The 72,089-nt window shown below is 36.7% G+C and overlaps 1 long non-coding RNA gene across 2 annotated transcripts; it reads right to left on the bottom strand.

Moving 5' to 3' along the window:
* Positions 1 to 36,519: 36,519 nt before the first annotated feature.
* LOC132010132 (uncharacterized) lies at positions 36,520 to 68,330 on the bottom strand. 2 transcript variants are annotated; one of them, XR_009402172.1, is made up of 3 exons: positions 68,052 to 68,330; positions 47,700 to 47,754; positions 36,520 to 36,692 (listed from the first exon to the last, which is right to left on the bottom strand). It is a non-coding gene; the product is annotated as an uncharacterized LOC132010132 (long non-coding RNA). The 2 variants fall into 2 exon arrangements; XR_009402171.1 differs by lacking the exon at positions 47,700 to 47,754.
* Positions 68,331 to 72,089: the final 3,759 nt, after the last annotated feature.

Genomic DNA, 72,089 nt, shown 5'->3' with positions numbered 1-72,089 from the left:
ATTAGTTTATTTAATTGTATCAATGACCTCTCAGTATTACATTAATCCCATTTCAAAGAAAAGGAAACTAATAAGCTATGACACTAAGAGGGAATCTAGGGCATCTGACACAGAGCCTGTCTGCCTTCCACTGATATTCTCAAGGAAGCATATATGTGATGCAGTTATATCAGAAAGTAAGGGACTTAATGACACAAAGTCCAGATGCCTTGCCAAGAAATAAGACCTCATGGAAAAATTGACATTTTCGATGAGCTTTGAAATTGTAGCTTGTTGAGGGAACATTATAATATAGAAAACAGCAAGAATGCAAATGTGGAGGAAGGAATCATTTTGTCATGTGGTTGGGAAAGTGTGTAAATGGCAATACAGAGAAAAGCTGTGTGCTGAGCAGTACAGAGAATTGAACTGGATCAGTAAGATATGGTGAGAGAAAAATGGGACATCAAGAAGGTCTCCAGGATTTATAATAGGAAAACCAAGTGTCTGGTCAGGCCATCTACCAGGAGTAGGAATATGGAAGGAAGAATGCAAGGGAAGGAGAACTGAGGAGGGAAAGGACGATCAATTTAGTGTTGAATATGCAGTATTCACATGGAGTTATTCTTCATGTGGAGTTGTCCAGTAGACCACTGGTGATGGCAAAACAAAGTAAAACAAGGAGACAAGGTGCCCCAGAGTAATCCATTACCAAAGAAAATGCAGGAAGATAAAAGGATTTCGCTAAAACAGAAATATGTTTCAGTGTGTAAAGGTATGATGTTTGGGTTCTCCATCCATCTTAGAGAGAAGAAACAAAAGGATAAGATTTTAAATGTTACCCTCAGTAGCATTTACAATAGTAATGACTACCCGTGACATAAGAAGCTCTGTATATGAATGGGGCCAATGGTGATTGGTCAAGCCTATAAAATACCAAGGGTAGAAGTTTGGTGTTTGCCAGGTACTATTGAATTTTATCCTCTCAAAAACTTATGAGGTGATTTTAATTATCTTCAAGCTAGAGAGGCAGGAATAGAGTCTGTACTACTCTTCCACTGGATGGGAGAGCCAGTGTTCAACTTCGGATTTGCCTGACTCTAGAACATGCACTCTTACCTACTATATTGTAAACTTCACTAAACTTAATGGGCTATAGAGAAGTCTTAATGCTGGAGTACAAAGCAGTAACTGAATGTGTTCCAAATTATAGTTCACATTTCACTACAATGCAGTAAAGGTGAGCTCGTCACCAACTGTAATCAGTAATAAGGAATTAAAGATATTTAGCATATATTACAGTAATTAAATAAACCCACCCTAATTCCATTCTTCTTTCTTTCTAACCTTTTAAAGTCTCAATAGCATGCCAGACTGTATGTCTCATTTTCAGTTCTTTTCATTAGTAAGTGGAAGAGAGATATAAATTGCAAACAAATAAATAAGAAATAAGAAAGTTTCTTTTTCTCTGGTTTTCCTCAACTTCTGGGTAAATCTCATTTAAATACTTTGCGGTACAGCCATTCCTTTTCTAGCTTTCAGATGGTGAGCTTTTTAGTCATCATTTTACAAGGCCAACACATTGGTTCACTGGAACAGTCATAGAGAAGCCAAGAACAATAATTCTTATCATTTTATTCTTAGGGAGTGAATCTATTTTATACCATCTTTGGATACAATGTAAATCTCAGAATCAGAAGCTAGTCTGTGTTTAAATGAATTAACTTCACACTGAAGTAACCATGATGCTTTGGGCCATAAATTAGGCTGATTTAAAAGAATTCAGCAAAACATTCCAAAAGTGGTTACAGAGCCAAAGAGACTGAGATCTTTTACTTTTAAAGGAAGTTATTCTTCATAGCAGTAGCCAGTGAAATTCACAGTTTTCATTATTGCTGTAACATTATTGGTATAGTGTATTTTAGTGTCCCAGCAATGAAAGAAAGCAATATGACCATTATTAGCACGCCATAGTTATCCTCCTCACTAAAAACACATTAAACATTTTTCCCCTCAAAATTTTTTTCAGAAGAACTGAGTGTATTTTCTCCTGAAATAATGAAATACAGAGAAAGAATACTTTTACATTAGAAAAAAACTAGAATAATAACTAGAATAAAACTAGAATAAAAACTAGAATAACACATATTTTGAATTTAGGGTTTTATCAAAGAACTTCCTCTTATAAATAGGATTGCATTATTCAGGTCTATTAATAAAAATGTTTTTAATTAGCTCTCACTTGGCTATAGAAGTGTAGGTAAAGATATGCATTCATGGACTTCTTCCTATCTGCTTTTTGTTTTCCCATGTGCTTTACATATATTTGCCACATTTTCTTAATACAGACCCTATGGAATAGATATTACTGCTACTCTTACTTGATAAGGAAACTGAGGTTTGGAGGGATCATTACTTATCCCAAGTCAGTTAGCTTGTGAGGGGCCCAGCAGGTATTCAAAGACTTCCTTAATCATTAAGGAAATCATACTTCCTTAATGCTTGGCAAAATTACTATGCTTATTATATATTTTAAATTAACTTTATTATAGTATAATTTAAATATAATGAGCTATACATACTTTAAGTGTGTAGTTCAATGAGTTTTGACAGATGGATGCACCATTACGGGAAAGCTGCAGAACATTTCCACCATCCCGAGGAGTTCCATTTGGTGCCAAAATCCCACCCCTTCTTATTCCTTGACAATCACTGATATGTTTTCTAACACTAGATATAATTTATTTTATTACATGCGTGTTCTGTTTAACAACACAATAACTTGAAACAATATGCTACTTTTGTTAATATCAGTTAATATTACTAAATCTAATTCCTTACCAGATAATATGGCAATTAGTTTAGGGACTAAAGGAACAATGGATGTAAGGAGGGAGGAAAAAAGCATATCAACGAAATGAAAAATCAAGCCAAGAAAGAATACATAAATTTAATATGGTCTTATATGCATGAAAGTGATAGAACCTAATTTGTAGGCATAATCGCTAGGTCCAGATAATCTAGACTGTAGAGTCATGGAGTCATAAGGCTTCTGTCTGCCAGACATGATACTTTCAGCCTCCTCTCCTGTCCTCCCTGTCTATCAGCTTCTCTGCTACCATGGGGGACATAAGTCTTTCCAGACACTTTTTATCTTGGGTCTTGAGCCACTGTTCTGACCTGTGATTCAGCCAGCAAGTGAGAGAACCAGGTTGCTATAAGTCTTGACAAACCAGTGTGAAATCTTTTTATTTCTTTATTATATGATCCTTCTGGTTTAATTAAAAGAAATAAAGAGTGATTTATAAATGGATGAAGCACTTTGAGTGGTAAATAGAAAAATTACAACAACATTCAGATACTTAAGCCAAATGTAGTTTTTTTTTCTATGACCGATCTGCTTTTCCTTTGAGATCTTCATCTCTTTGAGTGGTGAATGGGAAAACAAAGTACTTTTTTAACTTATTTCTTTCCTATTAAACTGTCTCTTCTGGTTGATTCTGTCCTTCTCAGGTAAGTACTCCAGATGCCCTCCCTTCCTCCATGCTTTTTAGAGACATGCTATGTGAGCATAAATGATCTTTCTTAGGTAGACAGAGGTAACAGAGAAGGATTCTCAAGGCCACAATGCCTTCAGGAAAATATCTCTCTACCATGGATGTTCTGTTCTCTTTTGATCAGGTTTTGTCATCTCTTTCCACAATCTGATGAAGCATCCAGTTGGTCTCTCGACCTCTTCCTCTTTTCTTTATCATATCTTGCTTCTTCTCAAGGGACTTAACCTCAAAACAGAGTACATTCTGCATACCAGGGAAGGAGCAATAAGATCTAGTCAGACCTCTGGCTCCAGATTCCTCAATAGAAGCTACAGAAATTTGAAAATTCCCTTTATATTGTAGCAATACTAAAATTTTAAGTTCTTGTCTTACTAAGAACAGAAAATACAATTTTGCAGTTCAAAACTTAGTACTGATGCTCTCTCACTCTCTTGTTTTATTCTCTGATATAGCAATGCTAATCTTCCTCTGGGCAAAATAAAGAAATACAGAGAATTATATATTAAAAAGAGAAAATCATATGAATAGACATATTGAAATGTACTGCCATTATTTTATTTATAAATACCATGGAAAAAAGTTAAGAAATAATAATACAACTTTGCTTAATATTGTTCTGTAGTGTCCCTTTCTAACAGGGTGAAAACTTGATAGCCAGGCATTTGAATTTTCCACAAAATTATTCATCTCATCTTGAACTATCCTTTAGGCACTTGTTACACACATGTTCAAAACACAACAGATTAATCATTATTTCTCTAAACAATGTTTACTTTTCTGTTTCCATATCTTTGCTCAAGCTTTTATCACTGCCTGGATTTCTTTTTTCATTCATTTGGACCAACGCACATCTTGTCTTTGCCACAAAGTCAGGCAATACTGATAATTCTCTATCCTATACTTTTGCATGTCTATCATATACTGTATCTCCATTATAATGGTTTCTTTTTCTGTTATGAATTAGAGGTACTTCTTAATGGGTCTTTCTCCCACACTATAGTGAGTGGCTATAGGGCAGAAACTGTGAACAATTCACCTTGGTCTCACCCACAATACCCAGAAGGTGCCTTATACATAATACATGATACATGGTGTGCAGTCATCCATATCTGTGATGTTGGTTGAATGCAAACAAAAGAGAGAAGATGTCTTCTAGTTAGTTACTTCCTGTAAAATTCAAAAGAAGTATACCTCACCTTTTGGAATGAAAATGAACCTAATATAGTAGAAGTCTCACCTGCAGTCCATGTAACACAGAGAACTTCACTAAAGAAAGCGAATTTCTTCAAAAAGAAAAATACTTTTCCAGCTATTAAGAGAGTCTGTTCAGAAATTTTGCTTTAAAATCTCGACAATTTTGCAAATAGTAATGCATTTTCTTATACCACTTGGAAAATTACATGAAATTAGGGATGCAGATCTCAATATCCAAATATCAAAACAATATAGATTACTTATTGTAATTTCAGAAAAGCAACTATAATAAGTAAAGTGTCAAGGATAGTAATTCAAGGGAAATTAAAAGTAAAAAAAATTAATACAGACTAATTTATGTCTAAAGAGTATATCTTAAAGTATATTATTCTATTTAAAGAGTGAGAAGGCAGGGGTTTCTGGGTGGCTCAGTTGGTTAAGCATCTGACTCTTGATATCAGCTCAGGTCATGATCTTGGGATCTGTGGGATTGAGCCCCACATTGGGATACCTGCTCAGGGGGCTATTATCATAGAGATGAAACAAGATTATTGATGAGTTGCTAATAGCTGAAGCTTGGATGTGCCCATGGGCAGTTTATTACCCTATCCTCTCCGTATGGGTGTATGTTTGCTATCTTCCAGAATAGAAGTTCTTTTTAAAAAATATACTATTATATATAATAGATTTATGCTTTATACTTCAGTGCTTAAAGATGCACAATTACTTTTATTAGGATCAGATGAAATGTTTGCATACATATAAGAATCTCATCACTAAAAAATATATATATATTTGACCAGAATCATCCTATGTAAAATGAGATGCTCACACTCTGAAAAGTCTGAGGAAACTGAGATGATTAAGGAAATAACTAATTCAGGATTCCAATCTCATGCTCACTTCAAGTACATGTGCCTTATCTGTTATGGCTGGCAGATGTACCCCAAGTATTTACATTACTTGTCTCTCTTAATGAGCATAAAACTCATTCACGTAATATGAATGTATATGAATGTATGCGTGATACAATGCCAGCATATATATGGCGTTAGATAGCAGAATTGTATTGTTTCCTTGTTATATTTGTAGCTGCTCTAAATTTTATACATTGTGGACCCTTAAACAATTAATGGAGAATTCATGTTCATTTTCTAATAACTAAAGAGTAATTTTTCCATTTACAATAAACACATGCATAGCACTAAATAAAGGAATGAATTTAAGTAGGTATCAGGAGACTGGGATTTTAAACTTGCTTTCAAATCCTGCTGCCTTTCTGGTCAAGAGCATGTCACTTAAATTCACTGAACCTTAGTTTCTTTATCTGTTAAGTGGTTGCTTTAAAGTTGTTTTTTTGTTTGTTTGTTTTTGTTGTGTGTTTTGTTTTTTTTTTTTTTTGGCAGTGTTACTTTAAAGAGTAAATGAGAGAGGATAGGAAAATTAATGTTTTGTACATCTACCATGTGCTGGGCACTCTGATAATTTCTTAACATAAAAAAAAAATCCTTCAGTTGTATATATATATTTTTTCTTTTTAAATTGGATTCAAGGAGAATAAACAATGAGATGCTATGGGTAAAAGGGCTGAGCAGGTATAGACAGTAGGCACATACTAAAGGTTTGCCCTAGTTCTTTGTTTATAGTACATATTCAAAACTGCTGTGGAATGAATGACTTTTAATAGTCAAACCTAAAGAATTTGATAACAGTTATCAGATTTCAAATCACATAGTAGTCTTCTGATACTTTTAGTTCCTTGTAGATCCTCTACTTTCTGTGGTTTTTAATATTACAGTGTGACAAATCCATGAATTGATTACATTATATCCCAGAGAAGAGTTTAAATATAGATTTTTACAGTTAAATATAATTAAAATGTATTTGAAAACTTGAGATAAGTGTGAGAATATACATCACCTATACTCATATGTGGAATATAAGGAAGAGTGTGGAGGCCCACAGGGGAAGGGAGGGAAAGCTGAATGTGGGAAGAAATCAGAGAGGAAGACAAACCATGAGAGACTCTGGACCTTGGGAAACAAACTCAGGGTACAGAAGGGAGGGGGGTAAGGTGATGGAGTAACTAAGTGATGGGCATTAAGGAGGGCACATGATCTGCTGAGCACTGGATGTTACACAACTAATGAATCATTGAACACTACAAAAACTAATGAGGTACTACATGTTGGCTAATTGAACTTAAATTTATATATATATATATATACACATACATATAAAATGCATGTTATTAGTGAAATAAATGGATAAATGTACAAATAGTTTATGATATTTCTTATTTTTAACTATATATACCTTCATTAGTACAAATAAATACTTTATTTTCCAGAGTCAGTTATTCTTAAAGAAAAATTTTATGTTCCATGTAGTCTGCCTTTGAGAAATTTAGATCTTCATGGTTGGGAATTTTAGTTGAAATGGGACATGAAATTTTTTGAGTATTGAGGTGCCCACTGGAATGTGACAATTCCCATTTAATACCTCTATTTATGTAAACTTGATGCCTCAGTTTACATATAGAGTGATATTCAGTGGGTGTACTGTAGCTTTTGCTTTAATAGAGCGTATCATGCTTAGCGAAATAAGTCAAGCAGAGAAAGACAACTATCATATGATCTCCCTGATATGAGGAAGTGGTGATGCAACATGGGGGCTTAAGTGGGTAGATGAAGAATCAATGAAACAAGATGGAATTGGGAGGGAGACAAACCATAAGTGACTCTTAATCTCACAAAACAAACTGAGGGTTGCTGGGGGGAGGGGGTTGGGAGAAGGGGGTGGGATTATGGACATTGGGGAGGGTATGTGCTTTGGTGAGTGCTGTGAAGTGTGTAAACCTGGTGATTCACAGACCTGTACCCCTGGGGATAAAAATATATGTTTATAAAAAAATTAAAAATTAAAAAAAAAAGAATGTATTACTTTTTTTGAAAACTGGAATTCCTATTTTGGAGGCCAAAATAAGTGAAATTACTACCTAGGACTTTTAGAATTTGTTATATAATTTAATGATGCTTTTCATTGTGTTTACAAAACCATGAATATTAAAATGATAAAAGTAAAATCTTTTATCATTTAAATTTTTCAAAAAGTTTTCCTGCTTTGGTTTGCTTGGTCATGGAGCTTAGAACCTTTTTAGAACTTACACATATATGCCACAATAATGAATGAAATTTAATTTCATAGAGCTTTGTGTTAATGTTAACCTCCATAGCTCATTTCTGACTGCACATATTTTCTTCTGCCAATTCTGTATATGGATTCATCTGTATACAAGTTCCCACTGCTTGTTTAATTATCCGTCCCCTTCCACTAGTCTGTTCTTTCTATTAACCTTCTCTATGTTTCTTGACCATGCATTGAAGCAAGTCATCTTATTTTCTAAGCAAATCATCTCAAAAGGCTGAATTTTGTTAAAGATCCAAGGAAAAACCAATAACTTAAAAGTGAATATCAGACACCACTTCTAAATTTCCTTGACCGTTACTCTTGTGTTGAAGTTTAAAAAATATAATCACAATAATGAGTGCACTATTTGTCTTACCGTAGCAGGAGAAGAGAGACATATGTGAAATGACAGCTATAGCAACCTTGACTTCCATAAAGTTACATTTAAAGATACAATGTAATTAAGAGTAGAAATTATCAATATTATTTACATATAATCTATATGTCTCTAAGGCTTCTCAAGTCTGAAGATACTCTTTCTTGTAATATCAATAGTAAAGTTGCACCATCACTCAAAGACAAAATGTAACTATATTTTTTTTAAGATTTTGTTTATTTATTTGACAGAGATCATAAGTATGCAGAGAGGCAGGCAGAGAGGCAGGCAGTATGCAGAGAGAGAGAGGAGGAAGCAGGCTCTCTGCTGAGCAGAGAGCCCATGTAGGGCTCGATCCCAGCACCCTGGGATCATGACCTGAACTGAAGGCAGAGGCTTGAACCCACTGAGCCACCCAGGTGCCCCATAACTAGTTTTGTTTTGTTTTCTTTTTTTTTTTTTTTTAAGTAAAGATTTTGCTTATTCACTGAGAAAGAGAGCAGCAGCCGCAGCAGGAGGCACAGAGGGAGAGGGAGAGAGAGAATCCCAAGCAAATGCCCCACGGAACATGGAGCCTGATGCAGGGCTGGATCCCATGACTCTGAGATCATGACCTGAGCCAATATCAAGAGTCAGACACTTAATTGACTGAGCCACCCAGGCACCCCAAAATGTAGTTACTTTTCATCAATCCCACTATTCTTCTTCTTTTTAATTTTCTTCTTCTTCCTCCTCTTCTCCTTCTTTTCTTTCCATACAGTTCAGTCATAAGGCCATTCAATGTAGCTAATTTAGGTAAATACCTGCACAGATTTCATGGGTGGGGAAGAAGGGGGATTCCCTGAAGAAGAGTGTTCTAGTTTGGGGTACCTGAGTCTAAGCAGGGTGAGGAGGGCATCCATCCGTGAAAACAGTCAAGCAAAAGACATCATCACCCAAGAATGTGAAACAGGATTTCACAGGGGAGAGTCCGGCCTGAGAGGCCTAGCAAGGGAAAGAGGGTATTTATGCAGAAGCAGCATAAGAAGTGGCAGTGGTGATGGCAGAGAGATCACATAAAGGGAGGTTGATCAAATAATTAACAAGTAATATATTTAAGATACTAGGATCCAGCTTTCTCATGATCACAGAAGGCAGTTCAAATACAATAAGAAAAAAAAATAGAATTAACCTTTATTTTGGAATTGGTAGTATCAGTGTGAAATAGTGGTTTTTAATAAGTAGGTAAAGATGGAGAAATATAGATGTATGTATCCTGTGTATACGTGTCTATTATGTGTGTGTACATACATACACTTGTGCCTTAGCTTGTCCACTGAGTGGTATGGGGGCAGTAGTACTCTACTAGTCAGGAGTGCCCATGACTAACACTCAGATCCTGGCTTCTAAACACCAGTCTTCACTGACAGGAAGTAGGGCTTGTTGGAGAAAAGCCTGACTTTAGGTCTGAAGGCAATACAAGATGAACATATACTATGCCTTTGTGTCAGAAACTAAAGAATTACTCAAAGAGTGATGGCAGCATATCCAAGAACACAGTAGTAATTTAAAAGATATTTGTTAACCCAACTGAGGAAAAGTTGTGCTTTTGTCATAAAAGTGGATGTACAGGCCAATGGAACAAATAAAGAGCCCAGAAATACTCACATACATGGTTGATTGTTTTTCAACAATGATGTAAGATAACTCAGTGTGGAAAGGTGGAAAGTACAACCTCTCCAGTCATGATGCGAAAATGTTTTTTTTGCTGCATGGAAAAAAAAAAACTCAACTCTTACTTTACATCTTCACATCATATTTTTAAAAATCAGTACAAAATGGACCATACTTAAATGTCTGAGCAAAACCTATCAAACTCCAAGGAAAAAACATAGGGTAAATTCTTAGTGAACTTTGGATTAGTGAAGATTTTTTTTTAATACAAAGCAAAGCAGAGTGATCATTTAAAATTTTGGAAAAATTTGGACTTTATAAATAAGCAATTTTCTTCAAAATTTTGAAGAGAACTTGGCATCTAGGATATATTGAGCATTCTTACAACTTAATAAGAAGAAGGCAACTCAAATGGAAAAAAAATGTCAACAGACATTTCACCAGTGAGGATATATGGATGGTAAATGTGTACATGCAAAGATGCTCAACATGATTAGTCATCATTAAGGAGATGTAAATCAAAGTCACAACAGGATAACACTACACCCTCACTGGAATGGCTAAAACTTTAAATACTGACCATACTCAGTGGGACATAAGTAATCAGAACTCTTATACTCTTCTGGTGGGAATGAAAATGGCACAGTTACTTTGGAAATGAGTTTAACACATTTTTAAAAGTTAATAGGACTGATCCATTTCACTCTGAGGTATTTACCCAAGAAAAATGAAAGCATATGTCCATACAAATATGTATACACAAATTTTCACATAAGTTTACTTGTAATAGCCTAAAACTGGAAACAACCCAAATGTTCTCCAGCTGGTGAATAGATAAATTGTGGTATGACTGTATAATGTAGTAAGCTCGACAATAAAATAAAAATGAATTACTAGGGGCGCCTGGGTGGCTCAGTGGGTTAAGCCGCTGCCTTCGGCTCGGGTCGTGATCCCAGGATCCTGGGATCGAGTCCCGCATGGGCTCTCTGCTCAGCGGGGAGCCTGCTTCCCTCTCTCTCTTTCTCTGCCTGCTTCTCTGTCTATTTGTAATCTCTGTCTGTCAAATAAACAAATAAAATCTTTAAAAAAAATGAATTACCAGAACATCTACTTAAATTCTTTCATTTGTACCATGTCTTCAAATAAAGTAATTTAGTAAACCCCCCCACAAAAAATAATGAATTATAGAAATGGTTAAATCTCAAAATTGTTATGGTGAGTAATAGAAAGCAGGCAAAAAAAAAATATAAAGGAATACATAATGTATTATCCTATTCATATAAATTTCTAGAAAATACAAACTAACATCAAAGGATCTGTCTATATCTATTCTTTTTTTTTTCATGTAAAACTTGAGTTTTATTGTGTCATTATATGTCTTCCACGTTATCCATTGTGCATTTTATGAAATACCATTAAAAGCACTGGTTACTCCTTCTCTAGATCTCTGTTTCCTCCATAGCCAACAATAAAAGAAGTGATACATAGTTTTGGCTTTTGGTTTAGGCAACCCCTCACTTCCAGCATCAGTATCATTATTTGCCAAGTGAGCTAAAATAACAGCAGTGACTTACTACATTAAATACTTATTTCTTGTTCATGTTGTCTAAGAGTTGGTAATTAGCTGTAGCTCTGTCTTAGCTGTGGTTCCATTTCATGTATTCTTCATTTGATCAAAACTGTAGAAGTAGCCCCAATATGGCACAAACTCATTTCAGTATCTTGTACTCTCCATCTTTGTTAAGAACAGTTTCCAAAATCTCCTTACTTTTAGAGCTCTATGTTAGAGTTGGCCAGAAGATTTTGTTTGATATCAATTCTGCACCGAAGCTCAGAGACCAGATGTAAAGACTCAAAGCCCCACATTTGGGTGCCAAATAACGAAGTTTTAGAATGTAAGTGAGGTTTGGTGGAGTGAGGCCCGGAGCCAATGACCAAGAAAGAATTCTTAAGACATCTTTAGTGCAAAATGGTGGTTTGTTAAAGCACAGGGACAGGACCTGTGGGCAGAATGAGCTGCCATGCTGGGGTTGTAAAGGGTGGCTTATATATATCTATTCTATAAAATATTGACCCGTGACCTATAAGAGTGCCATGAAAGGCAAAGACAGACCAAGGAACTAGTCTAGGAATCTGAAGAAACTTGGCAACTTAATATGAAGAAAGACACTGACCTCAGTATGTTTGCTACAAAGGCGTCACTGGGACACTTGGCAAGTTTGAATGTGGTGTGAGGATTAGATTGGACTCAAGCACCTTATTGGAACTGCTGAAAATACTTGAATAGAATCTGATTAGATGTAGTAATATGTCAAAATTCACTTCTTAGTTTTGTTTTTATTGTAATTACTTTTAAAAATGTCCTGGTTTATAGGAAATACTAAATTATTCGGGGTGATGGGTTCATCGGTTTGGCCACTTACTCTCAAGTAGTTCAGGAAAAAAGAAACTATTCTTTGCACCGTACTTTCAATTTTTCTATAAATTTTATTAGTTAGATGGATAGATAAATTCAGGTAAGTAGATAGATCTAGATAAAAGGACTGAATGCATGAACAATATTTTTTCCATATATCTATTGAAATTTATAGAAGAATTGCAGGACTTATTTTCAGTTAATTCCATCCTTTTCCTTGAAATTTCTCAATCAGGCTCTAGAATCTTACTTTCCCTAACAAAATGTCTCATTAAGATCTCCACCCCATCACCAGCAAATGTATATACATTTCTCCCTGGAGGAACTCTGCAGTCCTCCTCCAGCAAAGGTCTACAACCAGGTGGCCCAAGAATTTCATCTGAGGCAAAGACATATTTTATTGGTCTGCAGAGTCTGTGTTTGTTTGTTTTCCCCTGTGCCTGGGTCATCATTGTACTTTAGAAGCAGTTTACTTTTTAGTTTTATAGGCCAGATGGAAGAGAAATCTTGCTCTAGCGTGGATCCTACCCAGACTCTTAATTCATATCTGATTTAGATGAAGATATTTGGGATTAGGGGGTAAATGAGAGTTAGATGAGATTTTGGACTTCAGCTGATGCTGTAATAATACATTGAGACTTTGGGGAATGTTAGGATGGAGTGAGTATATTTTCCATGTGGGATGGATATGAGTATTTGGGGCCAGAGAAGGGACAGAGCAGGCAGAGAAATGCACCACTACCACCACCCCAACCAATACCCTAACCCACCATTTCCCCACCCCAGTTCCAAAAGAAAATATTTACAGAAAAACTCTGGAAACTATGAATGTTACCTTTTTTAGGAAAAGGCCCTTTTCAGCTGTGATTCAATTAAGGATCTTGAGGTAGTTCTGAGTTATCTGGGTGGGCCAAAATGCAATGACAGGTTTCCTGGAAGGAGAAAGGCAGAGGGATATTTGAGGCAGACAGAAAAGGAGAAGAGGTTATGATGTGAAGACAGAGTTGGAAACCGGAGTGACATCGTCACAAGTCCAGGAATGTCACATCAGCCACCAGAAGCTGGAAGACAAGAAACAAGTTGTCCTCTTAATCCCCCAGAGGGAGTTTAGCCCTAGCAATTTCAGACTTCTAGCACCATTCTAGGCCCTGGCTTTAAAGTGGTGAGCAAAACTAACAAAGTCTCCACCTCAAGGCATTTACATATTAGTGGGGGAGACAGATGAGAAACAAATATCCATCCTCAAATAGTGAGATGTGAATTGATGGGAAATAAGGCAGGAGGAAGAATCCATAGATGATTTGGGGGGGGGTGCTATTTTTGGTTAAGACTCTTAATTATTCTCAATACCCATTATCCTGAATGATAGAAGGAAACATGGCTCCCTGAGTAGAAACTGTACTTCTCAGGCTCCTTTGTAGCTAGGCCATCTGACAATGTTTCGGACAATAGAACGAGAAGAGAAACAAGGTGTGCAGATTCTAAGTCACATACTTAGAAAAGGATACTTTTGTTTCTTTTTCCTCTCTTGGCAGGAATGTGAACCAGCTTGAACAAGGACCCTGGGGAATGGCAGAGCCTCCAAATAGAAGCAATCTATATTCCTGAAAGATGTTCAGAAGAGGAGGTGCCTCCCTGTCTATGTATTTCTGGAATGTTATGCAAGAGATAAGTACAGTTCATTTTTTAAAAATCTCAATATTGGGTCTCTTTGTTTTGGCAGCTAAGCCTGCAACCTAACAAATAAGTATTTTAAGTTACATGGACAAGGCAGGCCTTTCTGAGCAGAGACCAGAGACTAAGAAAGCAGAGATTGCAGCGAGGCGGTATGGTATACTGAGAGTTTTATATGCCCTAGTTTGAATTCATTCAAAAGTAAAGTTAGAGGTAAAATTTGGGGGCAGGTACTTGTTTTGAGAGGCAATTCCAGGAAGCACAGATGAAGGAATGGGGAAAGAAAGGCGGGGAAATAGATAAAAGCATGCCAGTGAGCAGGTCACCCCTAAGACCAGCAGGAGCTCCATTCCATTCAAGATCCCCTGAGGTACTTTATGGAGCATATCTCAGAATACTCCCCTTCCTCCAAGAAATGAGAGACAAGGTGAACCCACCATCTCCTTCTCCCACAGAGAGTTTTCTCCGGAGGCATTAAAGACCTGGCACCTTTAAACTTCCCCCTGCAAAAGCTGAGCAAGCCCCAGACACAAATCAGTGGAAGGTCTCAGGCTGACAAGTGTAGATACCAGATGTCTGTGGCAGGAAGCTCTAAGTATGTGGAAACTGACTACTTCCCCTGCAGATGAACTCAGAAATGGGCCAAGGGACCATGGGGTAGGACATTAACAGTGTCTGATAGCCAAGTTTTGAATCCCAGGTCTTTCATCTACCAGCTGTGTCACCTAGAATAAGTTACTTAGCCTCTCTGGGTCTCAGATTCCTCATCTGTAAAATGGAGATAATTATAGTACATACCTACTTCATAGGCTTACTGTATCATATATTACCAGAGATATTATGTCTAATAATTAGAATACTGCTTTTCATATGGTAAAAATTATTTGTTAGTTTATTGTTGTCTGAGATAAGATAAGTGTATTGCTCTAAACCATAATCTATTTCTTATTGAATCTTCAGTGCTTGTCACTGAGCTGGACAATAGTTGTAAGTGCTGTATAAGTGTTTATTTAATGAGTAGATAAAAAAATTTTTTTTTGGCTGTTGCTAGACTTCTTGGATGTGTTACAAGTGTGTATCACAGGGAGAAGCAGACTAGTGCCTTCTAACCATATCCTCTAAGGACTACCCAGAAGATTTGTATAATATCACCCTGAGATGGAGTTTACTGTGGGGCCAGTGATTAAGCTTCCTTCATGATGGATCTGAAATATAATCTAATACAGTTGCACAAGTCTATTTTCTTGAGTAATTTCCACATTCCCTTGGGTAATTTTCACATCTCATAGGAGGCTCAGTTATAAATAAAATTAATGAAGTTTCTTGGCAAAACAGAAGAAAATTGAAGTCTAGGCAGCTGATTCTTAAAGAAACCCTAAATGGGAGGAGATTGTGCCAGTGGTTAAGAATGGTACCACTTGAAACCAAGCTAAAATTGAAGATTTCCAGAAGATTCCCCAAGGAACAGAATACTAAACAAAGGTCAGGGAATTTTTGTTATGTCTATGGAACAGACAGAATACAGAATAATATATGTAAGTATTGAGAGAAGAAACAGTGAGTATTCCACACAGCAGGCAATTAGAACCCATGATGGACCATCATGGAGGGTAGAATACACTGAAGAAGGAGACGAGGTAGAGAATGAATTCTTACTGAATGTCTCAGGTGGGCCTCAAAACCTTGCATTTAAAGGTTTCAGAAGTTGGGGCGCCTGGGTGGCTCAGTGGGTTAGGCCTCTGCCTTCGGCTCAGGTCATGATGCCAGGGGCCTGGGATCGGGTCCCGCATGGGGGTCTCTGCTCGGCGGGGAGCCTGCTTCTCCTCATCTCTCTCTCTGTCTGTCTCTCTGCCTATTTGTAATCTCTCTCTCTGTCAAATAAATAAATAAAATCTTTTAAAAAAATAAAAAAATAAAGGTTTCAGAAGCACTTCCATTTAATCCTCACAATGCTATTTTGAAAAATATTATCCATTAAGTCATGCTAATCTACCTCACTCCAAAATCCATGCTCTTTGTATGCAATTTAAAAGGTGGGAGGGTGTCATGCAATCCCTAAGCATAAGCTAGGAACTACACCCAGATGTTATGAGTAAATTACTGAAGAACTTGTAAAAACACACAAGGATAAGGGAAGGCCTTTGGCTACCAGGTCTTGGTCATTTCATTTATTTGAAAGCAGAAGAGGAAACATCAATTGTCTTCACCCATCTAAAAGTATCTTCATGATTGGGATAAAACTTCGTAGCATGCCACAAAACAGAGAAAATAGTAATAATGATATTGTCTCATCAGATGTCCAAGTCACTTTCAGATTCCAGAAGCTCTGCATGAGAGGTTCTGCAAAGTGGCATTAGAACTCAGGTTCTCAAAAAAGATGAGGTGGTAAAAACTTTGAAGCCAACAGTAACTTCAAAGGAAATAATGATCATGAAAACACACTCCACTTTGGTTTGGTTTTGCATTAAAACTGCTTCAACAAAGAATCTGATATGAACCACGAAAGAAACAATTTTTGAATTTAGGTAGACTGAATGATACAGATAAGCATCTCAGTTTTCTTTTGTTTTGCTTTTCAGTAAAAGGGTTTGAGGGTTTTTTTTGTTTTGTTTTGTTTTGTTTTGTTGTTGTTACTGTAGTTGGAAGAGGTTGTTTATTCACTTGTTTGTTTTACTATTTTCCATCACCAGAAAATACAAATAGGTTAAGTGAGTGGGATCAGGGCTTAAAGATGTTCTGGTAAAATTTCTTCTGAGATGCTGGAGAAGGGAGATGTGCTAGCATTTTGAGTGTGCAACTGTATCCAATAACAGTATCTCAATTGTCTCTGCAAACACAAAGGAGCAAGGAGAAGAGCTTCCTTGCAGATATTTTGTAAAATTTCTTTGGCAGGTTTTCTTTGTATTTTAATCTGGCAATAAATTTCCTATTGACATAAACCTTGTCATCTTGTTTCACTTAGTAGAAATCCCAGGCTAGCTTCATATGTTGTTGATTTAAAAAGAATAAATGATTGTTTGGATTTTTATTAACAAAAAAAGTTTTTATTGAGTTGAACTATATAAAGTTACTGACACTGAGCTTTTTTTTCTTCAAAATTGTAATTTTATATGATTCAATCTAATGTATTCCTGATAGTTTTCCTGGAAATAAGTGATTCCCTCACTAGTATTTCTCCTGCTCTATAAGATCCTGGAGTATATTCTTGATTATAAAGGATAAAATACAATTATGGTATGAAAGATTATCATCTGAATTTTTGGAAATGGTAATATTTGTAAAGCATAGCATAGCATAGCATTCTGCTACCCACATACTTCATTAATTTTTGTTGTCTATTCAATAAGTATTATTGACTGTCTACTGTAATATGATGTTTTTAAAACATAGGACCTAAGGTCAAAATTTATGGATTCCAATACTGGTTTCCCTGCATTTTAGAGTGTAACACTATCCATATTAATTTATGTCTTCATGCCAAATGTTCTTTTTCTGTAAAGAGGGGCAACAGGGAAGATATCTGACTCAGCGTAGTATGGATGGAATAAACGGATAACTTCACCTTACAGACCCTGGCTCATAGCAACCACTCAGCGAAGGTGAACAAAACAGGCAACCCTGTTATCATGGAGTTTAGAGTCTAAAAAGGGAGATAGACACAAATTATCACTACTGTCCCAAATGTTGTAAAGGAGAAATTGCATCTTCTTTTTTTTTTTTTTTAATTTTTAAGATTTTATTTATTGATTCATGAGAGACAGAGAGAGACAGGCAGAGGCAGAGGGAGAAGCAGGCTCCCTGCTCCCAATGCAGGACTCATTCCCAGGACCCTGGGAGCAGAAGGCAGACGCTTAACCAACTGAGCCACCCAGGCGCCCAGAAGTTGTACGTTCTACAAGTGTGAGTAAGAATACTCTGTGGCTAGCAGGAAAGGCCTCCTCTGGAAAATGAGAATTAAGCTGAGGGCTGAAGGATATTCAGTAATAAATCAGGTGAAGGTTTGGTGGAAAGTATACAGGGCAAAAGAAAACCCATGCCCTATATTTAGAGAGACCATGACATTTTAGGGAACTATGGGCCTACAAAGCAGCAGTACCCAACCTCTGCAGGTGAGGTGGAAGTAGGGGCCCAGCCACAGGGATCGTTTAAACCATGTAAATTCTTTTGAAGTGAAGAGTGAAGTCATTGCCTAAATATGCTACATAACAGAAACTTTATTATTTCTCAAGTATCTGGTGTGACTTATTTGTTTTGTGGCATTTATTAAAAAATAATTTGATGTGAGGTGCCTGGGTGGCTCAGTTGGTTAATCCACTCCCTTCAGCTCAGGTCATGATCCCAGGGTCCTCGGATCAAGGATCAAGTCCCACTTCGGGCTCCTTGCTCAGCAGAGAGCCCGCTTCTCTCTCTGCCTCTGCCTGCCACTCTGCCTATTTGTGTGTTCTCTCTCCGTCTCTCTGATAAATAAATAAATAAAATCTTAAAAAAAATAATTTGATGTGTCTTGGCTTCCTTCAATAGTTAGTTCTAAAGGAAAAGAGTGGGCAGAGTATTTTCTTTGGTCCAGTTTCTCCACTTTAAAAAGGGAGATTTCCAAAGTGTGAGGGTACTGTCCTCTGAACTGCCAAGTGTTTTCAGGATTTCAACACCAACTACAAGTTTGGAGGCATTCCTAAAATCGCTATAAGTTTTGATAATTCACTAGAAGGACTCAGGACTCACTGAGAGTTAACGTACACATGGTTATGGTTTATTTCAGAGAAAGAATAAATTAAAATCAGCCAATGATGGACAGAATAGGGAAAATTCCAAATGTGAAGTTTTTGTTGTCTTCAGAATGCATTGCGTTTCCAGCATTGATGTCTGATAATATGCATTCACTGGTGCCAGCCAGGAAGCTCACCCAACCTTTGGTGTCCACAGCTTTATGGGGCCTTCATTAAGTGAGCATGATTGATTTACTGCCCATGTGGTTGCACTCAGTTCCTAGTTCCTTACTTCCCAGAAGTTGGGTTGATACCATGTGGCCCAAGGGGACTGCCCTGAGTTACCTCAATAGCATAAAATATCAGATGTGGTCCAGAAGAACAAAGACACTCCTATCATCGAAGAAATTCAAAGAGTTTAACAGTTACCTCCCAGTGGCTGGTGATAAAGGCCAGATCTTTCCTTTGGCCAAAACAAATGATTTACTATAAAGGCTACCCTTTGGCTTTTGGCCAGGTCTGTCTTATAGCAAAACAATCATATTTATCTACACACCTATATTTAGTACAGCTTTTACATAGTAGACACGTGATAGTATCATATGAATGTGCTACACACTCAGAGGAACCACTCTGGGGGAAGGGACATTTTAAAGAATAAAACTAATCTATCCTATAAAGTCATCACATATATTTCATTTATATTTTTGCTCCTTGATTTACCATAATGTGTACCTTACGATAAACTCATGCAATGTTACTTAGCATAGAAATTATTTGATGATTGACTCAATTCAGTTCTTCCTTAGGCCAGTCATTTGCCATCAGTATTACACTTTGAGGAGGCTTTACCTCATTTTCCCCATTTGATTATCAATATCGATTTTATAACCTTAAGAACAAGGCCAGTGTTACACCCTATCACACTGTGGTGGTAAACATGACTAAAATAAAAGAAAAGAATCAAAACATACTGGCACACTACCAGAGTCCTTAACTCAGTTATTAACAGTGCAATCCATCACCATATCATACAACCAAAATGTCACCCAGAGTAATGCTACTCAAGTTTGCAGGGTTCCTTTCAACCTTGTCAGGTTGCAAAAGCAGACGTCTTCTTCACCCTTCCAGCATCTGGTATAAAATTGAGCTATAAGACTATATCATCTCTCGTCTGAGCCTCTCTCAAAGTAGTAATGTAATATTTAATTTCCCCCATTATATGACCCACTTATTCCCTCCGACAGTTAGCTACTGACTTTCCCAGCAACATGAACTGCCTAGTAGTACCCAAATATTTCACCTTTGGAAACAACATGAGGCTTGGTCCCTGAACAGGTCCAGATTCCCACGAGTAATATTAGTCCAGCAAGTATTTCCCTTCAGCATACTCTCATTATACAAGGTAGCACATAGCTAGTGGCCTCTCAAATACTAAGCAACTTGTGTGTTACGTTTCCCACCAACCCCAGTTTTGCCAGATGGGGTGAAGGCACAATGAAAACTACCAGGTCCTTAGGAATTCTGACATAAAGGTTTAAAGATATAGATATAGTTTTTTGTTTAGGGACCATCCCTGTTTTTTCTGGCACCAAAAGTCACAGGTCTGGTCTTAGGACCAACCACATTAGGTAAAAAAAAGTTGAGGTGATAGAAAAAAAGAAAATAAGGTAGTCATACTAGCCTCCACCTTTGTGGGAAGAATTATGTAGTCATACCAGAATATTTCCCCACTTCCTTCTTCTCCGATAACTCAGAAAATTGGGGGAATCTATATGAAGAGCCCCTCTCTTGGCATCCATTATGTTGAACACTTCGTAACACACTTAGGAAGGTGCATAAGCTAACCCTTCCTGCTTTTATCTACCACATTTTTAAACAACAAATGTTCTAATCACCCATTCTAACTCTCTGTCGAACCACTACTCTGTGAATACTAGCTCTGCACCCCATTGTTGGACATAACGTGTTATAAAGTGTGTTCCTTGGTTTAACAGAATGTGCTTGACATCAAATTGATGTCTCCAAAGACCACCCTCAGTTTCCATAATTTGCTAAAAAGACTCATAGAAGTCTCTGGGAGCTATTATACACACAGTGATGGTTTATTACACGGAAATGATACATTAAAATCAGTCAAGGGAAAGCACAGAGCAGAATCTGGGAAGACTTCAAACACAAGACTTCCCTTATCCTTGGGACACATTTTCCTCCTGGCATCAATGTGTGGAGTACTGACAACCCAGGAAGCTCATATGAACCTCGGTGCCCAGACTTTGTATTGGGGTTTCATTACTTGGGCCTGACTGGTTGAGTGCCCACACGGCTGCACTCAATTTCCAGCCCCAGCTGTCAGAGCTCAGGCTGATAACATGGGCACAGAGAAACAACAAAGCAGAATTGTGCCTACGTACATTAATAGCAATTTAAACCTATAGTAGAACTTAAAACAGAGTATTCAAACAAAATAAGTAGAACTTAGAAGAGAGTATTGAAACAAACAAAATGGCTGGTGCTCTATGGATCATGGAGGATAAGAGTATGTATGTATAATAGAGGGAATTAACTCTGTCATAATACATTATACATAATACATAATACAAGAGTATGTATGTATAATAGAGGGAATTAACTGTCATAATACATGCCTTAATTAGCATTCACAGAAATTCATTCTTTCTGTGCTTTACAACCTGTGCCATTGCCATACCTTTATGGAAGGTAGCAATTTCTTTTTTATGAAAAATGTACATATTTCTACTTGAGTATGCTTTCTGTATATGTCTTCTATACAGTAACAGATTTTTTTCATTTGTTGTAGACACTGTCTTGCATACAATGGGCATTCAGTATTTGTTTGCTGAAACTCATGAAAGCAAAGATGAGTATAAAAAAAAAGGTCTGAGAAGACAATGATCTGCTCTCTAATTGATAAGAAACAATTGGGTCAAATAATTATAGTATTGAGGAATGACAATAACTGAGCTCACCCAAGACTTCATTAAGGCTCTCTGCCTGTTTCCTTTGCTATTTCTGTAGCACTTGTTCTCAGTGAATTGTTCCATGACCTCTGTCTAATATGCAAGTTTCATCTGCTATATTTAAATTAACATTGTAAAAAAATGAGAAGAACCTTTTTGCCTCAAATTCAGTCTTTAGTGCATCCTATGGTGTAAATGTGATTTTGGTTACTGCTGATATATGAGGACTCAGCAGGTTGAAACTCAGAGGGACAGAATTCTAATATGACATTTTTATCAATAACTGTAAATTCATTTATCTTTGAATTTGCTGAGTTATTCCTCATCTTCAAAATATTACTTCAAGAAAATTTGGGGGGGGATGGAGTAGAAGTATATATCTCAAATTTTATAGTACTTTTTTAACTTCCTACATTTCATTCATCCATTCAAGAAATTTTAATTATACTCTTACAGTGTTGCTAACACTATGGTAGGCATTGAAGGCCAAATTGGAACTAGAAAATGTTGCCAGATAAAATATAGGATTTCCAGTTAAATTTGAGTTTTCGATACTTATAGTAAAAATTATTGTTTATCTTAAGTTTAAATATAACCAGGTATCTTGTAATCTTCATTTTATGTTATTTATTTTACATACATGTTAAATATGACAGCCCTAGTAAAAATATCGTTCCTGACCTGTTATCATCTGAAGTCTGGTGGGCAAGGCAGATGCTAATCAAAGAAGCTGGTAGATGAATGAAAAAATAAAATTGCTGTAAGTGTTTCCAAGGACCAGTACAGAGCTAAGAAGGAGAAAATAAAGGGAGAGAAACCTGTCTGGGAAGGGGACATCAAGGAATAATTGCAGGTAAAACTTGATAAGTGGAAGTGACTATGGGCCTGAGGCACTATGTGGAAGGAAAGAGAGATGCTCTCACAATGTTACCTTTAAAAGGCAATTTTATATACAGCAGGATGTATCTAACTTTAATGGTACCAGCAGTAGAAAGCCTGACTGCTCACTGTGTCGCAGAACACTTCAGAAAGGAAGCCTTTTTTCAGGGGCTACCCAGCAAGCCTATCTTTTCCATTTGGCATCTGACTGATAATGAAGCCAGAGGCTGCATATTTTAGCCCTAAAAGGTAAAAAGATGCTACAGGAGATTGCATTTCCATATTCAGTTCCGAACACTATGGACATTTTCTGGGATCATGGAAGAAAAGTTGCGTGTTCCACCAGGCCTCTGGCCTTAGCTCCGGCCGCAAGTGAGAGGGAACATGCCTGTTGGGAAAGATTCAAAGCCATGAAGCACTCACCAGGGAGTTGCCAGGGGAGAGTGTCGCAAGCGAACACACCCCAAAGCGCCTCTGGCAGGAGTCTGGCTCTCAGACTTTCCCAACCGCCCAACTCATGACTCCTCCCCTGTCTGGCCTCACAGTTTCTCTATGCATGCAGTGTAACAAACGGTCTTATATAGTTTGTATTAATTATTCAGGTAGGAATATCATCTTTGTTCATCATCATCATCATAGTGAGAATAGTCCTGCCTCAGGTTCATATATTTATTCCCATATGTTCAGGCTCCTTTAATTATGTCCTTTATCCTTATGATGTCTGCTAAATAAAAGGAGGAGTGACTTATACCAATCTTTATGGATGCGGGAACCTGAGCACACGCTCTCCAGATGAGTTGCCTGTGTCTTTTTTCTGACATGGCCCACAGCAGGATGGAGGGCTGACCTCGTCTCCTAGCCTTCTTACCTGGTCCTGGATCAAACTGGTTAGAAGTGCTAAGCACAGAAATGAACCGAAAATAATTATGTTGAAGGATACTAATTTAAATAATATGAAATCACAAAATTTGTAGGCAATCCATTAAAACTTACCAAAAATAAACTGACATACATAACTGTCAGAAATGCCACCTGTTAAATTATAAAATGATCTGATTCTGTGATTTTATTATTATGGCAAATAGCATTATTATTGACTATAGCATTTTAGATATCCGAAGTAGCATATGCTCTAAATTTCACTAATAAATTATGTATATTAGAAATCTACAAATGTGGGAATATTTAAGCTTTTCTCTAAAATTATGATGTACCTTTTAATTATAATAGAATATTGTGTCCCTTCATAAAAACATGTACCTGTGGGGGAAAATTGAAGAAATCTGTGATTTTAATATCACAACCTCTTTGTATAACACTGTGTTTTCTGAATAAAAATGATGCCTGTATCTTACTTTAGAGTAATTTAAGGTACATTGGACTCTAGGTGGATATAAATATCAAATGTATAAAAGATATATGGGCTTTGTAGTCACATGAGGCTATATTTTTTAAAAAAGCAAAGGCCTTATTTTCTAGGAAAATTTTAGAAAGTTGAATACATATGGTTTTTTGAAAAACCAGCTTTTGTTTATTCAATTAAAAGCTAGAGAGTTTCTTATAACTAGAAACTCAACTATTGAGATCCTGCCTTCATGTATACGTTTTTATCTTATTTCTGTGAAAAAATAGGCAAATTTCAGAAAGGAATGATTATTTCCAGATCAACATCAAAAGCAGTTTTATCTTTTTGTTTTCATTTTTGTTTTTGTTTTCCAAGTTGCATGTGTTCTTTGATGCTGTCTTGGGTACAATAGAGCAGAAGGACCCCAGATCCCTCTCAAGCTCTCTGTGGTCGAGGCCACCCCACTTTTCTCTGTGCCAGGAGAGTTTTCAGATATAAAGTGCTCCCCTTAAAGCAGTGACATAGGAGTTGCAGGGCAGAGATTCATCTTCCAGATGTACCATACCACCTGTGAGGTTTTTTTTCTATCTGCTTATGAAATATGCTCACCAGATTTTGAAATTAATTACCTCAACCTTGAGGATTCTTTTTGTGAAAAACATATCTGTGACTGATAAGTGTTATAGGGGCATCCGAGTAGCTCTGTTCGCTAAGCTTCAGGCTCTTGATTTCGAGATCAACCCCTGTGGTAGGTTCCCCACTGGCCATGGAGCCTGCTTGGGGTTCTCTCTCTTCTACTCTCTCTGCCCTTCTCCCCTTCCTTCTGCTCTCATGCTCCTGCTTGTGCATGCTCTCTCTCTCTAAAAAAACAATAAAAAAATAAAAATAAATAAATAAAAGAATATCATGTTATATTTCAGATGAACTGGGATTTTAAAAAGAAAGAAAGAAAGAAAAATAATAGTGCAGAATTACTACACAACATATTTTCGGGTTGTTTCGAATGCTGTCTTTAGTAGCATCATGTGGAAGGTGAAGTATATCTGAGCCCAAACTTTGTGCCAACTCCTGGGTACAAGCTACTATAGAAGCACTTCCATTGAATCCTTACCATAATCCTGTACTGTTGGCATATTGGCTCCATTTTACCAATGAGATAGATATCTAAAACTCAGAGAGATGCTTAAAGAAAGGGATCGTCCAGCTAAGCCACAAAGAAGGCTTTATGGTGTTTTGCTATTACTCATAAGGCCTATCAGACAGAAATATAGAGGAGTATTGCAGGGAGCCTGCTTCCCCCTCTCTCTCTGCCTGCCTCTCTGCCTGCTTGTGATCTCTGTCTGTCAAATAAATAAATAAAATCTTTTTAAAAAAAGAAAGATAGATAGATAGATAGATGGAGGAGTATTTAGTTGAGAAGAACAGCGTAAAGTCTTTGGAAGTAGAAGCTGACCTGATGGCAGCCTTCTGGGTTGAGGCATTATAGAATGGATACTCAGATGATGGTGGTGAAGAAAGGTGCCCAAAAGGGTGTCTGGGTGGTTCAGTCAGTTAAGTGTCTGCCTTCAGGTCAGGTCCTCATCCCAAGGTCCTGGGATTGAACCCCATGTCAGGCTCCCTGCTCGGCGGGGAGGCTGCTTCTCCCTCTGCTCCTTCCCCCCAGCTCTAGCTCTCCCTCTCTCGAGCTCTCTCTTCCTCAAATAAACAAAATCTTTTTTTTTTTTAATTTAAGGAACCCAAAACAGAAAAAAATTTTTTTAAAAGATTTTATTTATTTATTTGACAGAGAGAGATCACAAGCAGGCAGAGAGAGAGGAGGAAGCAGGCTCCCTGCTGAGCAAAGAGCCCGATGCAGGCCTCGATCCCAGGACCCTGAGATCATGACCTGAGCCGAAGGCAGCGGCTTAACCCACTGAGCCACCCAGGCGCCCCAAAACAGAAAATTTTAAAGGAATTTGAGAAAACACACCCTACTCCCCTTCTCCCTTTCCTCAACCCAGCTCTACCACACACATCCCAACCATTTCTGGACAAAAAATGATTGGGTGGTACCAAAACCAAAATGCACCTACTTCCCAATTTCATGTAGAGCTGGTGCTATCGAACTCTGATTTATGTGGACTTCATCACTGATGGATTTCCCAAACTCTGCTCACTTTGTTGTTTCCATATGCTTTCAATTCCCAAGTGTCTAAGGACTTGAAAAAGTACTCTTGTGATTTGTTCTCTTGCTATTTGGTTTCTCATTGCTGTTGCTGCTTCATTTGAATATTTTCTCAAAAAGCCTTAGCAGAGTTGATTTTTTATTATGCTCCTTCTTGTGTTACTAAGAAGGAAAGATCACCTAAATCACATTTTTGTGCAGACTCACTGTTGACTTTTTATAATAATTACATTCTCAGCAATCAGCAGTAGTATCACATTTCAAGCGCCTTGGAATTATTTCTCTTGTCATGATTCCGATGCATTTTTCAGACTCTTATCTAAAATTAAACCACTTCCATGACGTTATGGTATTAGAATTTGTCATAGCTGGCTCTACCTTTTCTCTTTCTATCATTTAAACTTACTGTGAAGAACTTACATTGAGAGTGACTAGATTCTGAATAATTAGTTCTTTATAAGATTTACTGTCATCTGGGAAGAATAATGCTTTAGATGTTCTTAATAATCCACAAAACGTTACTTCTAAATGGGATTACCGGAGTAATAATGCTTACTGAGCTCCCATTTTGTTTTACCTGAAAGGAACAAATTGTCCTTGCAATCTTTTAATCATCCACGACGGGTGTCTCAGTTTTTTGTAAAGGTTATTATTGTTAGCAATTACATTCAGAGGATCTAGGGACAAAAATGGCTCTTAGCAGAACATCACCCAACATTCAATAAGGATATTTTGAAATGTTAATTCCTGCAATGGGACAGAATCTATTGCAGCACTGCACTAGGATTTGGAATAATTATTTACACCAGTCCTGTAGGTCATCAACAGTAAAAGCCTTCTCACACACAAACATCTGCTCAACTAGCTTAGTTTTGTTCTCTTTTCTTCAACTCAAATGGATTTTTTGTGGGAATTTGCTTGAAGTACACATCACCTCATAAATAATGTACCAACACCAAAGAAACCATGAGAACTTATGAAATAGAGTATCAAGAAAGGTGCTATATAATTATGAAATATTATGATACATTGTATGCTATGAACTTTTGAACACATTCTAAGGCTTTAAGATGTACATTTCTTCTGTGTACAATACCACTATCCACTAACAATAATCCTGTAAATATTAATGTTTTATTCTACTATTTTGACTATTACCTTCCTCATGGGCATCTTTTCACCCTGAGAAAACCAAACTAACGAAATAGATATTGTCATTTCACGTAAATCATGGTTTTAAAGTAAATCAGTCATAGAAAAGATTATTTATAAACCATCTGATGGGTTCAGATGGATGGATCCTAAATTTTAAAACTGGTCATGAAAATAACAGTCAAATATTCTGTGGCTCAATGAGAATTAACTTGAGTGTTTAAAGAATTAAAATAAAATGGTGCTCCATTTTACATTTCTGTATCTGCTAGATTTAGTTTTTGCCAAAAGCATCTGTTAGAGGGAAATCTTGTGTTTTCTTAGTATAATGACTCAGAGAAAAAAAGGAGGTGAAAGTGCTGGGGCATGAGGACAGCCTTATGGAGAAAGTTTGAAGTCTAAAAGATAGAAACCTAATGGTCTTTTGAAATCTTGCTCAAGGCCATTTTTTTTTTCATTGTGATAGAAAGAAATAACTTCAGCCAAATTTTGTATAGTATTCAAAATGTGTCCATGATGTAGTTTGTTGGAGGAATTTTTTTGTTGTTTTATTTTAATTTTTTGTAGTTGATATGTTTGTTTGAACCTAGAATTATATGCTGAATCTCCACAATGGTAAACCATGAGATTTGGAGATCCAAGTCAAGAACAATCTGGTTCAGCTCATTTGCCTATTTGCTAACAGGCTACCTAGATACTAAAGTTTAGCCTACTTCCAAGTATGCAAATAGAAACCGTTCTTAGCCTGAAAATTCCATATTTATGTCATGTCATGCCAGAGGTGAACAGACAAACTGCCAGTTGTCAGAGAGGTTGAAAACCTTTAGCTAAAAATAAGTATTACTCATTCCAGTGTAGAAAGATAAGCTTGGATATTGAAATACTCAATAATGGAGGAATCTCAGAAACACTCCAATCAGTCCACTAAAACAGACCATCATTCCCAATTTCTCCATTCCTGTCATTATTGTCAGTATTTCCCCTGTTAGCCAGGCTCACAACAAAAAGGGTTAACTTCATACATTGCTCAGCTTTGGAAATAATCAGACTTTTTTTCCCCAGATTTTTCCAAACTAGCCTGATCTTTATCACCTTTCTCATGGCACTTTAATAGGCTAATTGCATTACCTGTATATATTCTTTTTCACCAAAGGGAAAATATTGCTTGCTGATGGTGCATGGATCTTTCAAAAATAAATAGATAAGTGATACGTACATACAAAAAGTACATGGTTTGAAATCCTGATAGAGTCCTCACTCCAGTGTTCAATCCATGTTATCTCTCCTAGCCAATCTTTCCAAGAGCCCTGTGTTTGGGTCACACCTGCTCAGGTTAGAGCTGTTTATTCCTCACTGCCTTTTCCGGCTTTTGTTCTTACCTGCTTTGCCTTAGAATGTTCAGCTTCTCTCTATACATCTAAATTTCAAAATTTAAGAAATTTAAGGCTCAAGTACAGTTAAACTTCTCTGAAGTCTTCTCCAGAAATTTACCCTCAAGTATCTTTTCTGTACTGTCAGCATTTCCAGAACATTTTATGAAGTGCCCAACCTCTACATCCCTATTTTCTATTAGCTTCCTGTATGTAAGTTAAATTAAGGATGGATTGATTCCTATATCCCCTTTCTTTCCCCACAAATCAGTTTTTTTAACTTCAGGTCATGACTCACTTGGTTTATAAAATCAATTTAGTTCATTGACAAACCTCTTTAAAAAATGAAATAAAATAGGATAGAAAATATCAGAGAGTAGTGCCCAAAGTAAGGAGGAGTATTGATTTGCAACTCTTGTTTCAGATAGACAGACAGAGAGATATAACAATGTAGACATTTGTATTTTGCATCCTGATGTGAAATATATTTTTTACTGTGGATCACAGTCATAAAAGCTTTTTTAAATTTACTGAAATTGTGTTTATACTCACTCATATGTAGAGTTATTAATTCATTCAATATGTTGAGTATACCGGAAGTATTAAAAAGTAATACAATTGCCTCTCTCTTTGAGAATGTAGCATTCTTTTAAGAGAAACCAGTATGACACAATTTTAGTATGATGTAGATGATTTCTGGATACAGAGTACAGATAATTCCCTGGGAACATAGAGGAGGAGGTAATTGCACTTCCTTGAGAGTCTCTTGTTAACTCACATTTTTCATTCTTCCGGTGAGAAATCAGCATGCTAAGTTTTAATTAAAATATCTGTAAGATGTTAGTCCGTTTTCTTCTCTTCTTTTAATGTTATATGGTTATTGGCAAGTAATGGAGTTATACTATAAAACTCCATGTGGTGAGGTTGTAAAAATAATAAATTCCTCTCCAACAGTCTTGAGCTGTTTTTTCAAGTATTGATACCTGTGTTCATACTTCAGAAAAGCTATTATCTATTTAGAGGAAGAAATTTTTGAAAAAGCTTGACCTCCATAAAGTTCCCTTTTATATGAAATGAGAAAACTTGCTTACAGTAAATCACCTGTCTTAATCTTTTTTCATGTTCTTAAAATAATATGCATACATACTGCAACATGATATAAAAATTTTAACAATAGTATATACATAAAATTCCATATTAATAAATACTGATTCATAAAAACATATTAAGGAGTCAAAAATACTTGGTAAATATAGTAGGTTTAAAATAATTGATCCTGGTGCTAGCAATTTCTCTTTTCCCGAAATGCAAGGTACTTTGAGTTGATTAGAAACAGGATTGACCATTGAATAATGTTGGGGTTACAGATATCAACCACCACACCGTTGAAAATCCAAGTATAACTTTTGACTCACCAAACACTTTACTCAGAGCCTATTGTCGACTGGGAGTCTTAACAATAACATAAAAAATTGATTAACACATTCTTTGTATATGTGTTCTATACTGTATTCTTGCAATAAAGTAGGCTAGAGGTAAAATATTATTAAGAAAATCATAAGGAAAATACATTAAGAGTGGCATACTTAATTTTAAAAAACACAGAAATAGGCATATAACCGAATCTGCACTATTCAGGTCCCTATTGTTCAAGGTTCAACTGTACATTTAGAACCAAATGAAGAAATATTTTTATAAGAGGACTTACAAAACACTTGAGGGTCTCTTTGACAAAAAAAAAAAATGGGCTTCTAGTTGGATTGAAAAAAAAAAAAAAAAAAGCAGTTACGTTCTGCAAATGTAACCAAAGCATGCTACTAATTTTTAGAGTGATTTCTTGAAACCTCATTAAATGACCCTAAATGTGTAACCTATCTATTCCCTTGGATTCTTAGTACATGCTTTTTGAGTAAATGGTATTATTCTTTCTCCAGCTCTAATTAATTTCTGTCATTCTTTTTCCTTTGGGTTCCATTAAAAGTTTTCAAATGTTCTGATTCCAACACACAATTTTAAAGTTAAGGAGCTCCTCTGGACAGTTAAATGCATATGCGCACTGTCCTTGCCTATATTCTTGCATTAACTGGGGCGTGTTTTCTGCATTGTACCACATAAAGGTTTCCTGCGGCTAAATCATACCATCAAGTATAGGGAACTATTTGTTTTTTTTGGGGGGAATCAAGGTCCAGAGTCCAAATCTCTGAAATTTATTTCCATATTAAGAGGTTGATTGAATGATTATATAAAAAGAATTATCTATCTAAATTTCTGAAATAGCTTAAAATTTTATCAAATTGCTAATACATCACACTTTGTATTAATAATAAATATAAAATCTAGTAATGAAATCTCCAGGTCACTAGTTTTTCTAGTGATACAGTTTAGTTTTATTTGCTAAGAAGTCCTGAGTTTTTCATAATAAATATTGTGTGTGTCTGTGTGTGTGTGTGTGTGTGTGTGTGTGTATGTGAGCTACAAAGCTATGAGAATTTTTATATGATCTGTATAAATTAGTTTTATATATTGAAAATACTTATCTCCTTGAGGATTTTCCCTTGGAGTTTATGTACTATTTTTAAATATAATTACTTTGCCTTAATTTTTACACCTCCTCTGATACATGTTATATGTAGATATAGATATTCATATATAGATATTGTATATATACAACTGTTTGTGCCTTATATTTTAAAAGCCCTATCTGCTACACTAATACATCTGATTTTCCTAATAACCAGTTAAATGAACTTGACACAGTGTGAATAATTTTGGTTGCCAATTTACCAATGGGAAAACTGAGGTCTAAATAGGTGAAAATATTTATTTAAGCACTAGGTAGTAAGAGGTGGAGGTAGGACATAGAACCATATCGTCTTACTCCAAATTTCATGTGTTTTTTTTTTTTAAGATAGATAGATTTATTTATTTATTTATTTATTTGACAGAGATCACAAGCAGGCAGAGAGGCAGGCAGAGAGAGAAGGAGGGGAAGCAGGCTCTCTGCTGAGCAGAGAGCCCGATGCGGGGCTCGATCCCAGGACTTTGAGATCATGACCTGAGCTGAAGGCAGAGGCTTTAACCCACCGAGCCACCCAGGTGCCCGGAAATTTCATGTTTGAATATAATCTGAATATATAAGACAGCAAAAACTCAGTTGTATTAGTCAAGAGTCTCCAGACAAACAGAACCAACGGGGGGATACATAGATCTATACAATAGGAAATTTATTCTAGGTTTTTGTTCACATGGTTATAGAGGCCTAGGAGTTCTACGATCTGCCATTTGCAAACTGGAAAATCAAGAAAACCAGTGGTATAATTTAGTTCTTGTCTAAAGGCCTGAGGATAGAGGAGGCCAATGGTATAAGACCCAGTGGAAGACAGAAGACCCAAGGACCAGGAACACCAAAATTCAAAAGCAGAAGATGGATGTTTCAGCTCAGAAAGAGGAAGTTTATCCTTCCTCAACCTTTTTGTCCTATTCAGGCCCCAAAAGATTGGATGATGCCTACCCACATTGGTGAGAGTGATCTTTACTCCGTCTACCAATTCAAATGATTATTTTCACATGAGACACCCTCCAAGACACACCCAGAAATGTTTACCAGCTATATTAGTATCCTTTAGCCCAGTCAAGTTGACACATAAAATGAACCATCACACCAGTATTCTTAGCATTGTTCATGATTGCTAACAGTATGCTGAAATTCACTTTTTTGAAAACTCCATAAAACCCAGTTTCTGCCCCAGATAGCTAAACACTCCCTACTCTCCCTACCTAGGCTTTGTTTCTCTTTCCTGAATCCTATTTCAGTAGAATTTGGGAACTTAGTGTTCCTCTATCCTGAATCCTATTACAGTAGATTTGGGGAACTCACAGTATTAAAAACTCTGAAAAACTTGGAGTTTTTAAAGGACCAGTCTATTACCTAGTAATAGAGGGCCCTTAAATTCTAGAAAATCCATTCCCTGACAAGTTTTCCCTCCCTAGGTTTTAACTTAATCTTCTATTACATGTAACAATCTATGATTTGAGCATTTGCAGTTGCCCTTCAGGATGAACAAACTGAGATATGGAAAAGTTAGATCTGTTGCTGCCAAAATTCCCTTAATATGAGGTGGGGGCCTGGGATTCAACCCAACATCCCTGTAGCCTCAAGTCTGGGATGTTTCCACTATACCATTTTCTAGAAGAATGCTTGCAAGCGTGCTTGTTCTGAGACGTGGGTTTTCTGAAGAAAGTTGTTGCATTGTTAAGTTGACCTTCATTCAGAAGTATAGGAACATCTATTTTTTTCTGTGTTTTGTTTTGTTTTGTTTTAGCTAGGAGTTTATAATAGCTATTATCTTCACTTACTTAAGTAGAAAACGTCATAGATACAATGAGCTTAGAACTTCCTTACTCAGATCATAGGAAAGAATTTGCTCCGAGAAGCTGTGCAAACTTTGGTTATCAGAGAGAACGGCATTGAAATCAAAAGCAATTTTTATGACAACTGTCAAAGAAAATCAAGATAAAGCTATATCACATGATGTTGGCTTATAGATTAGCTACACTTCATGGAAGACATATTTAATTCATGACAGTTTTTGCAACCCCAGCAATAAGGAAAGAGCTTGCAAAGTATGAATTGCTGGATAAAGAAAGTTAAGGAATTCAAAAGGCAGAGTGGGAAATGCTCATTAAAAATTTAAATAGGTATCTGTCCCTTGAATGAAATTGTTCAGAACTTCATGCAAATTCACCTAAACAATATAGTATTAACGTCCACACTAATAGTTCATAATCCATCTTTTAAGATATATGATTACTGGGGTACCTGGGTGGCCCAGTCCATTAAGCATCTGCCTTAGGCTCACTCAGGTCATTATCTCGGGGTCCTGGAATCAAGCCCCAAGTCAGGCTCCCCACTCAGTGGGGAGTCTGTTTCTCTCTCTCCTTCTGTCCCTCACTCCCAACCTCCCCCACCCCCAGCTCATGCTTTCTCTATCTCCATCTTTCTATCAAGTAAATAAAGTATTTTTTAAAAAATAAATAAATAATGTGATTACTTCATCAATCTAATAACCTTCATTGATATGATAACATATCAATCTAATAACATTAGAATAACATTCCAATAACATTCTAATAACTTCTTTTTTTTTTTTTAGCACATGATATTTTGATCAGATACCTGACTCTAAAACAAATAGACTAGTGTGAGGTCTGTAACTAGTAGTGTTAACAGAATCATTTTCCCCAGGTTTATAGAAAAACATATATGAGCAATTATCATCTTGAAAAATCAAATATATACATGTTAAATATACAAGTTATATACAGATAAATTATATTTTATTTTCATTATACAAACATCTGTTGCATTCACTATAATACAGCTAAAACAGATTTCAGGTTATCAAGAAAGCAGGATATTTACAGTCCAATTTCCCAGGTTCTAGTGAGTGTTAAATTTGAAGAACATTTATACTTGACTGTTCATTTTTCAAATTGCTCTAAAAGAATTCTCCTTAATCGCCCACTCCCAAAAAGCCATTCTCCTGCCTAAATTTCTAAGTGAACTTGAAAGGTTTTTTTGTATATGCAGCATTAAAATATATACCGATTCTTCCATCTTAAAGGATCAGAGAAAATGTTTTCTTCCACAGAGTGACTGGCTCCAAAAACAGACAAGAGAAGAAAGAAAGGAAGAAAGGAAGAAAGAAAGAAAGAAAAAAAGAAAGAAAGAAAGAAAGAGAGAGAAAAGAAAAGAAGAAAATGGGCTATATTGAGTACCAATTTTCAAAATGTTTGGAATTTTTTTTTTTTACTTTTTAATTTTTTATTTTTTTATTTTTTATAAACCTTTTATAGGACCCTAGAGGAATTTCCCTGGGTCAGGCTGCTCCTCTCTTTCAGTTAATTCCCTGGAAATTATGAGTTTTCTTCTATTCTGTAATGTGGAAATATTAACCCTTCCAATGGTATGCTCTTAAGTAATAAGACTATATTGACTGTTCGTATTTTGTGATTAACCATAATTTTTCAGATGACTAAAGGGATTGAATAAATCTTTGAGATAAAGTAGTTTCCATCAAACATCTTTATCTGCTGACAGATGAGAACTAGATATAACTCTGGCATAAAAGTTTCAGTAGAAAATCCAAATAAAGAGTCAAATTCACCAACCACTTGAGAATCCCCAAAAGGCAATACACATCTCACAAAGAATACAATTATAATATTAAAACTACTGGTGAAAAAGAATTGTGCTATAAACTTAGGAAAGAGCACAAATGGTTAGTGTTAAAACTACCAAAACATATTTCCCATCTTCAGGTTTACATATAAATGAAATATGGCTATGAGGTTTTGGTGTAAAAGATCCAAAAAAGTATGCTGTGTAGACAAAAATATTATCTTTATATTTTTGTAAAAAATTATGGAGTTAACAATTTCAAAAATAACACTAGGATAACCAGCCAAAAGTTTGTAAGAAAAAAAAATAATTAGATTCCTGCCTCACACAATGCATATAAAAAAATTCCAAGTAGATAAAAGAGCTGAATATTAAACTCAGATAAAAACCACAAACTAACAACTATAAAAGTAAAATGAACTATAGGCATATATATGTCTGCAATTATGGCTGGAAAAGCTCTTCCTAAGAAAAAACAGAAATATCAGAATCCATCATAAAAATATTTATTATTTGTTTTGAAAAAGATTCCTTAAACATAATTTTGATAAATTATAAATCGAGTAACAATCCATAAAACAAATATAAAAAGGATTAATATCCAGAGTATATAAAGAGCCCTTATAAATAAATATGAAAGAATAACCAAATAGAAAAATATAAGAACAAAAAATACAAATGGCCAATAAATGTATGAAAAGATGTTTTACCTCCCTGATACTAAGGGAGATTAAAAAATTATGTTAGGGGCACCTGAGTGGCTTAGTCAGTTGGGCCTCTGCCTTTGGCTCAGGTCATGATCCCAGGGTCCTGGGATTGAGCCCCAAATTGGGCTCCCTGCTCAGAGGAGAGTTTGCTTCTCCCTCTCTCTCTGTCCCCTTTCTGGTGGTGCTCTCTCACTATCACTCTTACGCATGCACTTGCTCGTGCTCTCTCTCTCTCTCAAATAAATAAGTGAAATCTTTAATAAAAACAATGTTTTATCTTTTTTGACCCATTAGGTTAGCAAAATGCTTACAAAATTGTTTATACCCAGCACCAGAGAGAAAATGGACACATATAAACTGTTGGTGGGAGTGTCATTTGATAATTCCTTTTTAGAAGGCAATTTAACCAACACATTCTCATTTAAACATTAATAACAACATGAATTCCAGTAGTTATGATCCTAGGAATTCTAGGAATCCAGTTTCTAAATATTTTATTTCTCATATGCAAAAACATGTATGTATTACATGTATTACATGTATTAGGAGCTTAAATATGGCATTACTTTTAGTAGAGAGCAAAATATTGAGATAACTTAGACTGCGGGTTCTAGAGTCAGATAGCTTATGGTCCAGTCAGATTGCTTTATATACTAACTAGGTGACTTTTTATTTGACTTCTTGATTTATATATTTGTGAAATATTTCAAACTTATAAGGATTAAATAAGAATATACAGGTAAAGAGCTTAGAATTCAGAGCAGAGAATATTCATTATTTACTAAGCTCTCTTCCTTTAGTATTAGAATCTTGGTTTTGTTAGGGGGGGAAATGTAATCAATTAAAAAAAAAACATATTTCTTAGATGCAAGTCTTCCTTCCGTCTAAGGATAACCAGGTGTGACACACTTCTAGTTAATGTGATGTAAGAAAAAAAAAAAAATCACTGGGTATATGATCCTAGGGTGCCATAACAAAAGATTATAAAGTTGGTGGCTTAAATAACAAAAATTTATTTTTTCACAATTATAGAGGTTAGAAGTCTGAGACCAAAGTGTCTGTTGTGTTAGTTTCTTCCAAAGCCTCTTCTTTCATTGGATTGTACATGGCAACCTTCTCCTTGTATCTTCACATGGTCTTCCCTCTGTGCGTGTCTGTCCTTGTCTCCTCTTCATATAAGGACATGAGTCATATAAAAATAAACAAAATGACCTCATTTTAACTTAATTACCTTTTTAAGACCCTATATCCAAATACAGTCACATTCTGAGACACTGGGAGTTAGGAATCCAAAATATGAATTTGTAGGGGAAAGCACAGTTCAGCCAACAACAGCAGGGTTTTCAGGAAAGCACCTTACAGGGGCATAAGCCCTATTTTCATGTTGTATTTATTCCTTGTTCTGGCAGGGATGCAGATGAGAGGTCTGAAGCTGGAACAGCCTTTTTGTGATCCTAAAGGTAAAACTAAGAGATCTCAGAATCTTTGATCCTGCCATATTCAAACTGCAAGAATATCATCAACTAACCCTACTTCTGAGCATCTTGGTAAGCACATATTGGAGGTAAAGGAGGGGGAAGGATTTAGAACTTAACTTGTTATTCAAAGTTTCTGTCACATGTAGCTGAACCCAAATACACACTGAGGTGAGCAGTGTTTAATAAATTCTAATTTCCAATAATTATAATTAAAAGGGTTTTTTTTTTTAAGAAACCTAAATGTTCATCAATGGAGAATATTTTAAAAAACAAGGTAAATGCAAACTGTACAGTCACTGTGAAAATAGTATGGAGGTTCCTCAGAAAGTTAAAAATGGAACTACCCTATAACCCAGCAATTGCACTATTAGGAATTTACTAAAAAGATACAAAAATACAGATTCAAAGGGGTACATGCACCTCAATGTTTATGGTAGCATTATCAACATTAGCCAAACTATGAAAAGAGCCCAAATGTCCTTTGACTGATGAATAAAGAAGAGTCTTTCTAGAGAGCTTAATAAATTATAAATATTATATTAAAATTATATTTAAAGAGAATTCCACTTGCAACATGACAGTGTGAGGAGCATTATGGACCCATTCTCCAGTAAAAATGGGGGAAAATTTTTTTTGAAAAAGAACAAATTTGAAGGACTCATACTTCCTGATTTCAAAATTTATTACAAAGTTACAATAATCAAAACTGTATAGTTTTGGCCTAAGAATATATAAAAATCCAGTAGAATAGAATTAAAAACATAGAAATAAACTCAATGTTCTATCAATCTATGATCAATTGATGTTTTACAAGAATGAAAAGACCATTCGATGGGGAAAGAACAGTCTTTTGAGCAAATTATTCTGGAAAACTGTATATCAACATACAAAAGAATGAAATTGGACCTTTATCATGTACAATATACAAAAATTAACAAGACATTAATCAAAGACATGAATTTAAAATCTGTAACTATAGAACTCTTCAAAGAACATATGCATGACCTTGGATTTGGCAATAGAATCTTAAATATGACATCAAAAGCATAGGCAACAGAAGATAAAATAAACTGGACTTGATTAAAATTTTAAAAACTTTGGTTCATTGAAAGGTACCATGGAGAGAATGAAAAGTCAGTCCATTCAACAAATGGTACAAAACCAGCTGGGCATCGACATGAAAAAAAAAAATCCATATACAGACTTTACATCCTTCAAGAAAATTAACTCAAAATAACACAGATCTAAATATAAAATGCAAAACTATAAAATTTCTAAAAGGTAACATAAAAGAAACTTTAGGGCAATGACATTTTTTATATAACACCAAAGTACAGTCCATGAAAGAAATAATTGACCAGCTGGACTTCATTAAAATTAAAAATTCTGCTCTGTGAATGGCAATGTCAAGTGCATGTGAAGACAAGCCACAGACTGGTAGAGAATTTTTAAAACAGATACGTCTGATAGTGGACGCCTATCCAAACTACACAAATAAAAATTTAAACTCAACCAAAAGAAAACAACCCAGTTTAAAAATAGGCAAAAAATAAAAATAAAAAAAATATCTGAACACACATGGGACCAAAGAAGATATACACATGGAAATAAGCATATGAAAATACGCTCAGTATTATTTACTGCTAAGGAATTACAAGTTAAAACAAAAAAGAGACATCATTGCAAGCTTTCTAGAATGACAAAAATTCAAAACACCACCAACAACAGTTTGTGAGGGTGTGGAGCAACAGGAATTCACATTCACTGCTGGTGAGAATGTAGAATGGTACAGCTACTTCAGAAAATACTTTGGCAGTTTCTTGCAAAGCTAAACTTAGGCTTGCCATAAGATCCAGCAATTGCACGCCTACATATTTACCCAAATGAATTGAAAACTTATGTTCAGGTGAAAACATACATACAAATGTTTAGAAGGTCTTTATGCTCCTCAAAAACTACAATCATGAGTTCCTTCAACAGGTGACAGGATAAACAAACTTGGTATACGATTAAATGGAATAGTATTCAGCAATGAAAAGAAACGAGCTGTCAAGCCACGAAAAGACATGGAGGAACTTTACATGCATATTACAAAATAAAAGAAGCCAGTCTGAAAAAGCTACTTATTGTATGCTTCCACAAGTGTATGACAGTTTGGAAAAGGCAAAACCGTAGTGCTGGTAAACAGATCAGTGGTTACCAGTGGTTACCAGGGGTTCAGTGGGTGGCAAAGGAGGCCTGGTTGATAGGTAAAAGACAAGGGGATTTTAGAGTAGTAAAGCTACTTTGTATGATACTGCAGTGGTGAGTATAAGATGTTAAGCATTTGTCAAAATCCACTGACTTTTATAGCACAAAGAATAAATCTTAATGTATGCAATTTTTAAGAAATAATTTCAGAGTTTGGAGGACCCTGGAATGGAATGTAGAAAGTGGCAAAAGAATTTAAATGTAATACAAATCCCAGTTGGGGGACATTGTATAAAGTATCTGACCAATAATCTGCAAAACTGTCAAGGTCATCTAAAACAAGAGAAGTCTGAGAAACTGTTAAAACCAACAGCTGCCTAAGGAGACTTGACTATTAAATTTAATGTGGTATCCTGGATGGTATCCTAGAACAAAAAAAAAAGGAAATTAGGACACAGTTATGAAAAAGAAAAGACAAACCACAAACTGGGAAAAAATATTTGCAAAACATATCCCTGAAAAAGAATCTGTATGTAGGGGCGCCTGCCTGGCTCCGTCAGTGGAGCATGAGATTCTTGATCTCAGGGTTGTGAGTTCAATCCTCACATTGGCTTTAGAACTTTGTATCTAAAAGGTACAAATAACTCTTAAAACTTAACAACAACATAAAACAAGAGGCAAATTAAAAAAATCAGGTGTGGGGAACATTAAAACACTCTATATTACCTTTGAAATAATTCTATAAAATTAAAACTGTTCTAAAATAAATGTTTATTTTTACAAAATTCTTCATAGCTTCATATCAACTTTAAAACAATCCAGATATAAGATTTCATCTCATCTTTGTATAGACAAGTTGGGACAAAGCAGTGAAGTTCATTTATGCTTCATTATTCCTGAAGCATGAGTGATAGGTTCTTGCTTGTTTTATTTTTCCCTAAAGCCAAGGGTGTGTGTGTGTGTGTGTGTGTGTGTGTCTTGGGGGCGGAGAGGAGGGACAGTGGAGGAGATAATATGAAATATTTCTTCCATTTTATGATGCTCTTTTTTCACTTTTAAATTTCTAAAGCCAGGATGTTGTCTACAGTTGATGGGAACATTTAATATGGTAGAATTTTGTTTAGTTTGCTTAGGTTCCTTTCCTGTTTGGCTATTATTAAATCTGTTGCACATCTTACAATCTATGGTATTTTATAATTGAAGAAAGATGGCATATGAACTCCATACAGTGTACAGAACAATAATGTCCTTCCCAAAAGAATCTTTCAGTTCCCATTTCAGTTCATGTGACAGGCTAACTCTTCCCCGAGGAGGAAGTTTCATTTGTTTATTTTTGTATTCACAATTGTACTTTGTGAGTTCATAGGTCAAGCTTTACTGAACAGTAAAGTAAAACAGTAAGAAAGCTGAAATGCTGTTTTACATACATACACTCAAGGCCTTCTAACTGTCACCAGCCAAGTTAAAAAATACCCCAAGCTGCTGGTAGCTGAATGTTACATACTTTTTTGTTTCATATCATGCCTCTAGAGAATGGAGTGTGATATTTGGGTAATATCAATACTGAAACCTGTGCCAAACCTCAGCAAAAGTGCAAAATAGATTAAATTTGCATCTTTTGCAAAGCATACTCTCTTACAGATGGATGTTATCACCCATCCTCTTCTCTTTAAAGCCCTCAGCTCTCCCTAGTGGCTCCATCTACTCTCCTCACCGCGGGATTATAATCTTCAAATTCTTTTCCTGACTTTTCCCATTTATAGTTCCCATTTTTTTTAGACACTCCTCTGTACTTTCAGATATTACAGATGTGATCGTTGACAATGCATGAATACTAATATATTAACACAGGGGTCTGCAAACTCCAGTCTTGGCCAAATAAACTCCTGCCTATTTTTGTAAATATAGTTTCTTTCGATCGAGCCATACCCATTTGTTTAGTATTTAGTAATGTCTTTGGAAGCTTTTGCTCTTCAATGACAAAGTTGAGTATTTGCAACAGAGAGCAAGTAGCCCACAAAGTCTAAAATATTGGCTATCTGGCCTTTTATATAAAGTTTGCTGACCTGTGTTTTGGTCTATCATTGTGTTGGGACATAGGCATCATTTAGGTGGTAATGGATTTGAAAGGGTCCTACTACGTAACAGGAGGTAACCACTGTATTCCTCCTCACTTTTATTTTACAAAAGCATTGTAGAAACAACCCATGAAGCGAAAGTTGTGATAATAATTTTGAGAGAAAACTTTTAAAATGCAGCATGCTGAAAGCACAGGTATTTCAGCAAGATTATCTGACAAATAGGTCACTTTATACCTATAACTGAGAGCGAGACATATTGGCTAAAGTACAGCAAAATTAGGTGACTTCCACAAATATTATTTTCTAAATAGTTTATGTGAACCCAGCTACTGATCTGGTTGTGTATGTTAGAGCCCCACCTTATTAAATAATTTTACTAAAGACTGCTGTAAGGACTTTGTCAGATGCTGATTAAGCCTGTAGATGAAAAATTAGAGAGCAACGGATATGTTGACTGAAAGAATAGTGACCTTAAAAGCTTGAAACAGGAGCTAACTATGCCTACGTGTCACCTAACAGGAATTTAATGAAAAATCTTAATTGTGGTATACAAAACCATTTGTACAGCTATAAAATAGGAGTTTCATGGCTTAGTAGCCTGGATAGGAAATACATTAGGATTTAGCAGACAGTAAACTCAGTATGATTCTGCTTTGCATTGCGACTGCCAAGAAAATTTAATTATATTATATTATTTATATTTATGTTATATTAAATTTTAATTATATTATATTAAAACATGTCTAGAAGGTGGGTGGATGTAGGCATACAATTTCCAGATAGTGTGTTGTGTTGTGTTAAATGTTGAACTTTCAAAGAAACTTTACAAATGGGAGCATGTTGAAAGGAGACCAGCCAGGTGAGGAGCCTGAAATTGAGTCATAAAAATAAAATCAGTCAGAAAGGGAGCGCGGATAGTCCCAGACTTAATAAGGTGGTTAGATTTAACAGATTTATTTATTTATTTATTTATTTATTTATTTATTTATTTATTTTACTGTGTGATGGTGCAAAAGCAATGCACAATCAGCAGAAACTGTACTTTGATTTTTTAAGTTGGGTCCTTTCCTGGGCTAGTGTTATTCACAGAATACGCTCTCACAATACTGGGCTGTGAGCCACAGGTCACGGTCAGCCCCACCATCAGGAGGGCAATAACTTAACAACCATTCTGCACCCATGTGACCATTCTGTTTTTCACTTTCAGTATTCAATAAATTACATGAAACAGTCAATACTTAATTATAAAATAAGCTTTGTATTAGATGATTTAGCCCAACTCTAGTCTATGTATGTATTCTGAACTCATTTAATTTCGGTGAGGGTAAGCTATGATATTCAGTAGATATTGTGTATTAAGTGCATTTTTGAAAGGATATTTTCCATTTACAACGGGTTTATTAGACATAACCCCATTATAAACTGAGGAAGATCTGTATTTGATCTGGTGTATTCAGATGTTTAAAGGCATGCCCTGAAGTTTTAACCTTGCCTATAGCACTAATCTTTGGTTCAACATTAAATAAACACACACACACACACACACACACACACCCCACAGGAATAAAGACACAAATAAACCCATTACAATTGTCTCAAAAGACAATTAACTGAATTAGGTGTACATTCATGGACACTGGGGTGATAAAAGCAGAAAAAGAAGGGTCATTCAGGGTTTGGAAGCTAAACTAAGTATTTCCTAAGTCCTCTCCTTAGAAATTTCTCAGATTCATAATTCTTTAGGTTTCAGATGCCATGTAGTTGATGAGGCTTAAGGGAAATGCCTCACTGGAAAGGACCTTGCCAGGACAGTCCCAATTCCTGATTCCTGGCTCCCACCCACATATCCACCTTTGTCTTCCACTAGGCCAGGTTTGTGTCTTACAAAACTGGGGATACTTGATCATTTATTACCTACAAGAAGAATTTCCTCCTGCTTTATCTAATAATATAAATGTTCTCTAAGCATGTTTTAAACCTTCCAACCTATAGGCATATATGGTTCCATCTCTCCAACACGAAGTGACTCTCCAGGACACCCTCTGTCCACTGCTTATCTAAAGAATACCTTTCTTTAAAGGTTCTACTCATCCATGAAGGCTTCTTAAATGATTCCAACAGTGATTATATCTACCTCCATGTATCTTTAATATTTCTCACCCAGGACAAATGATATTGCTTTGTATGGTGATTTTTATCAGCACTGACTCTTCTTTTTTTTTTTTTTTTTTAAGATTTTATTTATTTATTTGAGAGAGAAAGAGAGAGGGCATGAGTGAGGAGAGAGGCAGAGGGAAAAGCAGACTCCTGCTGAGCAGGGAGCCCAATGTGGGACCCCATCCCAACCCTGAGTTCATGACCTGAGCTGAAGGCAGTTGCCCAACCAACTGAGCCACTCAGGCACTCCAGCCCTGATTCTTATGATGGTCATAACATGGGTTATATCTACCTACCTTGTGCCTTCCCACAGACCAGAGGCTCAATATATAGCTTCTGATAAGGCCAAAAAGTCCAGGAGTGACCAACTGTTCTGCCTCTGAATAGAACCAATCCTGAATGAAATAATATAATGAGATAATTCCTCACAGATTCTCTGCCCCATGACTCACTACAAAATGTAATTATTATACAGTTCTCATACTCTGCAGTTACCAGAGACAAAGATGAGCTTTGGTAGGTACCTGCAGATTAGGAAGGCTTTTGGCAGTGCTTTACCAGGATTGTCCCTGCAGAATTATGAATTAAGCAGTTCTGCCATGGTAAATCTCATAGTCTTTTCTGCACAATGAAGTCAGTCTTCATTTTCTACATTCACTTCCTTTTTCATCTTTTTCTCTCCCTGGAATTTGTTTTGCAAGAACACTTTAATGCATTTATCTCTTTCGCTCAGCTTGTGAAATTACTCATCCCTGGGATGCATAATTGAGAGGTGTCCTATTACACCCATGGGATTAGAGGCTTTATGAATCACTCCAACATGAGAAAAATGTTTTTATAAGAAGCACTGGATTTATGTGAAAAAGGTACAAAGACTTTTTAGTAACCCTGGCTCTTGGTATGGGCAGGCCTACAAGGGAAAATTTCTATACATGCAGGCTGCAAATTACGTATCATTGGCAACATTTAAATGTAAAAATGCCCTCATGCAGCAGGCTCTTTTTAACTGGGAATTTTCAATGTACATTTTCATTGGATTCTCCTCCTCAGAGACCTAAGATTTTGACACATTGGAAGGAAATGTCTTTAAACCTGCCACCAGTGCATGGCAGACCTTTAAAATTGTCATTGCAGTTTCCCCAAGCATATGGACATGTGTGGTATGGGAAAGGAGTAATTATCTTTAAGGAAATGCTACTAGGATGAGTTGCCTGAGAGTGAATATGGAATTCTCGGCACATGTTTTAGAATACCACGGCAACTTTTTAAAACTTGGACAGTTAGCTGTATTTTGCTTGAAATCAGGAGTTTAATTTTATTAACCAGACGTCCTAGAGTTCTAGATCCATTGTGATTGTTGTGTGTGTGTTTAAGCGTATGCGTGCATACATTCATTATCATTTAAATTACATTCACTCAAATTAGTTTTAGGCTATCAAGAAAATTTTTGAGAACACTAAGTGTCTCCTTGTTAGTCAAGCATTGTTGGAATTTCACTAAATGACATTCATTCTTAAAAAGGGCCTTTTAATGAAATGGCTAGTACCGTTTGACAGTGTCAGGCCTCAGAGAAGTGTGGTTTGTGGTTGGAAACCTTACGACTTCTAGTTCTCTAAAAGGTGCTCCTTTTCTCCCCATCTTCCTTTTGAAGTGTCTGAACTTATTTACCTTTTAGCAACTTCTTTCAGGAAAATATCTAAAGCTCTTTCACATAAATGGAAATGAATCATTGAATGTAACATAGCTGAGTTGCACTCAGGACTTGAATCTCATCTAAACCAACTCCTTTATAATTCCAAAGAAATGAAATGTAGTCCAAAGAAATTAAGTATGCAACCAAATTATTAAAATCTGGATTCATGAAAAGTGTGTCCATTCCTCCTCGTCACTGCCCTTTGAAGTCTACTATAGGAAGTATCCTTCCCTGCTCTGGGATGAAATCTTAGGCTGAAAGCATTGCTTTTCCAGTCACTATAAACAAATAATGAATAGTGTAACTGAGTAGTCTAATTTTTCAGGCATTGTACAGCTTAGTATCTGTATTAGTCAAATTGGAGTACAAGATGGATTGGGCGGTTTAAACAGCAGAAATTGTTTTCTTACAGTTTCAGAGGCTAGAAATTCTGAGATCAGAGTGCTAGTCAGTTTTGTTCCTGATTAGGACTCCCTTCTTGGTTTGCAGATGGTTACCTTCTTGAAGTGTCCTGCTATGGCATAGAGAGAGATAGCTTCTCTCTCTTCCTCTTCTTATAAAATCATCAGTCCTGTCAGATTAGGGCCCCAAACTTATAACCTTATTTAGCCTTAATTACCTCCTAAAAGGACTCTCTTCAACTATAGTCACCGTGGGGGGGGGGGGGGGTTAGTGCTTCAACATATGAATGTGGGGGGCAGGGGAACACAGTTCAGTCCATGGCAATATCAAAGCTTCACACTCTTATCTACTTCCTGGAGCTAAAGTTTTTGGAAGGGATTAGCTTTGTTTGGGTTTATTTTATCCTTCTTCTTGGCTTTGGCATTCCTCCTCTATTCACAAAGCTGTTGCTCTTGTCCGTGGTGTGGAGGAAGGATGGGGAAAAAAAGAAGTGGTACCACATAGTTCTCTTAGCTGTCCATGCCTATGGGCAGATCTGTAAAAGTTAGTAACTTTAGGGTATCCTTGGGGCTCTTCAAAGATACCTGTTATTATCAGAGATCCTGCTGAAGACTCCATATTGCATGTCTCCTCCAGCTGACTGTGTATGACATCTCCCTCTGTCCCAGGTTCATATGTCCCACAGAGACTCTCCCTGTTGTGTCACCTCTAGTGACCTTCTTATTTGGGCTCCCTTTCCAGATAACTCAAATCCTGCTTCCTTCTGTGGGGCCTCAGAAATATCTACCTCAGCCTATGAGAAAGAATAATCAAAGCTAACTCTTACTATGTGCCAAGCACTTAATGTATTTCAGTTCATTTCATTCTCACAATACTCCTTTGAATTATTTCCACAAAGCCACAGAAAAAATTAGTTACACAACCACAAACACTCGGTTAATACCTGGTAGAGATGAGATCTGAACTAAAGCAGGAACGCTTCAGAGCCCACGTACTTCATCACTATGGCACATTGAGGGAATAGCCTAGAATGCTTCCTTCCCTCTCAGTCTGTCTCCTCACCCTTCAGTGAGGCAGTTCCAGTCTTTTCCAAGTGTAAATCAGGAAACCCAACCAAGAAGCACATACTAGGCTCTACAACGACCTCACGTGGGCCTGCCGCACCCATTAGTGTGGAAGTGGAAAATACCACTTGTGTTCCCCCACGAAGAGGAGGAGAATAAGCAGGATCCTAATGCCTTTAAAGAAATTCTCATTTATGAACTCTAATAGAGTCCACATGGTTTGTTGGAGTAAAATTCAAAGAACAAATATTGGAATCCCCTTATTTGTAATTCCTATTCGGATGGCCTAGAACCTCCAATTAGAACATAGGGGGACTTGGTACCTGGTACTTTCAGCTTAAAGGTCTCACCTGAAAACTTCCAAGAGAGGAAATATCCCAATTGAACATTCTATTTAGTGAATTTTGCAGTATCACAAAAATACCCAGTTGCAAGACTAGAAAGAAAACTGTCACCTGAGGGGCGTCTGGGTGGCTCAGTGGGTTAAAGCCTCTGCCTTCCCAGGGTTCTGGGATCGAGCCCCGCATCGGGCTCTCTGCTTGGCAGGGAGCCTGCTTCCCCCTCTCTCTCTGCCTGCCTCTCTGCCTACTTGTGATCTCTGTCTGTCAAATAAGTAAGTAAAATCTTTCAAAAAAAAAAAAAAAAAGAAGAAGAAGAGGAAGAAGAAAAAGAAAACTGTCACCTGGCTGGAAAAATTAAGTTAATAAATCTCCAGAGAAATTTGCATTTTTTTCAGAGATATAAAGGGTAAAATGACAACAGATATGGATATCTGTAGTGCATGTGTAGTAGTGTGTGTGTGTGTGTGTGTGTGTGTGTGTGTCTGTAATCTGTCTACAACCCACTTTCCCTTCTCTAATAACAGCAACCTGATTTCCTTCTAAGAAGCTACTCTGCCCATACCTCATGCTATGTGATGCAGGCAAACCAGTTCCCATAGTTCTAGGGAGGATTTATGACCTAAGTCCAGCCAATCATCAAATCTCATTTCTCTGCCCATACGTAATAACTGGTGGAGATGTGCAAGTGATGTGGTTTAGTATGGTGAATGCCTCCTTACATGCATTCTGGAACTTTTGGGAAATAGGTGATTTATTTATTTTGGACTTACCAAATAGGTTGAATCCAATTGGTAGTTCACTTTGCCACCGGTGGAGATAACCTACCTAAGCATAAAGCCAAAACACATGAAAATAGTCCAAAAAAAGGAGAATAAATCATGATGGCATATTGTCTGAAACCAAAGCCTTGAAATTTTCCATTATATTTATATTATATATAAATTCACTTATATATTAATTTATCTTTTATTTGCAAATAAAATATCATAATTGAGTATTGTTTTCAACATTATGGAAAAAAAAGAAGTTTTCACGGGAGTTACCACTCAGTTTTGATTGAGTTTCCTGATACTTCTGAAGTCATATTTCATATGTAGTTGATTTCCCTGCCTATGCCCCAGACACTGTCAATGCCCGATCCGCATTTGGTAGTAACATTGTGCAGAACCACTGGCTTGCATATTTAATCACCTGAGATTCTTTGAGGACTTCAGGCTATTGAAGATTTTTCTGCTCCTGGGCTGGTAGGCCAGAATATCTGGGTACTTAATGCCCTCTGGGTACAGGTCTCAATTAATGGCTGTCAGAAGTTGGTAAATAAATACCTTAGTTCCCTCATACCTTATTTGAGATGACACATAGCCTATCAGAGGTCCCTAGTAAGACTGAGCTACTATATCCACAAAGGTAGCCTGTTCAATAATAAACAATAATAGACATTTATTGGCTTCCTTCCCTATCCTAATTCACCATTTTCATCAAGTAAACTACCCGTACTCGGGTAGGGGTACTCTGCTGTTGGGGAAACCCAGTTTAAGATACTCTGCATTGACTATATGCCCTCCAACATACTTATGTGTGCAATGGTGATTATATCTATGAATGTACATGGACAGACCTCAGTACTCCCAGGTTTTCAAAATCACCTCAACTATCAATTCCCCTGTTCCACCTTGCTGGAACAGGTGAAAGGGAGAGAGGTCATCCTTAGTTGTATTCTTTTTCAGTTCTGAGGCTCTCAACCACTCAAAACACGGGAGGACAGTGTCCTAAGACAACACGTTGTTCTATCTCCCAAAGCCTTGCTAGCCTTGGCAGAGATACCAGAACAGAGGAATGAGACAGGTAGCTCTCCTAGAGAAAGAAATCACAGAGTTACCTTGTATCTCTGAGTATTAGAGGCTTTTCCCCTCTCATCTAAAGGAGGAAAATGGGATAAGAATAGACTTTCCGTAAGATTTATCATACATTCTGGACAATTAAGAAAATAAAATTTCTCCATAAAAAATGAAAAGAAAAAGTAAAATATTACTGCAAATCAACTGATCTAAGCTGGAACTGCTGCATGCAACCTGGAAAATATAGTCACCCTAAGTAAGATCCAAGGTAAAAAACAACAACAACAACAAAAAAAACACAGACTTCTTCTTCAACAACACAAAGGTTACAAGTTGCCCCCAAATACTTCTGCTAAGCTGGGCTTTCATGCTTCTTAAGTGACTAGACCACCCTTGCCCGGTCTTATATTCTTAAAATTACCTTTCCATTCATCAACATGCTTCCCATTTTACCATCTACTTTCTATTTCCTCAAACGAGATTAATGTTCCCTAATAATATAGGCACTTTAGCTGTCCCCCAGGAACATTTTCATTTTAAAAGAGGTTTGTGCAATTATGAAATGTACTATTTAAAAGAAATGGCAATAACAGGGCAAGTAAAAATTTTAAGTAATACAGAGTAGATATTTGGGACAGGAAAACTTTCATATATTCTGCTAAAAAAAAAAAAAAAATGGGGCTTCTAGCTTTTGATTTCAGGTATAGAGGTTTTCAGTAGGGTCTCAACATAGCTCCCTGCCTGCTGTAGCTTTCTTATTCCATTTCCTGCTTTGCGAAGTGCGACCCCTGCAGCTTCACAGGGTAAGGCCCTGTCCTGGGGCTTTGTCTTCAGGACTTAGGAGGCAGACCCGGATAGAGTCTATCTCTTTAAACAGCTTATGTGCTAGGATTTGGGTACCCGCCCCTCTCCAAACTTTATTTTATATTCTAATATGATCAGATTTCAGAGTCACAGAGTACCTTTCTTTTTCCCTTGATGAGGGTGCCACTGCCTAAACATTTTTTTTTATAAAGTACATGCAGTAACTTTCTCTGTGAACTCATAATATTGCCATAATCTCCCACAGTTGTTGTTATTTTTTTTCCATTTCATTGAACCAAGAAAACAGAAGCACATATCTGTGCACACATACACCTTATCTCTATGCCCTTTAGACATAAGGGTTTTCAAAACAAACAAACAAATAAAGACTATTAATTTTGAGTATCAGTCTTACATACTGGTTACTCAGGTAATGTTTTAAAATTTTCAAATGTGTTCTTTTACATCTCAGAAAGAGTAATAACCTTTGCGCTGAGTATATAACATATGTGTGGGGGAAAATATAAATTCATACCAGAATATTTTCAATGAGAAAAAACAAATTAATTGTTTCAGTTAGGAATTGTTCGGCTGCTAGGAACAAAGAACATACTCGAGTGACTTAAATGTGGAGGTTTTATTCTTTCAGTAGAGGAAGTTTAGAAGAAGACCCTCTAGAATAAGTATGATATTTCCATGATGTCATCAAGAGCCAGCCCAGGCTCCTCTGTTTTTTGCTTCACCATCTTTAATATAAGGCTTCAATTTTCAAGGTCAAAAGATGGCTCATGGAAGAAATAAAAAGTAGGGCCCTTTCTGGAATTGAGTTTCCTCTGATAAGCAGAATAGGACATAATAAGTAAATAACCAATCCCTCTTAACCCTTTGTCTAATGTGGCTGTTCGCTAAACAATCATTTTTGCTAATGTTCAGTCTTCTCTTGGGAAAAAAATGCTCAGTTTCTTCTACATTTGATTTCTCCCTCTGCTTCTATCTCTAAGGTGATATGTAATCTGGTGGAAAAAGTGTGTGGCTTGAGTGAGTCGTTGTCTCTGACAGGGGAGTGCAATCCCCTAACTTTGTGGGTCTTTGCCGACACCCACACATCTCCCATACCCAGTCCCTGACATCCTGCTACTTAGATATCTTGCTGGCTCTCAGAGCCAAAGCTTGTAGCTATTGAACTGATAGCACATTTTTTGGCTACAGTGAAGCATGGTATATCTCTGCCTTCTTGGTATACCTCTAGCTCTGACTCGATATAGACCAATGCACCATCTCCCTATCCCAAATATAGCTTCCTAATTGGCAACCCATGAATTGCCTCTGCTCTCAACTCAATGTCCACACTACACAAGAAATGAAAGAGGCTCTGGAACGACCCTGAAATTCTATGTGTCTGACCATGACCTTCTGCCTTCTTAAATGAATTAGGCTGTCCCATGGTCCCATTGTCCCATAATCCTACAGAGCAATCTCCTCCTTAGGCACCAAGAAGGGAAATATGGTAATACCTTGGTATTACCTTCATTTATCAAATATACTGCTTCTCTCTGGGTCAAAGCTGAGAGAGAGAAGTTTGGATATAGCATCTGACCTCTTGGAAACATTAATGTAGTTTCCACTTTTGCCTTTCTAAATACTTGAACTCATAAGCTTGGCACTAATAGACCTCAAGTATCCATCTGCTGAAGGAAGATTAGAATTTATTACAAGAGGAAACCATTTATTACAGTGAGAATGAAAAAAGGAAGGAGATATTCTGCTTCTGATATGCAAATAGGATAATGCTGTAGAAAAGTGCCTTGCAGGGCAGGATATCGTCTTGAAAAATGATCTCCTAAATTTTTTTCATCTGTTTTCCTTATCCTTCTGCATTGCAATAACCAAGCTTAGAGAATCAGCTTCACCTGGAGGCTCTGTTTTCACCCAGTGTAGAGAATACACCCCTGTATTATTAAGGTTTGAAAGGAGGTATAGTCATAAGAAAGGGTGCATTTAGAGGGGAAAGCTCACAGGAAGGACAGGTGAAAGATAACAGAAGAGGAAAGAAAGGCGATAAGGATTGACTTTCAAGCAAGACTATCAGACATGTTACTAAGCCTGGAGCCTTGATCATCCATACTTACTGGAATCTTGGCATGTCAAATGAGGCCCTGAGATGTAGTTTTCCTCACCACATTTGATTTCTATATGACATGAAAAGGACATTGACATGGTTGAGAATCTGCTGTGGGGTTTGGCAAATGGGATGGCTTTGGCAGGACAGGTGACTTTATAGAAAGAACTACAGAATAGACCACCATTTGGAGTCCTAGTAAGCATCACAGCATGACATTAGAGGTGTCTCTGGCACCATCAGAGACTGGGGTGGGGCCAAGTCATCCATTTCTTTATTCCATCCACTAGACTCTTACCTAATGATCAGAAAGACTAGGGTGTGCATCACCTCACTCCATCCTCAAACTGGTACAGAATGCTAAGTGGATAAGCAACAGTGGGTAGAAAGAGGACATTGCCTAGAGATTGCGGGGGCGGGGTTTGCAGGCTGTGCTCAAGGATAACAATGCCTTCCTGTCTCACCCTTCACCCCAGATACTTATTTGTCACTTAAGAAGAAAAGCAAAAGAAAAGGGGTGACTCAAACTGAGCTATTCCTTTTTCCAGAGAAACTGAATATTAATTACCTAAAGGAATTATATAAATCTAACTGGGTTAAGTTTTAAATTGGATTGGTATTTAGTCATTTCTTTTCCCAATCCTTGGTGGGTGGGGGCTGTCTTTACCTATCTGAGTTATAGTAGGAAATAGGTTTTGACTCTCATTATTAGATGCAAAATCCCATCCAATCACTTGCTCTTCCATTTCAACATCCTGGAAAAAGAAATAAAATACTACGTATTCTGCAATAAAACTACTTTGGACTAATACTTAGGAATAACCAAATCTGCCTCCAAATCCTCATTAGCTATATTGATGAACTGAGCCCAAGCAATGAAGAAATTTTCACAGCTACATTTAGCCTGAGGCCCACTAGGCCAACACTTTTCCTGTTTTTTGTTTGTTGTTGTTGTTGTTGTTTTGTTTTTATCTTTACAGCCTCCTCACTCCTTGCCCTACTTATGTCTCCTAAGAGATGGACTATGTAAGCCTGTATAGGTACATATGAAACAACCCAAACTCTGTTAGCGGAAAGAAAAGAAAGGTACTCATGTAGGTCTAACTATATTGTATTTATTCCTCCTATTAAGGACTCAATGTATTTTGGCCCCCAAATCCTTAAAAGGGCCCGAGGGCATTATCTTGTATGATAGACAGCAATGGTCCCACTTCCTTCCCCTACTTCCACCTTGTCTCTGAGACATAACCAAGAGCCCTCCCTAAAGGTTTTGGTTCTTAAGAGCAGTAAGGTAACATGGTCCTCTGCTCACTACCTAAGAATATTTGCAGGAAAATTGCATGAGAGTTGAATCCTGCATATGATTTTATTTCAGATTCATAAAAGATTTTCTTTTTTTTTTTAAGATTTTATTTATTTATTTGACAGAGAGAGAGAGAGATCATAAGTAGGCAGAGAGAGAGGGGGAAGCAGGCTCCCTGCTGAGCAGAGAGCCCAATGTGGAGCTCCATCCCAGGACCCTGAGATCATGACCTGAGCCGAAGGCAGAGGCTTAACCCACTGAGCCACCCAGGCGCCCCAAAAGATTTTTCTGTCAAGTAAACATCTTCCCACTTTTCCCCATACTTCTCAATTGGGATATGATATGAGTTTTTACATATGTGGGAGTGGGTCAATAAGTGTGAGAAATCACCCACTAACATTTTCCCCCCCAAATCAAATACTTAAAAAGACTGAACTAAAAATCACTATTAAATTCATATGAATTTATGCTAAAGCAAGACTTCAAAGTAATTTTATACATGAAGCAGGCAACTTCAAGCTATGGTCCCAAATCACCCCACACTCTCCATCCTGCCACTGCTCTCCATTCCTCAGAGACACATGCTGCCTCCAGCCACTGCCAAATCTTGTTTCTTAGAGATTGGAAGCTTTGGAGTTTGAGTCCAAACTCAAGAGGGACCCTATTTAAGAATAGAGTTCCTCTATGAAAATTTTCTACGAGAATAATACAGTGATGAAATAAGTCAGAATTTGAAGCAGTATATGATCATAGGTGTACATTCCAGACAACCCGACCTGCAGATTCATGATTCAAATTCTCAGAGGCAATCAGAGTTCTTGAATATTTAGATATGAATTATCCATATTTAATGAGCTAAACAGTACCAATTAGGTTTTGAAAGAAGATTAAGAAATCAGACTCATATAAATTAATGTTATTATTTGGGCCTGATTTTGCATACATGTGTTTGTGTGTGTGTACCCATTTTTTTTTTTCTACCCAAGAGTGAAGTCTGTTCTGCAAGCTACCAGCTTGGTTAAAAAGCTTTGAAAATACGAGAGCTGTTCCAGTCATAACATTTGGACCTTCATTTCAATCCTGTAATAGTTAGCTTAAGTAATGTCTAAATATTTCTTTAAGCCACAATATCCTATTTTGAGCAACAGACGCTAAATCATAATACACTGTATCTGCTTCTTTCTGCCTTGGAACAAGTCTCTCTGTGGAAGGGTTGTGAGCTCCTTTGAGACTTGTCAGCTGCACCAAGGTATAAAGTAAGACTGGCACAAGGAAATGTGTTTGAATCCCTTCTCGGATGGAATAATTTAGAAAAATATCATCTATATGTTCTGCACCTGACCTTGGCATTTGCTTCACAGAGAGCAGAAGCCCCTCTGTGACTATTAAAAGACCAGGAGCTGCCTTTGAAATTACAATGGTGTACAATTAAGGAGAAGCTATTTCAGTTATCAACATACAATAACTCAACTGGCCATAGTTAAGAAAGTGTATAAATTCCAAAGACGTACAAAACATCTGGCTTTGGACACTTCTCCCTTTCCATAATTGATGTGTTAACTGTTCATGGGTAAGAGTACATATAGCACATTTTAGTGACATCTGTTTCAAGTTAGGGTTAATTGATTTCCATTTGTGTGGGTGTCTCTCCAGCTTTTTGGGGGGGTCCAAAATAAATTAGAACATACAGATCAGAGGGTGAGAAGGAACACATTTGCAGATCAGAGATCAGACTTTGTATTTAAACACGTGTTTTAAGAGAGAAATAAACAATTAATACAAAACTTTCTGGAATCTTGTACTCCACGATGGCTCAGTTGTGGTAAGTGTCCCTAAAAGCGTAAATAAGACCTATTGAGTAATTAGCATGTCCTAGTCATTACGTTAAGCAATTACATTCATTATCCTTACTAATCACAACAACCACCATATAGGGCCAACCTTTGCATTGACACAGTTTTCCAAGGTAGAATTTACTTGCCCAAGGACACAACCCTAGCAAAAGTAATAGCCAGGATTCTTACCTAAGTGGTCTGATACCCAAACCAACACTGTATAACTGCACTAATGAATTATAAAATGCCATTGTAGCCAAGCCAACATGTGGCATTAATAGTGCTGTGTGCACAGGCTTACATGCGGTACTTTCAAAATTAGAAACAACTTACAAAACAGGCAACCTTACAGTCCAGAGGTCATCTCACATTTGACAAGGAACTGGTATTGAATTTTTATCCTAGTAATCTATGTGACTTTTCACAAGTCTCTAAATCTCTCTGAATCCAGGTTTCCTAAGGTAAATTGGTTATACCTGGCTGACAAATCCAGTAGGATTGTTATGAAGGTCCGGGGAGTCAATCTGTATTGAAATGTTCCACATACTCTAATTCTTCAAAGTGTTAAATCAAGAATTTACTTCCCAGAAATGGTAACAGATGTTCTAAGTGGAAAGAGTTTCCGGGCAAATTAGTTTGGGAAGCTCAGCACACTGCCGTAAATATCCCCTGTGTAGAGGACATGTGTTGTCTTATTCAGACTCTCTGCCATCCTTTTCTGGTAACGGGATCCACGCTGTGGGGCATTACTCCTCCTCCCACTCCACGTGCAGCTGGTAAAGCTGCTATTCACCCAGGGATGACAGCAGGGCACACCACCTTCTGCTCTGGAACATTTTAGTCACTGTAAGATTTGTGGCTTAGCAAGGTCCCAGGATGTGAACCCAGACCTGCTGGCAGCCATGGCCTGCCCCACAGTAAGATCAACCTGTAGTAGAGACAACACAATTAAACTCCCTTTTAGGGTCCTTTGATTTGGAGTTCTGTTTAATATACTCTTCACAGATTTCCTATGAAAAATACTAGAAAGTACAGGCAGATTTCAATGAAGCATGGTTTAAAAATCAAGCATATGAAGTTAATTTTTCTATTTTTATTAACTTGAGCCATAGACACCAAGAAACCACAAAAAAAAAAAAAAAATGTCACATACCAATAAAATGTGATATTCCAGTAGGAGAATTCCTGGGATAGAATTATTTATAATGATGTTGAAGAGAGAAATTAAGCATTAACAAAGAAATTGAGGGGCGCTGGGTGGCTCAGTCAGTTAAGTGTCCGACTCTTGGTTTCTGCTCAGGTCATTCATGATCTCAGGGTCATGAAACCGAGTCCAATGTCAGGTTCCACATTCAGCAGGGAGTCTGCTTGAGATTCTTTCCCTCTCCCTCTGCCCCTCCCTTTCTATCTTTCTCTAAAATAAAGACAAATCTTTTAAAAAAGAAATTAACAAAGTAGTTTATAATATTTTTTTAAATTTTGATATTCTGAGGAATTTTTTCTCCAGATGTTCTACCCAATAATCCTTTTATTGATTCTCTTGACGATATTCTCAGCAGATCATTGATATGCAACTATCAGTTGCATTTTCTGTATAAGCAAGGACTGACAAAATGTCCAGGATTGTGTGAAGTTCCCCAAAACCTACGTCTTTTTGATCAATTTGTCAGCCATCACACCATGGTGATTTTGTGGTCTCAATATTATAATGGATTGAAACACTGCAGATTCACTTTATAATAATCTACTGGGAAAAGAAAGAAAGACAGAGAAAGGAAGCTTTCAAAATGTGAATGATGTTCTAAGGGTAAGACTACAGTGGCTTAACCCTATGAATATGTAATTTTAAAACACTGAAATATTTTTGGAAATACAGATGTTTGGAATGGTGAAGTTTCAGCCTCAGCCTAACATGGCCTTCATCTTAATTGGCTGAGTCCACACATTCAGTAGAAGATACTGAATTAAATAACACCTTCTGCTTCTGACTTGCAGCCTCACTCTCAACAAAAACCATGAGCCTCCTAAGATGGTAAATATATGTTAACATGCTTTCAATGAAAGTAACAGAGGATGCTACTGAAAGTGGCTTAAACATAAGACGATACAGTGACTCACATAGATTTTCTCATTGACCCAGGATCCGTCCATCTTTTCTTTCTAATTCCTCAGCTTTGTCCTCGGGCTTATTGCTTCCACCTAATTGCAAATTGGCTACACCAGCCCCAAAACTGCATCCCCCTCCCCCTACCACACACACATACTCAAAAAGGACTACAAAAGGCCATGTCTTTTCCTGGTACCTCTTATTCATGGTTATAACAATTTTCCCAGGTGCCTTGTGACAGGCCTTCCCTTGGCTGGAGTCACATCACACGGTCAGCTCCTTTTCTATTACTGGAAAGATGAATAGATGTCTTAAGTTAACCAGTATTTACCTTCCTTTGGTGGACAGGGTAATCTCCTGATATCTCAATAAAACCATGCTTCTGTGTGGACATGGAAGGAGTGGGAGTAGGGAACAGCAGTGTTTACCACAAGTCCCTTAAAAATACCAATTACAAAAAGAAAAGGACAATTTAAAATAAATTTAAAATAGGTGCGCCTGGGTGGCTTAGTGGGTTAAGGCCTCTGCCTTTGGCTCAGGTCATGATCTCAGGGTTCTGGGATCGAGCCCCACATCGGTCTCTCTGCTCAGCAGGGGAGCCTGCTTCCTCCTCTCTCTCTGCCTGCCTCTCTGCCTACTTGTGATCTCTGTCTGTCAAACAAATAAATAAAATCTTTAAAAAAATAAAAAATAAAACAAATTTAAAATAATCTGAGGAAAATTAAAATTAAAAATTACTTTAAAAATTGTCAATAAATAAATAAGATTGCATTTTATGTTGCTACCAGAAATTATGTTGAGAGAAAATGTATACAACTTAAAATAAAAAGGAAATACTTGGAAAAAAAAACTTTCTGTAGCCATATTAGGGGGAAAGAGCGAGCTATAAAAATTATCACGATTTTGTTGAAATTCTTCTATCCTGACTTTTGAAATTGGTCCTCAATTAGCATCCAGACAATAGACTTGATCAGACTCACAGATTAAAGTTTTCTAGTTAATTTGGTTACTTTATGTGTAGATTATATATATATATATATATATATATATATATACACACACACACACATATACATAATGCATGTGTGTATAGAAACTTTTTTTTAAAGAACTAATTCTGGCTCTTAAAGAATCAGAAGAGAAGCAGAGCCCAATCTAGATTGATCTTGTTTATAAAAAACATACTTTACAAGATGCCTTTTATACACACCTGTGAAATATTTATCTCCCTATAAATGAATGTGTTGGCACTCTGCCCCACAGAAGGTAGTAAATTTGAAATGTAAGAGTGGAAATGAATCCTTCCTAATCCCTTTCATTAAATCAGATGTTTCTATCATCTGACAAAGAACTGTTTGATAGGGGCTCTAATTGTTCTCCGCCATGCCCTCTCCAGGCTCAGTTTTTGGGGGCGGAAGTTAAAAAGGAGTGCCTCCTTTCAGATGTTAAAGCACAAGCCAGGCACTTCAGAGAGAACGTCACCCCACGGGGGAGGATGTGGTTCACAGTGAGCAGAGGCATCAAAGCAGTCCTGTGCTGTATGCTCTCCTGAAACTCTGCCTCCCCCTGCCACATGAGCCAGATAGTCTAGCCTCCAGGACAGAAATCAGTCTGCTTTCCAGAGTTCACTCCACCATTCCACATGGGCACATTCTCCTACGTCTTTACAACTTCTAGGCCTGGTATAAATTTCCCATCAGTTCAGACTGCCTTTCATAGGCTTGCTAGTTAGGTGTCAGGGCTAAGGAGATACAGAGAGCCATAGTATAATTTAAAAGAAGAATGACCCATGCATTCTTTCATTATTAATTTCATAAGATTTTTATTATCTACCAGGAGCTGTGGATAAAAATATCAAGAGTATGTCTACACTTGCAAAGTGGTCCCTGCTCTTGAGAACTTTCAGCTAGCAAGAAAGAAATAAAATGGTAAAAAGTAGTACAGGAAGGGGGCGCCTGGATGGCACAATGGGTTAAAGCCTCTGCCTTCGGCTCGGGTTATGGTCTCAGGGTCCTAGGGTCATGGTCTTAGGGTCCTAGGATCCAGCCCCGCATTGGGCTTTCTGCTCAGCAGGGAGCCCGCTTCCTCCTATCTCTCTGCCTGCCCCTCTGCCTACTTGTGATCTCTGTCTGTCAAATAAATAAATAAAATCTTTAAAAAAAAAAAAGTAGTACAGGAAGATTAAGAGGTGCCACAAAATATCTACGGTGTATGAGTAGACTACCAAGGAGGATTCTCTGAGCGTGGTCAGAAAATAAAACATTGGGGGATGATATTTTGTTCATAAGTAATATAGGTTCATCAGGGCAGCTGGATGGTTCAATCAGGTAAGCATCCAAATCTTGGCTTTGGCTCAGGCTGTGATCTTTGGGTCATGGGATCAAGCCCCAGGTCTGGCTCCACACTTAACATGTACAGTCTGCTTGAGATGCTTTCCCTCTTCCTCTCCCTTCTCAAGCTCTCTCTCAAATAAATTATTTATTCAATTAGATAAATGGAATTATTTAATAATTAAATTACTTATTATTTTTAAATAATTACTTATTTTAAAATAATTAATAATTTAATTAATAATAATAATTTAATAATTATTTATTTAAAAATAATAATAATATAGGTTTGCTACATTGCACCATTACAACGTGAATGCAATCCCTCAGCAAGTGGATAACTCCGTGTCTCTAAGCAATCACCCAGGAGACATAATCCTGGATTTATTCAGTCCTGCTTGGTTACATAGGTTCAAATTTCACCTTCTTTCAAAACAATATTTTTAATCACTAATTTTCCAGTCTGTTCTTAGCTCTTCCGAAAGATGATAAAGTACTGTAGTAATTACTAATGAAGAGTTTTCTTTTATTATTCATTTAAGAGAGAGAGAACGTAAGCCCACACTCAGTGCATGCATGAGATTGTCCACCAAGGTCCTTAAAAGGCTTACGTAAAATAAACTTGGAATCTGCACACTGTATCATTGGGTGGTGAATCGACAGGTATGTTTAAGTCCCATTTACTCTGCAGGCACCTTTTGGACTCATTGCTTTAACTAACTATAAAACTCTTGAGCTTCGGTAGTTTAAGTTGTCATCTGCACGCAGGAGGCCATAATCTGTGGATCATTGACTAGACAGATAGTGAGAATTCAGCCTGTCCTATGGAAGCTCAGTAATAAGTGTGGACTATAGCTTGGTGAGCCAGTGGATGAGCTAAAAATCCTTCTGAATTCTCTAAGGGGCTCCTCAGTGGGGAAAAGTAAGTCAGTAAATAACTCAGTATTTATCCCAGGTTCTCACAAATACTTGTCAGCACTGTACTTGTCTAGAGTAAGAACTAAACTAGCTTTTCGGGTCCCCAGAGTCACAAGGTTCAGCCCCAGAAGGTCCAGTTTCACTCAATGTTGTTCAGTCATGAATCCTTGATAACTGAATGCACTTCAGTGAAGAGGGTTCTGGGAATATCTAAATAAGTCAATATGAAACTCAACTTAGTATTTAAGAAACAGTACACTAGAAGACTAAACTTCTCCTCAAGGAAAACCGCCCATTCCTTAGCCATCCATCCCATAACTGAGAATCATATGATGTTCCTGGAATAAGGTAGACTCTAGAAGAGAGAAATGCCCTATGGTATTGTCCCAGTTAGATCTCTTTAATCCTTGAATCACTCATTCACTCAGAGTTTCTATTCATTCAACACTGGCTACCTAAATTGGGGGTTTCAGTGAAAAATCAAAGTCTGGGGCCTTATCTTCAAAAAAATATTAAGGAAATTGAAGATGGTGACAGCAACGCATTAAAACAAGAGTGAGTCTTTCTAAGTTCAGGCCCCTGTATGGTTGCACACGTTCTGCACTCAGGAAGCAGGACTTGTGCTAGTTACCTACTGGGCATTGTGCCAAATGATACAGAAGACAAGATCTGAATAGGAAAAAGTTCTTGCCTTCAAAGAGCTTAAAATCTAGTAGGGGATAAAAGACATGTCCAAATCCGTAAGTCAAGGATATCAAAGATAGCTAATTACCTAAAATGTGTCTGCTGCTTCGATTAGAAGAGGGAGCGGAGGAGCATATCTGTGTTTGCTCCTCAGCAAGAGTGACTCTCTAGGTGCAATTCCCTCTCTTGCGGTATGCAATGGCCACACTTGTCACTTTCAGAAGTTCTTCAGTGCAGATGAAAGCACTGTTCCTTCTGACTGAACCAATTTCCACCTAATCTTTGCTTGGCTAATCCTGCCTCTTACTTTAGATCTCACAGTATTACCAGTTGAGAAATCCCCAGATTTAAATTAGGTCCCCCTGCTTGCTCTCATGGCTTTCTGGATCTTTCCTTCTAAGCATCTGTCACAAATGTTTAACTTATATTTAATTTGATGACTTTTATTTACTCTAAGCTCTTCTTCAGTTGTTCACTGGCATCATCCTCCTTCCTAGCTTGGGCCAGGAACGTGGTCACACTTAGCAGGTATTTGTTAAATCAGTACCTGTTAAATATCAATCCTGGCAGAGGTAGAGATTATAAACCGAGAGGGAGAAAATTTAAATAAAAAAGTTTGAACAAGACTACAAGTTATCATCGGAAAACAACAAAGAGCCCACTTTGGCTGCAGAGTGGGCTTGATTTATGGTAGGAAGTAGAGGGAATGAAGCCCTTGGGGAGGTGGGTGGGGCCATATTATGGAACAGCCTGAGACCCTAATGGAGGAGTTTTGAGTGTAACTATAGGTAATGAGGATTGTTGTTGGATATTTTTTAATCCAGTAACTTTGTTTAGAGGAATATAAGAAAATAAAAAACAGAGTAGTGGTTGAAGCACAAATGCTTCTAAGCAAATTATGCGCTTATTGGAGTGGAGTTTTTTGAAGAGGTGATTGTCTCAGGGGCCGATTTTTTAAAACGTTAAGGCACGAATGCAGATGGAGGGAGAGGGTTTGGGTAGGAAATGTGGAAACAAATATGAAGATTTGACATTTTTCTAATAGAGTGAATTTAGTCATCTTACATGTCAGTCTTGAGAAGCACTTTTTAAAACGAGCATTTTCCTTTTTTCTAGCCCCTAGTTGAATTAATAGAGAAACTATTAGCTGTAGTACATTTGCCTAAAATAAGGAACTTAAGTTGAGAAACATGTGTAAGTTCAGTCTACAATAACCACATACAAAAGTTTCATTTTTAGTCATTTTAACTTACAGAACTGCAAAGAGAGGCAAAATCCTTCATACTGTCACTTTGGGGGTAACTTTAAATGAATTATGAAGAAAACTATCATCTACTAGGGATTCATATTATGCAGAAGCATCCAAAGACATTCTGACATGGAAGTTTAAGCAGGGGGAAAAAAAAAATCCCACCCCCCCCAAAAAAATTCAGGACCCAATAATAAACTATAAAAATAAAATATGTCAGTTCTTGGAAAAGACTTTTTATTTAAACTAGATGTATGAAACAGAAACCCAAAAAGCCATTTTTAAAATACACAAAAAATGTTGTGTGTTCAATCAGCATCTCTCAAACATATTTATTATAGTGCTTTCGAGTGTTGATGTAAGGCAAAGGTGCAGCCACTACCTCTGCTAAAAGGAAACAAAATGCTAGATTAATGTGGAAGAGGAATTATATCTCTGTACTATCCATGACAGGCTGGCATTTCGCATCTTGACATATTGCTACTGAACATGGCACGTGAAGTTGGATGATAGTAAAAGGATTGTTGAAATTTAATGATTACAACACATGCTTTAAAACTCAAGGCTTCTATTACCGGGCTTATGACTCAGACGTCATTCCTAATAGGGTTATTTTTTTGTTGCTGTTCAGTTTTTAAACTCCTACTAGTTAATCTATGAAGATGAATCACAGCCTGCTTCAGATCTTTCATCCATTTTGAGACTTTCTTTCAAACCACCCAAATTATTAATCAAGGCAATGTATATTAGTGATTTTTCACTTATGATTTCAACACATATTAATTGTCTATAATGTGATAAGAACTGTGCCAAGTAGGATGGTACAAAGAATAATACGATAATGTTGCCCAAAACTAATGTTCAGTCTTCTACTTTGATAATTATTTGGGAGAATATTAAACATTTGGTTGGTCTCACCTTATAAGTAACAATAAATATTTTGCTTCTCACACTAAGCAGCTGATAGATTCTGAGGTTTGAATAAAGCAAAATAGATACCACAGTTAATATAAACAATATTCCTAAATATCTTCTCATAGCTCTGGAGGGAAAAGATTGGCTCTGCTACAAGCTAGTGAGCAGAGAGATGAAGAATAGATATCCTTCTGCAAAGAAATTCTCTAAATGGTAGTAATTGCATTGAGCTTACTTTTTTCCATTAAATCGTTGTTAATTTATACATAAAAATTTTGTGAAATGTTTCTAAATCCCCCCTTGGTTTCTGGTAAAAACAATGAGGCACAGAAGATGTAAGATCTGCTTGACCTTAGAAGAAATAGTTGTGGTTAGATAAAGCAGAAAATTTGTTGAAAGGAATTTTACCAAGTGGGATAAATAAAACTCAGATATTTTAACAAGCACCAGCATCAATGATAGGACCATCAATCTTTGGACAAGGTGAGGCAATTTAGTGTCTGACTGCTTTTACTCCACAGTTGGACTACTGTTTCCCATGTCTTAAAGAAGCTCGTAGGATTTTTGAGCAGGATTTTCCCTGACTTGGAAAAAAACTGTGGAAGAGAAACAAAACCCAGTGGAACAAAGCAACATTTACCAATATTATTCTAAACGAAATTTAGCCCTCTTCTCCTTTTCTATTGTTTTAGGAGCATATTTATATTTATTTCATATTGACAAGTCATGTTGGCAGTTGAAGAAGCTTGGCCGCACTTGCTCTTTGTGTTGGTGTTACAAAGAGGTATAGAGGAGACAAAATTCTGCTCTGTAAACCAAAAAGTGGTGGGCGTCGAATATGCCTGTGTGATATAGGCATACCCATACCCATCAGTGGTCTTAGGCATTTACATACTGCTTAAATTCTCTGTTACTTTAAGGATTCGGTTTTAGGGGTTTCTGTTTGTTTTGGTTGTTTTGGTTAGGTTTGGCTTTTGTTTTTGTTTGCCTTTTATTTTTTTAATCTTTAAAGGGAGTCACAGCTTCCTAACAAAAGAGGAGATTAAATTGTTAATGTTTAAAAGTTGTTATGTGCTCTGCTCACCTCCCTGGAAATCTTAAGGGTTTGGTGAACAGGGAACGGATTAAGGGGAAGGTCTTAAAGGCATAAAGACACGCTTTGCGCATCAGTTTTCCGAGATTATTGCAAAAATGAACTCTCCCTCCATTGGCTAACTTGAAACATTACAAGGTTGTTGAAAAGCCCTGACCGAAGCAATGATGTCAAACATCACTATAAACAAAAGCTGGATCTGTAGGGGTTTAGGAGTTGGGTTATTGTCAAGCAAGCTGAGGGCTAGCATTAGTTCAGACTCTCAAAATGGTGGCAAGTAATCCTGAATGACCTGTTCAAACACAGATTGCAGGGCGCCATTTGCAGAGTTTCTGATTCAGTCGGTCTGGGGTGGGGCCCAAGAATTAATAACAAATCTTCGAGTGACCCTTCCTTTCCTAAGGAGACCATTGAAAGAGGGGTTTGAATGCAATCAGGGCCATGGAAGGAAAATAAAGGTAGGAAGTGGCCACAATAGAAAGTAAGGGAGCCCGCAGGAGAGAAATAACACCCTCTCTGAAACATTCACGTGGGAAAGAAAGTAATGAGTGCTGCTCTAGCTCGACTAAAAGGATATCAGCCTCATTCATCCTGTTGGCTTCTTGAACTCCTAGATCTTTTAGGGTCCTTCTATACACTACCGAGATTCTAAGTACTCTCAAGACAAACTTGATTATTACTTCATTAAATTTGGTCTCTGTATTTTGATAGCAGACAACTGAAGTTCATGGAGAAAATGAGAAAATGGTAAGACTAAAATCACAGTGAAACATCTCAACAAGAGGGACTTTTTAAAAAATAGTTACACAGACTTAGGAATCTAAGGATGGGCACCACCTGCTCTTGGAAGCTCAGGAACAACTAATCAAAGTCCGAGACAATGAGTAGCTCCTTGTAATGTGTGGCCAACGGCTCAGTCGCAAGGAAAAGGGAACCGACATTTATTGGAAGCCTAGTGTGTGCTGTGATCTCCTCCAGGTACCCTTGAATGTTTTTTTCATTTATCCTACAACCACGGTAAGGTGGTATTATTAAAACATTTTAGCGATAACTCTGAGACTCAGAAAGTTTACGAAACATGCCAGATGTCACATATTTAGTAAATGTGAGATCTGGGAACTGTGTCCTCTTTTCCTCTGATGAACATTTTGTTTTTTATTCTATCACTGCCTTTCCCTCAGCTGGAGAGTTGAGAATTCTGAGAGGTCTGCCTCTATAGTTTCGGGTCTACCTGCAACTAAATGACCAAACTCCCCTTTTTTTCTTACAAATAACACAGCCACTACCATCCTCAAAGACAGAAGATCCTAACAGAGAGACTGTATGTTTAGTTATGTCATGGAAATTACTGTGGAGAAAGTCCTGTGAAATGCAAAGGGCAGAAGTTTTAGGGCCGGCTAACCTCAGTGTACAGCCTGGTTTCATTACTTGCTGTCACTCTGTTTTTCTGAGTGGCATACCCAGGGTGAGGCTAATCATATCTAATTTATATAGAATAATCAAACCAAGTGACACAGCTGAGAACCAGGTGACAGAGGCATCAATCCTGCCATCTTTCAGAGTTTACAGAAATACTGGTTTCTTTTGCTTTTCTCTGAGTGATATTATAAGCCCAAATACTCAGAAACTGTTTTTACTACTCCTTCGCAGCTCTCTTGTTTTTCTCAGCAGTCTCTTATCTTAACTCTTTTACTTTTGTTTCCTGTTCTGCTGGTCTCTTCCGCTTTGCAGTGCTTCTAATCTTCCAGTGAGCAAAAATGCCTTTTGTCTCATTACCTCCTTAGAAAATACACACCAGCCGAGATTGTAACAATCTCTGGAGAAAAGATGCCATCTGAATGCAAAGTTTAAGCAGCCTGGAATTGCACATGCATACTCATATTCCACAATTTAGTTTTTATGTGTATATTTCTACAAAATTGGTTTTAATCTGTCCTGATCATAAAAGTAAATGTGCTAATTGTAGCATATACTAAAAATACAGACATTTATTTTTAAAAGGAAAAATCCTCCAAAATCCTGCAACCCAGGATAAAAGCCTGCGTTGTTAATATTCTCAAATATTTTCTTACAGATTTGTATTCACCCTGTATGTGTCTGTATGTGTGTGTGTTTATAATTGAGTTCCTGTGGTTTATTTCACTTGAAATTTTATCATATTCTTTCCCCTGGCCATTATGATTTAATAACATAGTTTTTAATGGCTGAGTAGTGTTTATCATATAGCTAGCCCTGCCTTCTAATCTGTTTGTTTATAATCCCCCCATGAAAGAAGCCACAATATAAATATCTATTTAAGTTACCATTGCTTGAAAAATAGGACTAATGGGAAAAGACATGGTAGAATGCATGTCCAATCTCATAATTGTTTACTTAGTAATTTGGAAAAAGTATAGAGTGTACAGCTATGGATTTGGCAACAGAATGATTAATTAAAATATCAAAAATTCAGTATCATTCAGTGACTCAGAAATAGTTTTGTAAATTCATGTTATATTTTGTTATTATGAAAATGTTCACTGACATACCATTTTTGTTATTCTTTGGAAGGCAATCAGCTTCTATTAATACCTGTTGAGGCAACTGAGAGTACAGATGACTTTTGTGTCTTTATATTTCTATGATATAAAAAGTATTTTTTCATAAAGGGAAATACCAGTTCCTAATCTTACACAAACTAATACAAATGATAGATGGATAGAGGTTTATATACTAACTGAAAGAAAATTTCAGATTTTAGATTGTAATTTTTTTATTATTTTATTATAGTCCAATTGCTCTATGGACTCTTTGTTCACACCTGCTATGTGAATCCAGGCAATTTTTCATTCAGCGACTCTCAGTTTTTTAATCTGCAAAGACAGTTGAACTAGATGATTTCTTAGGCCCATAATAGCCCTTATATGAATCTCTGTGTTCTGAAAGGTTAATATGATTTTTAATATCAAAGCATAATAAAATTATATTAGGTGTTTTGTTTTTGTGAATGGGAAAGAATATGCTTTAAAAGATTTGTCAGTTTTTTTCCAATCATATTGTTATATATTAGTTATATTAAAACTTTAGAAATTTTAAAAAAAACACATAAAGTATCATGGCTAACTATAGCCACTGATTATATAGAACTATATTGTGGGTGTTTCCACATTTCATTATAGTGATCATTAGTAAATATTTATTGAGTTCTAACAAAAAGCTCCAGAGAGAGTATAAATCCAACTGGCCAGTGACCAAAGACTAATTAAATAGCTCTAATCTAATATATAGTCGATCAGGTATAAGCATAAAACATGCATTTAAAAAAAAAAGACTTTAGTTAAAAAAGAATCCTATTATCAGAGCACTATTAGCTTTAATAAAACAGCTATTTCAGTAAAGGAGAACAAATGGAAATATTCCTATATCTCGTAAGATACAGGGTTACATAGGAAAGTTTTCATTATCCCAGAATTTTAATTGTTTACAGTATTTGATAGTATAGAGTTTTGAGTTGGCTCAATAAATAGATTCTACACAAAGTTATTTTTGAGGAGTACTTTAAGAGTTGCAATCTTATGATACGAAGGCAGACAGTAGAGTGGGTACTTGTTCGCAGTGCCTCTCTGGCTTCTTTTTGACTCTCACCAAAATCAATTAAAAAAATAAATGAATATGACACATCTTCTTGATCCATTCATCTGTTGATGGACATCTAGGTTCTGTGAAGTGTGTAAACCTGGTGATTCACAGACCTGTACCCCTGGGGATAAAAATATATGTTTATAAAAAATAAAAAATTTTAAAAAAATTTAAAAAAAAAGAATAAAAATCAATCAATTTTCATTTTCTTTGATTATATCTAAACTATGCCAATATAGTTGACCAGAGCATAAGAGAGTCAAAGCTTTTGTTGGCATTCTGTAGAGGAATGCCTCCTGTGTTTCTTACCTTTGTCACATGGCCGCAGCAGGGACCCGGAGGCGTGGTCAGAGAAGTGACGGAGATTACAGGAGAATCATTTCAAGCATGACTGATCAGTTGCCTTCTACCCTTCACTCCTGTTTTAAAGATTGCTCAGACTTTTTAAAGAAATGTGTAGAAACATGTGTGAGGCGCAGCGTGCTTCTCTTATTTTGCTGATAAAGACTCTCTGGCGTTAGCCAAACAGGCTTCTTGGAACAGTGACCATTTTTAATGGCAAGCAACCCTGTCCTCCAACAAAAACCACCCTTTCACATTTTTTTTTTCTAAGCAGTTTGCTGACTTCCATGTAAGTGTTTACTTTTTTTTTTCATAAGAGCCTAAAATGCCTTACATTTTGGCAAAGGGAGCTAATTTTATCTTTTGGCTTCTAAATTATTTAAAATAAACAAAAACGTTGACTGCTTGAACTTTCATTTTCATGTCAATTGGTATTTCTGAACTTTTTATAGGAACTAATGTTTCTGGAGGTATAAAGAGGCCATTTATTTCACTAAATAAAAAAGCATGATCATTTACTAGTTCCAACTACCAAAATGTGTGGCAAAGAATCAAAACATGCATATATCCAACCTGCGAAATAGCTGTAGTTAAAATATAAGCTGTTTAACATTAATGTTAAGCAACCTCCCAAATGCCTTCTCTACAAGCCAGGGCCTTGTAGAAAGCCATAAAAGGGAAGGAATATAATTTTGTTTGCTGGCACTTACCGAAAAGCTAAAATAGAATAGTAACAGAAATCGTATTTGCCAGCTCTAGCCGAAGGAGTTGTGAAACATCATCTCAGAAGATTGTAAGTTACGGTAAACATGTTGTAGTTACTGTGTTATTAACTGTGTTTTATAGGAGTTGAAGCTTTTGGCTGAAGATTATTTAGAGCAAAAAACAACAATTAAGTAGTATAGTAAGATCTAAATGTGTTTTTCAAAATGTATTCCACAGAGTGATATGGAACATTTTAAAATTTAGCTTTAAGTTGAAATATGGTAATTCAATTTTTACTCCCTGATGAGAGTAAGATTTTTTGCAATGATATTTCAAGTATATTATAGTTTTCAAATAGTATCTTTGGAATAATTTGCTTATTTTTCCAGTTGATGGGCCAGAAGGGTAGTAAAATGTATGTTGCTGATTTCATAAATTCTGAAATTTTTAAAGTGATTTTAGCATATAGTAAGAAATGGCTTTATTCATAGAGTGAATTCTTCTTCTTTTTTAAAGCAGCTCATTGACTATGGATTTAGTAATGTAACCCTTTCAAATACACATACGTGTTTGTACATATTGCACGTATTTTGCAAAATTCATAAGCTTTGAACTACAGATTTATATATGGAATTGTGAGGCAGTTCTCTATGTAGGGAATGTTTGAATAAAATGCCACTTTCCTAGAACTCTAAAAAAAAATTCATGCCATCTATGGGTTTTATTTCCTAATGTTGCAATAATGCATGCACTTCAGTTCACCTCAAAAAATGACTCCCAGTTTTGACCTACTAGATTACGTCATTACATTTCTGTGGGTTTTCCAGTGTAAATGTGAAAGATTTATAGAATATTTTTCATTCCTTTTCTAATTATAATTTTTTAATATGTAATAGCCAAGGGAACATAACAAGAATGTAAATCAATTTATATTCCATGGGTTTTGCTTTAATAAAAACAAAATGAAAATTTTCTGACTTTTTCTCTGAGATTGCTTGCTTATACAATCTAAAAAACAAATTTGTCTTAAAATTTAAATTCAAATATAAAACCTTTTGCCAAGATATGCATTTAGCACTTTTTTTTTCTCTCAGAGAACTTTGTTCCATGTAAGAACAATTTCTACTATTGAGGCTCTATGTCCCAAAATAGTTTTAAAGTGGGAAAAGTAGTTTTAAAGAATCTCTGTCTTAACTGGATTTACTAATGCCTCTCTTCTCTCCACTGCCCTCACTCACATACACTTCACCAGGCCTCTAGTCAATAAACTCACACACTGTTCCCTCCCTAGATCAAGTGCCTTGCAGATATCTTACGCGTTGCTCATGGACAAGGCAACAGAAATGTTATGCAAATGAGTTTCAGGGATCCATGTTAATAAAAGGTACAGATGCAATGCTATGAACCAGCTGGTTTCTTTGTCCTCAGATACTGAGTTATTACACGTTTGCGGGATGGCTTTAGGCAATCAGTGGATTTACACACAGCTTCGTGTTCTGCAGGGAAATACAGTTGTTTCAGAATCAGAGCAGCAAAATTTGGCTCTTCAGAACCTAGAAGAGAAAATTTTGACCCTGCCTACTTCCTTATTTTAGTGGTTTGACTAACCAAAGGCAAACACCCTTTAACTATTTGGGGAAGTAGGTTCTTTTATGGGTTTGAGAACTTCTCTAGACTTCTTTTTTACAGGCTCTCCAGTCTAGGCTGTGATGTTTCCTGGTGTCTTCAAACACCTGAAAAGGCAAAACCTCTGTTTTCAGTTCTGTATTAGCTTCGGCTCACACTAAGAATTCTCTCTCATTCTCACTTGCTCATGAACTTGTTTATTCCCTTTCCTTTCCACCCATGATATTCCTTCATTTATTGCTTTGAATTGCTATATTAAAAACCATCCATGTCCTGTATATTTCCCTCCTTACTCTTCACTGCATCTGTCAATGTATCAGATGCTTCTGATCCTTAAAAGATGAAAGTACAAGATACAAGTAGAAATTGAGGAGCTGTTTTAAATCTCAAACAAGAGAACTACTGGTGTTACACCTAGCTGGTATGAATCTATATACTCAAGTATTCAAGAAATTCCCTATTCTTTTATAATCTTAATATAAAAAATTCTGACTCTTCAGACCTTTTCCCATGGGAATGACACACTAATGCCTACCTTCCCTCTCCTCACCCTACCCTGGCCCTGGAGCAGAATTAGGGGACAGAATCCCAAATGAGATGCAAATGCAGGAACACAAAGCACCTTTTCAAGAATTTGTTCCTCTTCTACGTAGGTCCAGTTAATTGTTGATCCTGCTTTGTTTTCTGTCTTCTCTTCTATATTTCAACAGAAGCCATAAAATTTAATTTCTATGTGAGTTCTCCCAAATTGTAAATGTGTACTTAAATTAGGCAGTTTAAGTGAAATACAGCTATGAGTCAATTTAGCCAAATGGCCATGATTTTACAGCTTTTATCCTGAACTTGACAAATATCCTAATGGCACTTGCTATCAGGATATGTCGCTTTCCTTATCTGCCTGAAGGGAAAGGGTCAGTCTAGCTACTTTGTTTCTTAGCTTTTCAGGACCAGGAGGCTCCATGGAGATGTTCACTTACATGGCCCCCACTCTAACATTTGGTGATTATGATTTATTACCTACCATTTTGTGCTTCTGGATTTTTCTGATCCTAAAGGGTATGTACATAGGCACAATAACAAATCCATTATATCAAATAATAGGCATTGCGTGAGTTCTTAATTTAATAAGTCTAAATGAAAGAGAGTTATACCGTGTTTTATAGTAATGACATTAGTTTTATTATCAAAGTCAGAAAAACAGAGCACTGCCTGAAGCTATTTCTAAATGCTCCCATAGCTTAACAGTTAGGCACAAATTTCAGTGGCTTCTGGGCTCAGATTGATCTATACCATGTACCAACATTTTGAAGGCGCTAACTCAGTGGTTTGTTTGGGGCAATAGGAACCTTATTTTCTCTGAGTTAGTGCCAGCGATGAGCAAGTCCTCTGGTTCTACAGGTGACTGTCAGTAAGGATTTAACCTATCCCGTGTGTTTCGGGACTAACCTACCAAATTAAAGTTGAGGCAGGGAATTCAGGAGAGGGAGGCACTGGCACAGTTTACCAATGCTGCTTAGATATGCTTCAGTGTTAATAGTAAATTGTTTTCTTAGATACAAATGTAAAATAAGAGAACAAAGTGCCAGCACAGTGCTTCTGAGATAGTAGGTGCTCAACAAAGTTTTCCTAAAAGGAAAGAAAATCCTTCTTATACCAAGAGTACCTGGACAAAGT

The sequence above is a fragment of the Mustela nigripes genome, chromosome 2 (genome assembly GCF_022355385.1).
Source record: "Mustela nigripes isolate SB6536 chromosome 2, MUSNIG.SB6536, whole genome shotgun sequence".
In the NCBI taxonomy this organism is placed as follows: domain Eukaryota; kingdom Metazoa; phylum Chordata; class Mammalia; order Carnivora; family Mustelidae; genus Mustela; species Mustela nigripes.
The sequence above is the reverse complement of the archived record's forward strand: the minus strand, read 5'-3'. Positions and strand labels throughout refer to the sequence as shown.